Below are 72,089 nucleotides of genomic sequence, written 5' to 3'. Positions count from 1 at the left end.
TAAAAAGAAAGATCATAAAGTAACAAATTAAGGAAAGGTTTCCTATTGCAGGTCCCTTTGCGATGAGCCTGCATATTATGTGCTGCTGACATGCATATACATCTCATACTTTCCTACTTTTAAAAGATTACATTTAAAAGATAAAGTATATAGGCGCATGTAGTATACTTTATGTTCAAACATATGTAAATTAGTCAAACATAAACCTTACCCTCAAATACGGTGACCATGCTCAGATTAAGTGTTCATGGCGGAGCAGTTCTTTTTGGGGCCCCTCTAAGAAACCCACGTCTGGATGTAGTTTTCCAATGTAGAGATTGATCAATAGAAAGTCTATGAGCCCGTACTCCGATACATTTGGCTTTCCGGAAAAAGCCGAACAGAAACGAAGCGGCTGAGCGATCACACGAGCGCTACTGCTGCTTCGTTTTAGCGATTGGTGGGGGTCTGAGTGCACGGACCCCACCAATCAAAACTTCTGACATGTCACTATGACATGTCAGAAGTTTGTCTAACGTTCAGTTACCCTTTAATGAAGCAACATCTTTGACATCATTTCATGTCCTTGACAACCCCCGCTAAGAACACCAAGGCATTGACGTTGCCTCTACCCCCCACCTTCCTGCCCACTTCATTACCTGCTATGGAGACATAAAGGGCATGCACCACACCTTTAGCATGGGCTACGGCCGCTTCTGGGTGCATATCTGTCTTACAGCTTCCCTTTTAATGCCACCATTCACCATGCCCCAAATGTGATGTCACTACCCATTCTGGGACCTTAAAAAGAACATGACAGGCAATGTCACTGATATGCTTGATATGATGTAATCATCCTTTTGACATCACTCCTATGATGTAACCATCCCTATGATTTTATCATATGCACTAGTACATGGTTACTCACCGGCTCAGGTCCTCAACAACATGACATAATCGGCATTAAAGCAGTGATGCTGACCCTGTGTCATCATTACTCGCATGAATCCTTAAAGGGGTAAACACTATGCTTCTGGCATGGGCAACCCCTTTTTCCTGGATGCAGCCACCATTCCTATCTGGCAAGTGTTGGTTCAGGTGCTCATTTTATATTGTTGTCACCCCTTAATGTCACCATACCATCATAGCACAATACAATGCCCATACAGTGCCCAACATAAGAATGTCAAATGGTGCCAAAGCACAACTGTGCCACATAGAACCCACAAAACATTGTTATTCAACAGTTTTACACACACACCCAAAAAAGTGGACCAAAAAAAGGGAAATCGTCTAAATAGTGGGTAATAGAAGAATAACCAATCTTAAACTTCACAACCCATTCCAAAAAGAAGGCAAAACGTCAAATTAGCAAGAAATGGAACACCCCATATGCACACTCATATCGTAATAAAAAACGTCATCCAACTGGCACCTAAGGAGCTGGAAACAGTTCATATGGACAGACAAAAGGTGAAAAACTAATTCATTATCTGATTTTGCCAGTAGCGCCCCGTGGCAGGCAGAGTGGACCAACGAAGCGGTCCTGTCAAAAGACACATAAGAAACAGCCTCAAGGTCATTGTTAATCCCGTCATTAACTAACTCCCACTTTGGATAAGAAAGACGGTGAATGAGCCGAAACCTACAGGACTCCTTTTTGGGAACACCTAAGGTGGAAATACGCAAATTGGGAAAGCCAAATCAGAAAATGGGCCTGCTACGCGATCTGACTCCACCTACTTAAGCACCTTTTCACAGGCAACCCCTGGAAATTGCTGATCAGATAACAAATTTGGGGCAAAGGAAATGGTAGAAGGAGGAGTAAATGTAATAAAAAAAAATTCAAAGCACCACCCAGTTCTAAGCAGGTCAGCCTCCTTTTTCTTGGTCTTCTCTGACCTACCATGACCGTGAATGCGGGCCATCATTCCACTACGGCATTGACATCAGAGGGCCGAACGGCCCCTGCCACAAAAGGAGCATTCATGCCGGAATTTACAGGTATTGTAAAACCGGCAGTGGCCCTCATCGAAGAGCCAGCAAGAGCCATAGCGGGGGCCAGAGCTGGCGACAGTGGTGAAAGGACCGGCAGGGACAAAAGGAGAAGAGGAGTGAAAAGACCGCTGAGGCATTATAAGGCACAACCAATAATCAGTAGCCTTACTGTCCCATTCAATATCGGGTTTCAAAGCAAGATGCCTCTAAAATTTCTTGTCGTATCACAAGGGGTTTGCAAGGGGGATGAGGAGAAGACATTAAAGACACTGGGGCATCATAGAAGGGCAGGTCAGTATCACTGCCGCCAGACACATTATCTCTATCAGCAGTACACTGAGGGGCACTAGGGGGAAACACTAGATGTGCAGGTGGAGCTGAGGGGACCGTTTCTAGAGCAGTAGGTACTGCTCCCTGCACCGCATACTTCACAGAAGCCGCCGCCAACACAGCAGGAGGTGTAGCCATAAGCGAGATGAGCCAGCTCAGAGCCTAGTACACATGCAAATAAACAGGCAGCACCGCAACAATAGGGAAAGGGGAATAGGCTTCCTTAGGCAGAGAAGAAGGAGGCAATATGACCAGTGCCCCAGCGATCAGACCAAGAATTGTGTCGGGGAGAAGCATAGGGGGGTAGGGCGCATCTGCGGGCGGGCTCTCCTGCCGGAATACGCTGGCTGAGAAGCAGCAGCCGATTCAGCTTGTGGGGGAACAGACTGGCTGATGAAAGCATCACCCAAGAGGGAGTTCAGCTATCTACCCTTCAGCATGGATGCGGGCCTTGATAGAATCCTCCATGCTGGAGCACACTGGCACAAAGTCATAGGTAAGCAGCTTGCAGCAGAAGAAGACACACACTTAATTTTAAGCCCTAAACCAAAGTTCCTCCTTCTTAAACCCAACACAAGTTATGATGGTCATTTTTCAAGTACCATAGGCCTACAAAAGAACCACACAGCCAGGCCCAGGTCCAGTGGCGGATTAAGTAGACCATAGCCCCTGGGCTGTTACCCAAACTTGGGCCCCCCTTCTCCACCGCCGCGCCGTAACTATTGCTAACACTACCTTTTTGCGCAAGGATTAACAAATAGGTGTTACGATTACCCTTTCACAGGGCTGTGTCCCTACATACAGACAGTATCACACTGTGCAGGGACACATCCTCCTGACAAGGGGAATGGTAACACCAATTTTTCTATAAGTCCTGGACTTCAGAAAGACTTTATGTGGAATACAAGGATTTCCTATAATAAACATGTCAGGAGAGGGGACAGATTCTCTACAAATCCAGTGACTCACAGGTGACGACGTCTTAGATGCTAGTAGTTTTTTTTCCTCTTTTCTTCTCCATCCGATCCAGTGCTGATGACGACTTCTCCCGGCCATGACCCATTTCTGCAGCCCCTAAATATAATATCACCATGCACTGCGCCCCTGACTATAATTGTGTCACACACTGTAAAGTAAAGCACCACATACACAGTGCCCCCTGTAGATAGCGCCTCACCCCCCCCTGTAGATAGTGCCACACACACACAAAACACACGTGTAGAAAGCGCCTCACATACACCCCCCCCTGTGGATAGCGACACACACACACACACACACACACACACACACACACACACACACACACACCCCTGTACATAGCACCACACACACACACACACACCTGTAGATGGGGCCACACACACACACACACACACACACACACACACACACACACACACACACACCTGTAGATAGCACCACACACACCCCCTGTAGATAGCGCCACACACACACACACACACACACACACACACACACACACACACCTGTAGATAGCGCCACACACGCACAACCCCCTATAGATAGCATCACACAGCCCCCTATAAATAGAGCCACACTGCGCTCCCTTCCTTATATATAGTGCCACACAGCGCTCCCCCTTGTATATAGTGCTACATAGCATCGCTACACTGCAGCCCTGGGATGACATTTTATCCCATATGACTGCTGCAGTCTGAGATTGGCTGCAGCGGTTACATGGGGTAAAGCGTAATCACAGGAGGCCGGCCTGGACAAAGAAACAGAATTCTGGGCAAGTATAAGATTTTTATTTTTTCTAAATTGCATTTTTACATCTGCTATCTGTTGTGGGTGTTACCTCCCCGTTGAATTAAATGGGGAAACCCTGAAACAAATAAGCAGTGTTTACGCAAATACAATTGACATGCTGCGGAATAAAAAAAACGCACCGCAGGTCAATTTCTGAGCTTTTTTTCCGCCACTTATTTACACAGCGTGTGGATGAGAATTGTTCACATCTAATCTACTCTGCTGCTACGGTTTTAGGGCTTGTCCATACTTAACGGAATTGCTCCAAATTTTCTGCCCGGAAAATACGCAGAATACAGTAGCAGCAAAGTGAGTGAGATTTAACAAATCTAATCCAGACACTGCGTAAAATTTCCGACCAGAAATTTTGTCCCGAAGTGCGTATTTTTCGTGCCGCATCATGTCAATTCCTACTGCGGATAGTGGACTGAATTGCTGCGTTTTTCAGAGGAGACGCCACCATCCCGCAACATTGTGAAAAACGCAGAAAAATACGCACCATTTTCTCCAGTAAAAATGGCAGGAAATGGTGCTTTTTACAAAATATATACATACACTATATACATACATACATACATACACTATATATATACACACACCCTATATATACAGTGGAGGAAATAAGTATTTGATCCCTTGCTGATTTTGTAAGTTTGCCCACTGTCAAAGTCATGAACAGTCTAGAATTTTTAGGCTAGGTTAATTTTACCAGTGAGAAATAGATTATATTAAAAAAAAATAAGAAAATCACATTGTCAAAATTATATATATTTATTTGCATTGTGCACAGAGAAATAAGTATTTGATCCCCTACCAACCATTAAGAGTTGAGCCTCCTCCAGACCAGTTACACGCTCCAAATCAACTTGGTGCCTGCATTAAAGACAGCTGTCTTACATGGTCACCTGTATAAAAGACTCCTGTCCACAGACTCCATTAATCAGTCTGACTCTAACCTCTACAACATGGGCAAGACCAAAGAGCTTTCTAAGGATGTCAGGGACAAGATCATAGACCTGCACAAGGCTGGAATGGGCTACAAAACCATAAGTAAGATGTTGGGTGAGAAGGAGACAACTGTTGGTGCAATAGTAAGAAAATGGAAGACATACAAAATGACTGTCAATCGACATCGATCTGGGGCACCATGCAAAATCTCACCTCGTGGGGTATCCTTGATCCTGAGGAAGGTGAAAGCTCAGCCGAAAACTACACGGGGGGACCTTGTTAATGATCTCAAGGCAGCTGGGACCACAGTCACCAAGAAAACCATTGGTAACACATTACGCCGTAATCGATTAAAATCCTGCAGTGCCCGCAAGGTCCCCCTGCTCAAGAAGGCACATGTACAGGCCCGTCTGAAGTTTGCAAATGAACATCTGGATGATTCTGAGAGTGATTGGGAGAAGGTGCTGTGGTCAGATGAGACTAAAATTGAGCTCTTTGGCATTAACTCAACTCGCCGTTTTTGGAGGAAGAGAAATGCTGCCTATGACCCAAAGAACACCGTCCCCACTGTCAAGCATGGAGGTGGAAACATTATGTTTTGGGGGTGTTTCTCTGCTAAGGGCACAGGACTACTTCACCGCATCAATGGGAGAATGGATGGAGCCATGTACCGTCAAATCCTGAGTGACAACCTCCTTCCCTCCACCAGGACATTAAAAATGGCTCGTGGCTGGGTCTTCCAGCATGACAATGACCCGAAACATACAGCCAAGGCAACAAAGGAGTGGGTCAAAAAGAAGCACATTAAGGTCATGGAGTGGCCTAGCCAGTCTCCAGACCTTAATCCCATCGAAAACTTATGGAGGGAGCTGAAGATCCGAGTTGCCAAGCGACAGCCTCGAAATCTTAATGATTTACAGATGATCTGCAAAGAGGAGTGGGCCAAAATTCCATCTAACATGTGTGCAAACCTCATCATCAACTACTAAAAATGTCTGACTGCTGTGCGTGCCAACAAGGGTTTTGCCACCAAGTATTATGTCTTGTTTTCCAAAGGGATCAAATACTTATTTCTCTGTGCACAATGCAAATAAATATATATAATTTTGACAATGTGATTTTTTTTAATTTTTTTTATATTATCTATCTCTCACTGGTAAAATTAACCTAGCCTAAAAATTCTAGACTGTTCATGTCTTTGACAGTGGGCAAACTTACAAAATCAGCAAGGGATCAAATACTTATTTCCTCCACTGTATATATATATATATATATATATATATATATATATATATATACATACATACATACACATGTACACATCACAGACACACGAATATGCACATTATACACATATAAAGTACACATCGTAAATACACATGCACTTACCTTTTATGCAGTATATTTGTGAACGGCGTTCAGCAGCTTTGATGGCCTGACACAGTGCCGCAGACAGTCTCCCCTCCCCCTCCGTCATGTCCCGACTAGTAACTGCAGCAGCAGGAGCAGGAAGAGAGGTGTGTAGAGCAGAGAAGGGGGGCTGGAGGGGGAGCTTCTAAAGCAGCACAGGGAGAGATCGCAGCACAGACCACGGCTGCTAATATCTGGGAGTCGGGCAGAAACTCACCTCGCCTCATGACAGGTGCGGCCCTGGCACCGGGACCCCCTCCGGTGATAGCGATGCCACCGGGCCCCGGGCGGCCGCCCGAACCGCCCTAATGATAATCCGCCACTGCCCAGGTCTTTTAAACACTCTTTTGAGCAGCGTACCTGTCTGCAGTCCCTGACCCTTCCACTATATACGATCGGGCCTTTAATACTTTAAGATACATCATCTTTCATTCATATTATGAAGCGGTCCGTCAAGATTTGTAAATTCCTGTGTGAACATTTTGTTTTTAAAAAATCTGCAGGTAAGAATAGTAAAGACTTCTGCATATAAGAGATTTACTAAAAAGAAAACTAAAAACTACAGGACAGAACTTTATCTGGACATAGCACTGACTTGCTACAACAGAGCTTGGCAGGCAACCAGCAGCATTTGAAGCCATATATACATAGTTGAAATGCTTGATTCTGGGACAAACGTAACTCTTAGTGGCTGTTGAATATATAAATGTGGTTTTAAATTATTTATTTACTGCATACTTGCCAACGTTTGAGAAGTGACATGAGGGAGATTGAGAGAAGCGATGAATTAAGCGGCAAGCAAAATTTTGACACCCTGACACCGCATAGTTAAACTGCCCCGGCTGCCTCCGGGTACCGGGAGTACATGCCGGAAGCAGTTGGTTCCAGCCACGGAATAGAGGCTCAACAGCATGGCCGCTATACTATGTACGGAGCCAACTGCTTTCGGCTGCGTACATCGCATAATGAGCAAAAACATCCGATGCCAGCAGGCCAACGGAGTGGCTGATCGGTGCGGGGTCCGGGTAATCTGGTGGATAAGTCATCAGTTGTCCGGTAGTGGACAACACCTTTAAACTATAAAAAGTTTGTCAACAAAACCAAAATCATTATGATTTTTTATGATCTCTTCACAATAAGAACACATTTACTTTCACATAGTTAATAGGGAAAGCAGGTATGACGCAACATCAGTAAGGCTGGATTCACACACACAGCATTTTGCTGCATTTTCCGTGGTGTTTTTTGAGCAATTGTGGTGCTTTTTTTGTAGAGTGGCGGCTAGATGTTACATTACAGTCTATAGTAAAATATAAAATGGGTTTTGATTTGTGGCATTTTCGAGGCAATTTTGTGGTCAGTGGCGGGGTTTTTTCAAACGCAGCATGCTCTGGGTATGGCGTTTTTTCAAGCATTTTTCCCATAGGCTTCTCTATAGAATTTCAAAAACACCATACAAAAAGCATGTACAAAATGACACCAAATAAAAAAAAACACTAAAAACGCCTTAAAAAACCCCACATATTTAATTTTAATAAGAAGGTTTTTAGAAGGTGTTTTTTTAAGCAATTTAAAATGGCAGAAATTTTCTGTGTGTGAAGGAGGCCTAAAGACTTTTATGTATTACAGAACTGCCAGAAGAAATTGCCTCTAATCTATATGTAAATGCAGTCACTGCCTCAGCATAATAATACTGCTACCCGCACTCCCCTTTAATGGTCTCTGTAGATATTATAAAAATAGAAAATGTAAAAGCACTGTCCTCGGTCATTGCAGGGGAATGTTCTCATACTGTGTGCAGAGGAAGCAACAGATCTTCCCAGCTGCAGAGAAAGAAGTAGCTAATCTAAGTGGCATTAAGAAGCGGTGATAAACTCAAACATACGAGGCCAAAAGAATATGTTGGCCTTTTAATTATAGAACATTTATCTGGATTTGGGACAGCAGGGTTAAATAATAGAAATAGTGACAATTTCAGTCTTACTTGCATGCATATTGCATATAGCAAAAAAAGAGAGTCAAATTCTGTTTATATCTAGACCACTAGTTAAATTTATACGATTAAACTTACACACAGATTAAAAAATGGTTGTGTAAACGCTGCCTTAGCTGTATAAAGCTGCAAACTGTATTGTACTGCAATAAAAATGATAAAATACTTACACAAATGCATAAGGAACATTGTTGATGTGGGCCTACTATTCTATCTAGTATTTATTGAATTTACATAGCTTATATAGTGGCAACATATTCAGCAGTGCTGTACAGAGATTGTCACCATTTACATTAGTTCCTTTCCCCACTTGTGCTCACAATCTAATTCCCCTATTTAAAACACATACACACACACTAAAGAACGGCCGTACCCGAGCCGCAAGGCATAGGGGGAGGCCACATGACAAGGGGAAAAGGAAGGGGAGGAGCCGAGGGACACGAGGCTTGGTTAGACGGTGCTCTGGTTTGAGCGCCAATCTAACCAGAAGCAGCAAGCGAAACAGTTGCGCTTGCTGCTTGCTCCTGCTATTTCGGCCGGCCTCCCGCGTCTCACAGTGGCTCAGTGCCCTCCTTGCCGGCATGTGGGAAGACAGGCTGGAGCTGGTGCGGCCGTGCCCTCGGCTGAGGGTGCACAAACGTCTGAGACAGGGGCAACGTCAGGGAGAGTCGGCTGGGGGATCGCAGGACCGCGGTGCCCAGATGGCGAATCCGCGGCGGTCCAGGTGGGCCAGGCCGCCGTCAAGATTGAGCCCTGATGTTACTGTCTGGTGCAGGGTTGGGAGCCCATCCAGGGACCCTGGGGGCCGGGGCTTTGTACCCTCTCATCCTGGATGTGGGCCCCGGTCTGGCAGGAACCCCGTTTCCCGGCCGGATGCAGCAGGGTCAGGGGGTTCGGTCCCCATGAGGCAGGGGGACCCCCTCGGGCCCCATTGCAGCTACACCAGGATCTGCAGTAAGCCAGATTGGCGAAGCTCCAGTCAGATGGCCTTCCTGTTCTTGAGACGAAGGCTCCAGGACCTCCCGCGGGCCACGGTTGGTGTTTTTTTTCCAACTTGGGCGGAGGACGGCGGGAGTTGCCCTTCAGGTTCGACTTCTGGATTCGTGACGAAGGCGGTTGGCGATTCTGGTGATGATGAGGACCTTCGTGGAGGACGACTGGATGATTCTATTCTTCCGGCTGGTGGGATCACAGCTCCTGCACAGCCCAGTGAGTCTTTTTAGTTTCCTTGCTCGATTCCCACTATATTTAGAACCCCGGGAAGGGGTGTCCCTGGGGAGGAGTTGTTAATGAATCTGTTTATCTGTTGTTCGTAGTGTGGGTCAGGGGGATGCTGATAGTCTCCGTTATTTGTTGGGTAGTGTGCGGGAATTGTTGTCGCGTTGCGAAAATGTCGGTCTAATGTGGAGTCCATTGCCAGTTTCTGCGTGGGCAGGTGCTGTGGGAACATCATTAGCGGCTGTGGGAATCGGCTCGGGGGGGCAGGGTGTCGTTGTCGGTCCAGACGGATAAGGACGCAGAGGTTGATCGTTTGCGGTTGGATGATAGGGCGAAGGGGGAGGTTTATGTTTGTTTTGAAGGCCCCCTGGGAGGTCATTTGAAGCGCAAGGTTACGGAAAAAATGTGGAAAGGCAAATACGGCAAAATTTTTTCATTATTGCCCCTGGAGAAGTTTAATTTAGACAAGCCAAAAAGGGTGGAGAGCAAGAAGGAGGAGGAAAAACGTAGGTATAGATCGATACCCCAAACCATTCTTAAATAGTTACTTGCCTTTGCCTTCTTGGGAGAAGGGGAGGCTTACAGGGTTTACGGAGAGATGACTTGGCGCAGATATGACGAGCAGTTTAGACAGCGTAAGGTGGTCCACCCGAGTATACGGTGGGATCAAAAAGATATTGGCCTATGGTTGCGGGTCATGGCGCTGGTGCGGTTTGGCAGGGAGTCCTTTCCAGGTGGAGCCAGGGGTTCCAGACAGTATAGACAACAGGGAGGATGAGAACAGTCGGGTGGGACTGCAGGCATTAAATCTGGGCTGTGTTGGCAGTTTAATGAGGGACAATGTAAATTTGGGGCGGGTTGCAAGTTCAAGCGCACCTGCTCTGTTTGCGGAGGAGCGTCCCATAGGTTGTCCCGTTGCTTTAAGAAGGGAAAAGGGCAGATCGGGTGGCCATGGGGGAGACACCAGTGAGTCTAGCAGAGATGTTGCCTTACCTAAATAGGTACCCGGATAGGGAAAAGGCAAATTTACTTGAGTCAGGGTTTAGAGATGGTTTTTGTATTCCGCCTCCTCCGCATGATGTCCCTTTTTCGTTGCGGAACCTAAAATCTGCTTGTGAGTTCCCGCTGATAGTTTCTGAGAAGCTGAGAAAAGAGGTGGGGCTAGGTTGAATGGCGAGCCCTTTTGTTTCCCCCACTTTTGCTGACCTGGTGGTTTCCCCTCTCGGGGTGGTCTGCAAGAAGGAACCTAACAAATTCAGGCTTATCCATCACCTGTCGCATCGAAAAGGGGTTTTCGGTGAATGATGGCATTGATCTATCTCACTGTTCGGTGGTTTACACCTCTTTTGATGCGGCAGTTGATTGGGTTAGGCGGTATGGCAAGGGTACGCTTATGGCGCAGACTGATGTCGAATCGGCTTTCCAGTTAGTTCCAGTTCATCCCGAGAGCATTCGGCTGTTGGGTTGCTATTAGGACGGGGAGTATTTTGTTGATAGACGTCTTCCCGATGGACTGCTCGATTTCGTGCACCTATTTCGAGGCTTTTAGTTCGTTCCTGGAGTGGGTGATTTGTGAGGTGGCAGGGGTGGCCTCAATCATTCATTACTTGGATGATTTCCTTTGTGTTGGCCCGGCAGGTTCCCCGGTGTGTGGTCATCTTTTGTCAACGGTAGAATGGGTGACTAGGCGGTTCGGTGTCCCTGTGAAAACTGAGGGCCCTCGACCGGTTATGGTGTTTCTGGGTATCACCACTGACTTGGGACGCATGGAATGCCGCCTTCCCCCAGAGAAATTAGAAGATTTGAAATCGCTGGTGGGCAGAATGTGTCACTTGCGGAAGATCACGTTGCGTGATTTGCAATCTCTCCTGGGGAAACTTAACTTCGCATGTCGAATTATGACTATGGGTTGGGTTTTCTGTAGACGCTTGGCTCGGGCAACGACGGGTGTGAAGGCTTCTTATCATTTTGTTCACTTAGTCTGGGAAGATCGTGATGACTTGGAGGTGTGGTCAGAATTCCCTCGGGATTACAATGGCCGGTCGATTATTATGGCATTAGTTGTTGATATATATCTTTAAAAACTAAGTGGAGATTTAAAGAGGCTCTGTCACCAGATTTTGCAGCCCCTATCTGCTATTGCAGCAGATAGGCACTGCAATGTAGATTACAGTAACGTTTTTATTTTTTAAAAACGAGCATTTTTGGCCAAGTTATGACCATTTTTGTAGTTATGCAAATGAGGCTTGCAAAAGTCCAAGTGGGTGTGTTTAAAAGTAAAAGTCCAAGTGGGTGTGTATTATGTGCGTACATCAGGGCGTTTTTAATACTTTTACTAGCTGGCCGTTCTGATGAGAAGTATCATCCACTTCTCTTCAGAACGCCCAGCTTCTGGCAGTGCAGACACAGCGTGTTCTCGAGAGCATGTTCTCGAGAGATCACTCACTTCCTGCCCCAGGTCCTGCATCGTGTCAGACGAGCGGGGACACATCGGCACCAGAGGCTACAGATGATTCTGCAGCAGCATCAGCGTTTGCAGGTAAGTAGCTACATCGACTTACCTGCTAACGCCGATGCTGCTGCAGAATCAACTGAAGCCTCTGGTGCCGATGTGTCCGACACGATGCAGGACCTGTGAGTGACGTCACAGATCTGCACTGCCAGAAGCTGGGCGTTGTGAAGAGAAGTGGATGATACTTCTCGTCAGAGCGCCCAGCTAGTAAAAGTATTAAAAACGCCCCGATGTACGCACATAATACACGCCCACTTGGACTTTTACTTTTAAACACACCCACTTGGACTTTTGCAAGCCTCATTTGCATAACTACAAAAATGGTCATAACTTGGCCAAAAATGCTCGTTTTTTAAAAATAAAAACGTTACTGTAATCTACATTGCAGCGCCGATCTGCTGCAATAGCAGATAGGGGTTGCAAAATCTGGTGACAGAGCCTCTTTAACTGTGGACATTACATACAGACCACACAGCACCTATCAATCATACTAAATATTGGTAAATGACTACAATTTAGGAAATTACTATTTGAAATATTATTGTTTTTGAAATTCTTGACTATATGAAGACATAAAGTAACAGTAATTCCAAGTAATAACACCAATGTTGGTGCAATCAATAAGCAATTATTATGTGGTATTTTATCATTATGTTTTATTTTTCTTAAGAAAACTAGTTTGTGTGTTCCTGTTAGATGGTAAATTTGCTGCATATTGGACACTACAGAAGCTTCTGGCAGACAGTACGATAACACTGGGTGCACTGACCTATAAATGCTTGTAAAGAACACAGAAAACGATTAGCTTTCAGGCCGTGTGGAGGAGTGCTCACGTTTTCTCTCCAGCATCAAGCATGCTCATGTTGCAGCAGGTAGCTTTCAGTCATATGTTTCGATGAAACCTGATGCAACGTGACAAGTGGAACTAGGCTGACCTGCTGGATTATATACTGCGTCTGCTCTATAAACAATAAAAGTGTTCATGCTAAATGCAGAATCATCCCTTTGTGGGCGTGATAATTAACATTCTGTGGTAACTACTTATTAACTTAATATACTTGAATTAAATAAAGTGAGCTAAGGCTTCGTTCATATCTGCGTCAGGGGTTCTGTTCATGGGTCTTGTTGGACCTGGTAATGCAAACGAAAAGCTATGGTTTCCGTCTGGTTTCTGTTCACGGGTTACCCTGACAGAAAGGTCTGACGGAACCCATGAACGGAACCCTGATGTTAACAAAGCCTAGGAGGATTAATGTAGGTGAGGCCAAACTAGCAGGTGAATCCCCTTAGGATATGCTGTTAATGTGTTCTTGGCAGTAAAACCCCCTCTGACCTTCGCTAATACGAAGCAGCAGAAGCATTTGGCAAGCATTGTGCCACTTTGTTTCTGATCGGCCGATCAGAAACAAAGAGGCTCAGCGCTCACCCGAGCTCTTTAGCCGCTTCGTATTAAAGATCGTGGGGGTCTCAGTGCTTGGACCCCCACCGATCAAAACTTCTGACATGTCACTATGACATGTCAGAAGTTTTTGAATGTTTAGTTACCCTTTAACTGTAATATTGCTATAGTGTTTATGTACAACATGCACGCTATGGTTTATCCCTTTATGGTTATCGTAACCCCTTAATGACCGCCCATAGACTTTTTCACAGTGGTCATTAAGAATACTTATGCCACAGCAACTTGAAAAGGCTGCGCTGTGACATAAGCCTGGCATGGGTGTCCCGTGCCAGCTTGAGCGGGTGTTGGGCTGTCTAGAAAGCCAGGCTCCTGGTTCTAACAGGCGGGATCAAATTTACCTTCAATTCCACCCGTTTAACCCTTAGATGCTGTGATCAATAACGATCGCGGTATCTAAATTGTTTCAGAGGGAGAGGGCTCCCTCTTTCAACCAATTGGGAACAGGCATTGGTGGAAGTACAGGTGACTGATCGAGATGTATTAGGCAGTGTTCACATCAGCGTTGTTGCTATTATTTCCGCTAAAAAACCCGAAAACCTTACGGAATGGAAACGAACGGAAACCAATTGCAATGGAAGCATTATCATTGAAATCAATGGTAATGCAAACGGAAGCTATGGCTTCCGTTTGGCTTTCCATTCATCGGTTCCTCCGATGGAAAGGTCGAAAGGAACCCATGAACGGAAGTCCGACGCTGATGTGAACAGGCCCTTACTTCATGGGAAGCCAAGAATTAATACAAAAAGAAAACTGTGTTACCATGTTTGTACAGATTTTTCCAGGGATTGGATTCAATTAGGAAAAATATTAGAGAGGCACTAGCATAATTTGAAAAATGACCAAAGACTTGCTCCATATGTACCCGATAAACCAAAAGTAGTAGATAGAAGGGTCAAAACAATTAGCAAAACGTTAATTACCGGTTGCCTTAAAGCACCTGACCAGAGAAAGACAGAGGGGACGAACAGCTTTTTTCCTTGTAAGGGCTCGTCCACACATTGGGGAATTAATGCGTTTTTTCCGTCCGGAATTGCAACAAATTAAATTTCAGGGGAGATATCACCATCTCCCAGCATTGTGAAAAACGCAGCAAAATACGCACCATTTTCTGCAGTAAAAACCACAGGAAATGGTGCGATTTTCCCGAAGCAGAAAGTCTTCTACTTTCAATGAAATGGCTGCAGAAATTTTCTGCGGCCATTCCGTTGTGTGTGGTCAAGCCCATAGGGTATGTTCACACGCACAAGTAAAAACGGCTGAAAATGACGGAGCGGTTTTCAGAGGTGTTCAGCTACCGTTTATTTCATACCCTCAAAGGTGCAAAAGTGTGCCCACTTTTACCAGTGTACTTGTACAATGTAGCTGGGGGTTGCAGTATGTCGGTCATACAGGTAGAAAATGAAGAACTTATATAAACGAACATCTGAATAATATTCTTAATGGAGTCATGACTGCGACATCTCAAGGCTTAAATTGCCAGGATCTGAGTTATCTCCAATCCTGGCCATTAGAGTGGGAGGTCAGCTGTATAATAGAGCTTCTATACATCACGGAGCAGGACGAGATAGGGTTAAACCTTATTTGCTAGTGCCTGGGAAAACCCCTTTAACAGGCTCAGCAGTTGACTTCTGGTATCCCGAGGGGATTTGCCAGCACACAGTACCCATGTTTGTTATGAATGTCCCTGCAGTGTTGGGTGTGAAGTGTAGGAAATCTGTCTGGAACACTTTATTGAACATTTGATGTGGAACGAATGAGATGAGATAGGCCCTATCCAATAGCAGTCAGTTAAAAGGTCATGCAGTCAAGATCTCACCTTCACACTCTCCAGGCTGTAGGCCATCTAAACCGTCTGAATAATAATATCCTGTTTTTAGAAAACTACAATATTTTCCACAGTGCTTTGAATTTTTGTCTGACACATTGGACAGATTTATAAAAATTGGTGTAAATAATTTTTATAAGTAGATGTTGATTGCAAAACAGTGCACGTTTATGTACCATACATATATAGCACCTGGCCGTCACTTTGAGACGGAGCATGGGTGCTACCTTTGCACCCCCCATAGCATCTTCTAAAAAGTTTAATATAGCATGTTGGCATAGTAAGTTCCAACATTTCATTTATTTTGAGAAATGTAATTTATCATACAATAAATGAATAAGTATACCGGTAAAGTAAAAATCTAAAATGACAAGCTTGGGGTTGAACGATCCATTAATGTTAAAAAATGTGTAGTATAATATTGATAACACGGCGCAGAGAACACAAACTGGCAAACAAACCTTCAGAGGAAAAAAACAAGCTAACAAACACTCTAATAAATGCGTGGTTCCTTAAATCACGCGAGGCGCTTTGATGAAGCATCACGTATGACGCAAATCGGCCGCAGTAACGGATCTGAGAGAAGGATCCCTGCTATAGCCCGTGTACGTGAGTGTTTGTCATGTGCTATTAACTAATAAACACATCAAGAATATCCGGTGAGTGCTGTACTACATCATTCTTTTGGATTATAAGGCTGGGTACCCACGACCTATTTTCAGGCGTAAACGAGGCGTATTATGCCTCGATTTATGCCTGAAAATACGGCTCCAATACGTCGGCAAACATCTGCCCATTCATTTGAATGGGTTTGCCGACGTACTGTGCCGACGACCTGTAATTTACGCGTCGTCGTTTGACAGCTGTCAAACGACGACGCGTCAAATGACTGCCTCGTCAAAGAAGTGCAGGGCACTTCTTTGGATGTAATTTGAGCCGTTTTTCATTGAATTCAATTAAGAACAGCTCAAAATTACGGCTGTCAATGACGCCTCGCAAAATGCGAGGACGAACAATTACGTCTGAAATTACGGAGCTGTTTTCTCCTGAAAACAGCTCCGTAATTTCAGACGTAAATGCAGTTTACGTGTGCACATACCCTAACTCTAATAAATGGACCTCACAGAGAAATACCGCCGCAGTTAATAGGCCAAAGACCATAAAAGTTTATAAAGGCCTAAGGCCCACTAAGATAAGAAGTAATTATTAAAAACTATAAGGATTAAAATAAATAAACAAATTCTCAGCATGTTAGGCCACAAACAGTCATATAGTTCGTTGTGCACGCCAGGTGATATATTCAGGGAAATCATAGCGTAAATTCACTTCTTTTGCTCACTCCCACAGCACCTTTAGCTTTCATGGTGGACGTGTCCGTTACCAATTCACGACGTTGCCTCAAAATAGAGTTTTCAAACTACTCCTCTATTTCCTGATTTGAGGCTGTATAGCGCCCATGGCCGCGGGCCGTCGGGTTTACTCACCTCCCGTCGCCCGCAGCCATGGTTCTGTGAGCGCTGGCCTCCGTCTCCCTTCTAGGAGATGCCAGCGCTCACTTCCGCTCTGTCCGGCTGGGTCCCGTAGGGTGCGCGCGCACGCTCGCGCCCGGCCTTAAAGGGCCAGCGCTCGCAATTAGGAAATCGTCATCATCATCAACTGCCACGATTTCCTGGTCTATAAGAAGGCCTCTGGCCTTCTAATCCTTGCCTGAGCGTTGTTAGTCTTTCCCAGTCTGTCTCGCAAATGGTCCCTTAGTGTCTCCCGTTCCAACTGTTACCCGTGCCCTGTTACCGTTCCTGTATTCCGTATTGTTCCTGTGCCTACCCGCGTTCAAGTGTCTTCTGCCACGTCAAGTGTCTTCTGCCACGTCAAGTGCCATCTGCCACGTCAAGTGCCATCTGCCACATCAAGTGTCTTCTGCCACGCCAAGTGCCATCTGCCACGTCAAATGCCATCTGCCACGTCAAGTGTCATCTGCCACGTCAAGTGTCTACCGCTCATCGGATACTGCCCGCCACGTCTGGCGCCACTTGCCGCTCCTGCCTAAACCCGTGCTGAAGCCACAGCCACCGCCCGGACTAACTCAGGTACCCAAGCATTACTGTCTGCCATTTTAAGTTCGCATAGACTGTGACCTGGTCAGCTGCCTCCCCGCTACGGCGGAGCGGCCTAGTGGGTCCACAAACCCAGTGTCCGTGACAGGCTGGAATGACAAATCTAACAAACATGCTTTCCATAGGGTAACACCATTAATTTAAAACATTTAAAACTCTGCACTTACATAGCATAGAGACAAGTATATCATGTGGTTGTCTGCTGACCAATCACCAGCAGCCAATCATTTTAGTGGGCTTTCCTGGCCTTTTATGGGCTTTGGCCCATACACTCTGGCTCTATTTTTCTGTGAGGCCTGTTATTAGAGTGTTTGTTTTTTCCCTCTGTGGGGTTGTTTGTCAGTTTCCATTCCATAATTGAGTGCAGAGTAATCAATGACATATGTAACTTATCATGCACCACTTCCAAAAATGCAAATCACTACAAACACTGTATATACACTGAACAAGCAAGGAATGCTGTGAACTTTGAGCCCTGAAGCATGCAGAATTTATAGCTCTAGGCAGACACGCAGTAACACAGGATCAGTGAAAAATAAGTGATGCTATGTATATACAATGTCAATACACTTTTTACGTAGAGTTAGGGTATGCCCAGACGTGGCGGAGTTCTTCCGCCACTGTCCGCATCAGTGCCGTACAGAATCTGCGTTGCAGATTCTGTTGCGGCTTTGCCTAAAATGGGCATTAAATTGATGCGGACTAGCCGTTGCGTATTGATGGGAAGAGGGCTTCCCTTTTCCCTATCAGTGCAGTATAGATAGAAGGGACAGCCCTTTCCCTAGTAAAAGTAAAAAGAAATTCATACTTACCCGGCCGTTGTCTTGGTGACACGTCCCTCGTTCGCCATCCAGTCCGACCTCCCTGGATGACGTGGCAGTCCATGTGACCGCTGCAGCCTGTGATTGGCTGCAGCCATCACTTGGACTGAAACGTCATCCTGGGAGGCCGGACTGGAGGAAGAAGCAGGGAGTTCTCGGTAAGTATGAACTTCTATTTTTTTTACAGGTTGATGTATATTGTGATCGGAAGTCACTGTCCAGGGTGCTGAAACAGTTACTGCCGATTGCTTAACTCTTTCAGCACCCTGGACAGTGACTATTTACTGACGTCGCCTAGCATCGCTCCCGTAATTACGGGTGCACACACGTAGTCACCCGTAATTACGGGTGCACACACGTAGTCACCCGTAATTACGGGAGCCCCATTGACTTCCTCAGTCTGGCTGTAGACCTAGAAATACATAGGTCCAGCCAGAATGAAGAAATGTCATGGTAGTAAAACCAATACGCTCCGCAGCACACATAACATCTGCGGACTTCATTGCGGAATTTTGACTCTCCATTGAAGTCAATGGAGAAATTCCGCAATGAGTCCGCAACAAGTCCGCTACACGTCCGCAACAGTCAGTGTATGCTGCGGACACCAAATTCCGCACCGCAGCCTATGCTCCACAGTGGAATTGTCCGCAACGTGTAAACGAACCCAACTAAAAAACTGTGGAAGGCAATGGAGAAACGTGTACGCTGCGAATTTCCGCTGCGGACTGTCTGCAGCGGAATTCCAGAGCAATTCCGCCACGTGTGGTCATGCCCTTAAGGTCCTCTAACGTGTAAAGGAATGCCGATCAACGAGACAGCACGTTGATCGGCGCTCGTTTGCTCCTTTCACAAGGAGCAAGGCATGAGGACGAGCGATCATTACAATGATCGCTTGTCCTCATACATTTCTATCATGGCTGCTACAGAGATGTACTGCTGACAGTGATAATATTTCATTCATTCAGCATAAACTATATAATCAGCATATAGTTTCCGTTTGATCTCAATGGTGATGGAAACGTTGCTAAAGTTTTCCGCTTGTCACCGTTGAAACCTCCGACGGAACCCCTCAACGGAAGAGCAACGGTGATGTGAACACAGCCTAAATGTCCTTTAATACTGGCTACTTTGTATAAACAAAGTTCACACGTTTTAGTGACAAGACCCGAGTAAATCATTCTAGCAACTTTGTATTTCAGTTCCTATTCAATCACAGCAGAGATCTTAAATATGGGGAGGAACATTCTTGTTCTTGTACTGTTGTTTTCAGGCCAGACAATCCTCTGTGAGCTAAAGACATCAGCAGCACAAATCTTTCTCTTTTCCTGATAGTTCCCCACAAAGTATATTGATTGCCTAAACAGATACACTGTAGCAAATGCTCAGCTGTGGGAAGTATCTGTAAGGATTTTCCGCCTATATATAGAACAATGTTCCCATTTAATGACCGCAAAACAGATCTTGACAAATGGTTAGTAATAGTTAGTAATTGAAACACAAAGTATATTAACAAGTTAAATAATTGAATTATACCGTGGTTAAGTTTTATTTACGTAAAACAAGAAAGCCTCTTTAAGAAAAGATTCGGAAGACGAATCAGACCCATTTGCTTTTTCTGTACTGGGAATATTGTAATATTCTAATGGAATTTTTCAGTCTAAATACTAAATACAATATAAACATCTTGCTCTTGGTTGCTGTTGCAGGAAGGTTCATGTGTGCAGAGGGTAGTACTTTTTATTTACACACGCGTCCGTATAAGCCGCTTTTAGAAACAATACATGCATTGATCTCATGTGCCCTTTTAGCTGTCTATACGGCAACAGCCTCTGAGAGCCTCTGAGAGTCTTAAAAAGAGGTTGACAATCCCTGTCCATATGACCTCTTACAACATGGGATTAAAACAACGGCCATCACACGGCCCTTGTTTCAACGGACCATGTGAAGGGTCCGTTGATAAATAGAACATGTCCTATTTTGTTCCGGTTTAACGGTTCCCTCCATAGACTCAAGTCTACGGGGATCCGTGAAAATGGGACCCGCATGGGGGCACCTCGGACGTCAAATTATGATGTTTTTCACGTCCGAGTTTCCCCACGTTTGTCTGAATAAGCCTTTAGGGTCTTTGACAGTGACCAATTTTGACCATAACAATGAGACAGTTTGTTGATCGGCACTCGTTTGCAACTTCACAAGGAGCTATGATTAGTAATGTATGGGGATGAGAGATTGTTACTCCGATCGCTCGTCCCCATGCGTTACCATCATGTCGGCATCACATCTTCCTGCTTACATAGGGAGATGTGCCGCCGACGATGATAATATTTTACTATGTGATCAGCTGATTAATGAGCATTTGCTCGTTTATCAGCTAATCATTGCTCTGTTTACACAGGGCAATGATCGGGAACGCCCGTTCATATGAACGTTTGTTTGCCCAATCATTGACCTGTATAAATGGGCCTTTATTCACATTATTGAACAATATTCCTTCAACTTAATGTTCCAGATAGCCTTCTACATGTTCTGACCAATAATAAAGAACATTATTTGGAGTCTAATGAGGATTATAATGTCGTTTAGTTAAAAAGGGATTATTAATTTTCAGTCATACATCCAAAGAAGGCCTTGTTGTTTTCTGTAAATATGAGACGCTTCTGCTACTAAAAAGACGGGATAAACCTACAAAGAGAAAACAGACACAATGCCCTTTTTAATATGCAGCATTTCAAATTGAATTATGGGAGTTTGGAGAAGACGATCCGTTCTCTGTAGAGTTTAGCTCCATACTCTTAACCTAATTTATTACAGAATTTGTAATCATGTTGCAGTTTTTCCTTACTCATATTTTTACGTTACAAATATACTATTGCTTTGAAAAAAATGTGTGCCTCTGTGGATTAACATAATGCCGGATATGTTTATATTGTTTGTGGTAACACAGGATATGATTAGACAGGTTCAAAAGAAGAACTCCACAAAATATTAACCTAAACGTAGCCATTGAGATCTGTAACATAGGCTGAACATTGGAAAAAGAATTGATGATCAGACACTATGCATAGATTAGAGACTCAAACTCGTGGGTCAATGGTGATCATTTTCCCATTAATTTTGATACTATTACTTTCGCACATGTGGCTATTACTAGAATCAGCACATTGATACTGGACCCATTTCTCCAATATCTCACTATGCACTACCAAATTGAGTTTTCCTTATTTAGGCCAGATTCACACGAGCGTGTGCATTTTGCGCGCGCAAAAGGTCCACAAAAGCTCCGTGTGTCATCAGCATATGATGCGTGGCTGCGTGATTTTCGTGCAGCCGCCATCATTATGACACTCTGTTTTTATGTTTGTAAACAGAAAAGCACGTGGTGCTTTTCTGTTTTCATTCATAGTTTTGACTACTGTAGCGCGCATCACGCGCGGCACATGGAAGTGCGTCCGTGTGCCGTGCGCGGTTTTCAAGCACCCATTGACTTCAATGGGTGCGTGATGCGTGAAAAACGGGCAAATATAGGACATGTCATGAGTTTTACGCAGCAGACATACGCTGCGTGAAAATCACTGACAGTCTGAACGGCCCCATTGACTAATTGACTTATATGTTCGTCTGAATAAGCCCTAAGAGGGAGGAAAGAGTGATAGCATTGATATGTACTGCATAAGAACAGTGCAATAAGAACAAAATCTATTACATAGGGTGGAAATTACACAGCATCGAGGTAATCTAAATCGCAGTCAGACAATAAATAAATAAATATGCATTGCATATACAAATGTCAGGGAATTCGTGAACAATCGTGAAAAATAAAACAAAAATCTCTATATATTGTAATGTTTTAACATAGTGGGGCCTAGCAAGCAGAGAATTTATAGCACCACTATAGTAGTAGTATTTCAATATATTAGTAAAAAAAAGTTTTAACATGCTATTACCTATCTAAATATGTGCCTTAGGGCGGATTCACACAAACGTGTTAAACGTCCGTGGGACGGCTGTTGAAACAGCGGCCGCCCCACGGACCTATGTAATTCAATGTTGCTGTTCACACAGCCGTTGTTTCAACGTGAAGGGTCCGTGGGAAAATAGGACATGTCCTATCTTTTCACGCATCCCTCCATAGACTCATCTATGGGGGATACGTGATATCGCGTCCCGCAGCGCTGAGCACAGATGCACCTCGGACGTGAAAAACTGCAGTTTTTCACGTCCGAGATGCGCAGTGCTCGTGTGAATCAGGCCTCACAATAACTAAAACTGCCAGGATAAAATAGTATATATGACACTTGTTTTTACATACTCTTGGCATTAGTTGTCGACTGTCATTATAATCTGTAATGTGAATATATATAGTACGCAATATTGGAAAAATATTTCAAGCATTTGTTTCGGATGCAGGAAATCCTCTTCCTGGTTAGTATCCTGATCTTCCTGCTTCAAATCTGTGAAGCAGCCGTTGAGGGAGTAACACATCCCATGTGGCGGTTGATGCCAGGACTTAACACAATTTGTCATCCCTTCATTATTAATACTGGGGGAATATGAATGAAAGAGGGTGTGGTACACTTTCACTCCAGACAAAATCTCAGAGTAAATTAGTTGTGAAAACTGAGGTAATGTTTTCATGTTATTCTCCTACTAAAGAGAGAACACATGGCGCGCCTACACATATTGGGTATCTACACGACCGTAATAACCTGAAGAATTAATTTATCCCCTTCAGGATTGAGACATTATTTGATTTTTCGTTTTTCACTCCCTGCCTTCCAAGAGCCAAAACTTTTTTATTTTTCCGTCAATAGATCTGTGTGAGGGCTTATTTTTTGAGGGACACATTGTAGTTTCTATTGATAGCATCTGAAGTACCATATAATGTACTGGGTATTTTTTTTATTTTACAACTTTTTTTATTTTTTTAAACTTTTTTGTTTCACCACATTCTAATGCCAGAATTTTTTTATTGTTCCGTGGATTGAGCGGTATGAGGGCTTTTTTTTGCAGGACGAGCTGTAGTTTTTATTGATACTGTTTTTTGGTACATACAGTGGAGGAAATAAGTATTTGATCCCTTGCTGATTTTGTAAGTTTGCCCACTGTCAAAGTCATGAACAGTCTAGAATTTTTAGGCTAGGTTAATTTTACCAGTGAGAGATAGATTATATAAAAAAAAAATAAGAAAATCACATTGTCAAAATTATATATATTTATTTGCATTGTGCACAGAGAAATAAGTATTTGATCCCCTACCAACCATTAAGAGTTCAGCCTCCTCCAGACCAGTTACACGCTCCAAATCAACTTGGTGCCTGCAGTAAAGACAGCTGTCTTACATGGTCACCTGTATAAAAGACTCCTGTCCACAGACTCAATTAATCAGTCTGACTCTAACCTCTACAACATGGGCAAGACCAAAGAGCTTTCTAAGGATGTCAGGGACAAGATCATAGACCTGCACAAGGCTGGAATGGGCTACAAAACCATAAGTAAGATGCTGGGTGAGAAGGAGACAACTGTTGGTGCAATAGTAAGAAAATGGAAGACATACAAAATGACTGTCAATCGACATCGATCTGGGGCTCCATGCAAAATCTCACCTCGTGGGGTATGCTTGATCCTGAGGAAGGTGAGAGCTCAGCCGAAAACTACACGGGGGGAACTTGTTAATGATCTCAAGGCAGCTGGAACCACAGTCACCAAGAAAACCATTGGTAACACATTACGCCGTAATGGATTAAAATCCCGCAGTGCCCGCAAGGTCCCCCTGCTCAAGAAGGCAAATGTACAGGCCCATCTGAAGTTTGCAAATTAACATCTGGATGATTCCGAGAGGGATTGGGAGAAGGTGCTGTGGTCAGATGAGACAAAAATTGAGCTCTTTGGCATTAACTCAACTCGCCGTTTTTGGAGGAAGAGAAATGCTGCCTATGACCCAAAGAACACCGTCCCCACTGTCAAGCATGGAGGTGGAAACATTATGTTTTGGGGGTGTTTCTCTGCTAAGGGCACAGGACTACTTCACCGCATCAATGGGAGAATGGATGGAGCCATGTACTGTCAAATCCTGAGTGACAACCTCCTTCCCTCCACCAGGACATTAAAAATGGCTCATGGCTGGGTCTTCCAGCACGACAATTACCCGAAACATACAGCCAAGGCAACAAAGGTTGGGCTCAAAAAGAAGCACATTAAGGTCATGGAGTGGCCTAGCCAGTCTCCAGACCTTAATCCCATCGAAAACTTATGGAGGGAGCTGAAGATCCGAGTTGCCAAGCGACAGCCTCGAAATCTTAATGATTTACAGATGATCTGCAAAGAGGAGTGGGCCAAAATTCCATCTAACATGTGTGCAAACCTCATCATCAACTACTAAAAATGTCTGACTGCTGTGCTTGCCAACAAGGGTTTTGCCACCAAGTATTAAGTCTTGTTTGCCAAAGGGATCAAATACTTATTTCTCTGTGCACAATGCAAATAAATATATATAATTTTGACAATGTGATTTTCTTTTTTTTTTTTTAATATAATCTATCTCTCACTGGTAAAATTAACCTAGCCTAAAAATTCTAGACTGTTCATGTCTTTGACAGTGGGCAAACTTACAAAATCAGCAAGGGATCAAATACTTATTTCCTTCACTGTACAAATTTTTGATCACTCTTTATTTTAAAAAAAATTTGTGAGCTAAGTTGACCAAAAAACAGAAATCTTGGCGTTTTAAATGTTTTATTTTTTTACGACGTTCACCGTGCACAGTAACACTGTATTGTAATAGTTCCGACTTTTACAGACGCAGCGATACCAATTTTCTTAACTTTTTTTATTTTTTACATTACTTTAGAGGAAAAATGCGAAAAGGGATTTTTTTAAAATTGTAATATTTTATGATTGTTTTTTTTACTACTAAAAGTTTTATTTCACTTTTTTTTTTACACATTCTATTAGTCCCCCTAGGGGACTTGATCCAGTGACCATTGGATCGCTGGTACAATACACTGCAATACTAATGTATTGAAGTGTATAGTCATTTTTACAGGCTTCTGTTAAGCCGTGCAACAGGCGAGTCTTACTAGAGGCAGAGTGAAGGCAGTCCTGATGGCCTTCATTAGGCCCCTGGGCTGCCATGACAACCATCGGCACCCCAAGATTGCGTTGTGGGGCCGCCCCCTCTTTTTAACGTCTCAGATGCTAAGGTCGAGATTGACAACAGCATTTGAGGGGTTAAACGGCCAGGAACAGCGCGATTGCTGTTATTAGCCGTTAGTCCCAGGTGTCAGCTTTTAAAACACAGCTGACACCTGCAGCATATGGAGCGCGCTCAGTGTGTGAGCAGGCTCCATACAACACCCCCCCCCCGCACCAGGATGTAATGGCACGTCGTGTTGCGCAAAAGGGTTAACAGGTTATTTAGCGTGAACGGGATAAAAAATAAACCAAAAAAACAATGCTGAAAATTTTTTCCTATATTCGTGCGGTAAAAATTTATTATATAACTCACACAGTGATTTTCTTCTATCCCCAAACTGTGCAGAAAAAAAAATTTGACCTCATAAAACGAGGCTCATACAGCCACGTCAATAAAAAAATAAAAAAGTTATGGCTGCTGAAAGGCAGAGAGGCAAAAACGGAAAAATTTAGCTGGTTATTAAGGCCTTTTCAGACCCTGTCATTAAGGGGTTAAGCAAGCATTATAATTAATTACACTGCCCGGCACTATATGTTTATTTTTATTTTTACTTACAATTAAGTGTGCATATAAAGTTATGCTATTTTCTAATTATAGGTCTACAGAAATAGCAAAGAGGGTATTACCATAAAGTTCTAGCAGCCCAAGCAACTATGTGCTCTCCAGTGCATAGGAATACATTGAGCTTTCAAAAAAACTATGACAAAAAGTGACTAGCACTCTAAAGAAATCTAGATATTTTTTCTGATTTATTTGTTCTGCCCTAGTGTTTACACCTGCCTGTGACTTTAGTAGCACTATGCTGGTAACAGTACACTAAACATGCCTGAAATAGTTTTTGGAACAATGCTGACCAGAATAGCATGCTTACTGCTAGCACAATAGGTCACATAACAGAACAAAACAAAATACATGGGTCACCTCACCCTCAACTTTAAATGAATCTCAAAAGGGTAACGTTTAAAAAAATAAAAAGACTGGAATCGGCCAAACCAGCGTACTACTGGAAATGTAGACTTAGATCTACAAGATACGGGGCCGGTGTTACGTTGGGTGATGCCCATATAACAGCTTTATACATTTGCTAAATAACACTACTATACAAATGCTTATATCACATTCTTTTACAGTCCTTCCAGCACCATGCATTGCAAAAATAATATACTGTACCTAAGTAGCATTACACATAAAGCCTACGATACAGTACTCAAATAATACCAACATACAGTGACCAAATAAAAGCTCCATAAAGCATTCTAATACCAATGCTATATATGCTTACATAATATAGTATATGTCTATATAATATTGCTATACAATAAGGTCCCATACCCCTAAGGCATCTTAGGGCTATGCCTTAGGGGTATGGAGATACGGATTTCATTAAAGGGATATTCTATTAAAGGGATATTCCCATCACAAAAAATGTATGGCATATAATTTAATCAGCTCAATAGACCAGGCCATTTTCCCCTGGAGATCTGCTACCGACAACGATGATATTTAAAATGATACGACCAGCAGACGATCGAGCATTTGCTCTGTCATCTGCTGATCGTTCCCCTGTTTACACAGGGCGATTATCGGCAACAAGCGTTATATGAATGCTCGTCTGCCGAAAACCGTCCTGTGTAAAACGCCCTTTATAGATGTTGGTGAATTGTAAGGGTATGTTCACACGCAAAACGCAAAATACGTCTGAAATTACGGAGCTGTTTTCAAGTGAAAACAGCTCCTGAATTTCAGACGTTTTTGCAAGTACTCGTGTTTTTCGCGGCGTCTTTTACGGACGTAATTGGAGCTGTTTTTCATTGGAGTCAATGAAAAACGGCTCCAAAAACGTCCCAAGAAGTGTCCTGCACTTCTTTGACGCGGGCGTAATTTTACGCGCCGTCTTTTGACAGCGACGCATAAAATTACACCTCGTCTGAACAGAACATCGTAAGACCCATTGCAAGCAATGGGCAGATGTTTGCAGACGTATTAGAGCCGTCTTTTCAGGCGTAATTCGAGGCGTAAAACACCTGAATTACATCTGAAAATAGGTTGTGTGCACATACCCTAAGATGTCTTGTCTGGGGTTTAGGTGAGTAGTCTCAAATCATGGCAAAGTATGGTAAGTGCATCATTAGGGTATGTTCACACGGCAAACAAAAAACGGCTGTAAAATACGGAGCTGTTTTCAAGGAAAAACAGCCTCTGATTTTTAGGCGTTTTTTTATGCATCTAGCGTTTTTTGATGCGTTTTTTTACGGCCGTTTTTGGAGCTGTTTTTCTATTGACCCAATGAAAAACGGCTCCAAAAACAGCTCAAGAAGTGACATGCACTTCTTTTTTACATGGCGTTTTTAAACGCGCCGTCTTTGAAAATGGCCTAATAAAAAACGACCCGTGGGAACGGAACACTGTTTTTCCCATTGAAATCAATATGCAGATGTTTGGAGGCGTTCAGCCCCCCCTATTTTCAGACGTTTTTATGGGCATTTATGGCCTGAAAAACGTCTGAAAATAGGCCATCTGAACATACCCTAAGGCTGGGTTCACACAACCTATTTTCAGGCGTAAACGAGGCGTATTATGCCTCGACTTACGCCTGAATATACGGCTCCAATACGTCGGCAAACGTCTGCCCATTCATTTGAATGGGTTTGCTGACGTACTGTTCCGACGACCTGTAATTTACGCGTCGTCGTTTGACAGCTGTCAAACGACGACGCGTAAAATGACTGCCTCGTCAAAGAAGTGCAGGGCACTTCTTTGGACGTAATTTGAGCCGTTTTTCATTGAATTCAATGAAGAACAGCTCTAAATTACGGCCGTCATTGACGCCTCGCAAAATGCGAGGACGAGCAATTACGTCTGAAATTACGGAGCTGTTTTCTCATGAAAACAGCTCCGTAATTTGAGACGTAAATGCAGTTTACGTTTGCACATACCCTAAGGGTTGTCATGTTTAGTTTGGTCAGGCTTATCTTCGCATTTCCCTATAGGAATGTTAAACCTAAAAAAAAAGAATAACATTTACACTTTATGGTTACTTTGAACTCTGTGGATGAGTCATTTTATGTCACATTATCATGCACTTATGTCAAATTGCTTTTGTTTGTGCCGTCTACCCAAGTTCCTCTTGCTACACATATTATATAACACATCAGATAAAAACAGATTTAGCCATCAATGTTCCCTCTAAGTATTGGCAGCTCCTGAGCGGGCCAGAAGGGGGGCAAGACAAGTCTCCATCAATAGTGGGCGATCTGATGACCAAAAGTAATACCCCCAGTAAACGCTAATATAGCGCCTAAATAAGAGAATAAGAAAACTTATTTTAAAGTACACCTGTAAAATAGACAGTTATAAACACCAATTATAGGTATCAATGAAAGAATCCCTCATTACTCCACTGTCCCTATAGATAGTGCCACACAGACCCCTGTAGATAGCGCCACACAGACCCCCTGTAGATAGCGCCACACCCCCTCCCTGTAGATAGCGCCACACAGACCCCCCTGTAGATAGCGTCACACCCCCTCCCTGTAGATACTGCCACACACAGCTCCCCCGTAGGTAGCGCCACACAGCCCCCCTGTAGATAGTGCCACACAGCCCTCCTGTAGATAGCATCACACAGCCCCCCTTTAGATAGTGCAACACACAGCCTCCCTGTAGATCAGGGGTCTCAAACTCGGCCGGGTAAGTGGGCCAGATATAGAAAAAATGGGAAGTTGACGGCCCGCGTTACTTTCAAATTTGATACTATACAAAATTATTGTTAATCAATTAGTTATTGGAACTACTATAACACTACATTACTATAATAATAATAATAATAATAATAATAATAATAATAATAATAATACTACATTACTATAATAATACCGCTAGGTTTAAAATGTTAGAGAATTCTCCACGTGCTTATTTCAACTATCCACTTTTCCAGTTTGTGTCGCTAAATGCAGTCCGGAGGCTCAGTTAGCAGCGTTTGGCAGACACACATGTCAAGATTGGGCAGCCCCTTTTTAGATAGTGCCACAGTACCCTCTGTGGATGCTGCCGCAGTGCCCTCTGTGGATGCTGTAACAGAGTCCTCTGTAGATGCTGCCACAGTGCCCTTTGCGGATAATGCCACAGTGCCCTCTGCGGATGCTGCCGCTGTGCCCTCTGCGGATGCTGCCGCAGTGCCCTCTGTGGATGCTGCCGCAGTGCCCTCTGTGGATGCTGCCACAGTGACCTCTGTAGATGCTGCCACAGTGCCCTCTGTAGAAGCTGCCACAGTGCCCTCTGTAGATAATGCCACAGTGACCTCTGTAGATAATGCCACAGTGCCCTCTGTAGATGCTGCCATAGTGCCCTCTGTAGATGCTGCCACAGTTCCCTCAGTAGCTGCTGCCACAGTGCCCTCCGTAGATGCTGCCACAGTGCCCTCCATAGATGCTGCCACAGTGCGCTCCGTAGATGCTGCCACAGTGCCCTCCGCAGATGCTGGCACAGTGCCCTCCACAGATGCTGCCACAGTGCCCTCCCCAGATGCTGCCACAGTGCCCTCCGCAGATGCTGCCACAGTGCCCTCCACAGATGCTGCCACAGTGATGTCAGGGGCTTGCCCAGAGCTGGAGTCCCGGAGCAGAGCCGCTTCTCGCACTCTGCCTGGAATTTCAGCTCTGCTCCTGACATCACGGTACATATATGGATAGAGATGTCAGGGACAACCCCAGAGCTGGAGTCCCGGGCAGAGCATTAGTAGGCTCTTCCTGGGACTCCAGCTGTGCTCTTGACATCACTGGGACTCCTGCTCTGGGGAAGTCCCTGACATCATTGTCGACGTATGGACAGCGATGTCAGAGGCTTCCTCAGAGTTCCAGAGCAGAGCCTATACTAGCGCTCTGCCCGGGACTCCGGCTCTGGGGAAGCACCAGACATCGTGTGTCCAAACATGGACACCGATGTCTGGGAATTCCACAGAGTCCCGGAGCAGAGCCGATACTAGCGCTTTGCCCGGGTCTCCGCTCTGGGGAAGACCCTGACACACTGTCCATATATGGACAGTGATGTCAAGGAATTCCACAGAGTCCTGGAGCAGAGCCTATACTAGCGCTCTGCCCAGGACTCCGCTCTGGGGAAGACCCTGACACACTGTCCATATATGGACAGCGATGTCAGGGAATTCCACAAAGTCCCGGAGCAGAGCCTATACTAGCACTCTAGACGTGACTCCGGCTCTGGGGAAGCCCCAGACATCGTGTCCAAACATGCACACCGATGTCAGGGAATTCCACAGAGTCCCGGAGCAGAGCCGATACTATCGCTCTGCCCGGGACTCCGCTCTGGGGAAGACCCTGATACACTGGACAGCGATGTCAGGGAATTCCACAGAGTCCCGGAGCAGAGCCTATACTAGCGCTCTGCACGGGACTCCGGCTCTGCAGAAGCCCCAGACATCGCTGTTCATATGTGGACTGCGATGTCAGGGAATTCCAGAGTCTCGGAGCAGAGCCGATACTAGCGGCTCTGTGTCCCGCGGGCCGCAGATGACAGCCACAAGGGCCGCATGCAGCCCGCGGACCGCGTGCTTGAGACCCCTGCTGTAGATAATGCAATAAAGCCCCCTTGTATATACTGCCACACAGCAATCCCCCTCCCCTTGTATATACTGCTAAACAGCAATCCCCCTCCCCTTGTATATACTGTCACACAGCAATCCTCCCTCCCCTTGTATATATTGCCACACAGCAATCCCCCTGCCCTTGTATATACTTCCTCACAGCCTCCCTCCCCTTGTATATACTGCCACACAGCCCCCTCCACTTGTATATACTGCCACACAGTCCCCTTCTTGTATATACTGCCACACAGCAATTCCCTCTCCCCTTGTATATACTACCACACAGCAATCCCCCTTCCCTTATAGATATACTGCTACACCGCAATCCCCCTGCCCTTGTATATGGTGCTACACAGCAATCCCCCCTGTATATAGTGCCACAAAGCCCCCTCTACCCTTGTATATAATGCTACACAGCCTTCCCTTCACCTTGTACATAGTGCTACACAGCAATTCCCCCTCCCCTTGTATATACTGCTACACAGCCTCGCCTTCCCCTTTTATATTGTGCTACACAGCAATTCCCCCCCCCTTTATATACTGCCACACAGCAATCTCCCCTCCCCTTGTATATAGTGCTACACAGCCCCCATCTCCCCTTGGATTCACTGCCACACATCAATTCCCCCCCCCCCTGTATATTACCACACAGCCCCCTCAGAAAACAAAAGATTGTTCTGCCACATTTCGGCCACAATACTTGAGCTTGCACTTTCCCATCTTCTATGGTGCTTACACCCAGGAGAAGAGAAGATGAGTAGTTATTGCCTTTAGGAAGAATCTCCCTTTCATTTGTACCAAAGAAATTATTGTAATATTGGTGGGAACGCTATATGATGTCGACTTGACTTTTGTAGGTTATTATGGCCCCAATGACTTCCAGACACGCTGTTTTTCTCACTTATTGAAACTCATAGACGCTCATCGCCAGGGTCTCTTACTGGTCATGGGTGACTCAAATCTAATAATTAACCCCTCCTTAGATAATTCCCTTGCTCTACGTGCATCTACACCCCATACGCCCTCTCTGATTTCAATGACATGCTACATCTCCACGACCTCCATGATATCGGACGTGAACTCAACCCCTCAACAAAAGATTTCACCTTCTACTCCTGCCCTCACTCCTCCTTTAGCCGCATTGACCACATTTTGAAATCCCAAAGATCATTACCACTTTGCTCTAGAGCAGGGGTCTCAAGCACGCGGCCAGTGGGCCGCATGCGGCCCCTGGGGCTGTCATCTGCGGCCCGCGGGACACAGAGCCGCTAGTATCGGCTCTGCTCCGGGACTCTGGAATTCCCTGACATCGCTGTCCACATATGAACAGCGATGTCTGGGGCTTCCCCAGAGCCGGAGTCCCGGGCAGAGCGCTAGTACAGGCTCTGCTCCGGGACTCTGTGGAATTCCCTGACATCGCTGCCCATATATGGACAGTGTGTCAGGGTCTTGCCCAGAGCGGAGCAGAGCGCTGGTGTCGGCTCTGCTCCTAGACTCTGTGGAATTCCCTGACATCGCTGTCCACATAAGAACAGCGATGTCTGGGGCTTCCCCAGAGCCGGAGTCCCGAGCAGAGCGCTGGTGTCGGCTCTGCTCCGGGACTCTGTGGAATTCCCTGACATCGCTGACCATATGAGGACAGTGTGTCAGGGTCTTCCCCAGAGCGGAGTCCCGGGCAGAGCGCTAGTATCGGCTCTGCTCCGGGACTCTGTGGAATTCCCTGACATCGCTGCCCATTTATGAACAGTGATGTCTGGGGCTTCCCCAGAGCTGGAGTACCGGGCAGAGCACTAGTACAGGCTCTGCTCCGGGACTCTGTGGAATTCCCTGACATCGCTGTCCACATATGAACAGCGATGTCTGGGGCTTCCCCAGAGCCGGAGTCCCGAGCAGAGCGCTGGTGTCAGCTCTACTCCGGGACTCTGTGGAATTCCCTGACATCGCTGTCCACGTATGAACAGCGATGTCTGGGGCTTCCCCAGAGCTAGAGATGAGCGAACTTATGAAAAGTTCGGTTCGGCAGGTTCGCCGAATTTCATGAAAAAGTTCGATTCGGACCAAACTAGTTCTGACCGAACCTGTAATACAAGAAAGCCCCTAAAAATCGTGTATAACACTGTTTAAAAGCCCTAGAAGCCCTGTATAACACTCTTAGGTCACCCATGAGTGTATCCAAGTACTTTTGAGCTGTCTTTAAGGCAAAGTAAGTGTCAAAGTTACGCCAACATGTATGGCTATAGGAAAACGGATGGGACACGGTGATAACTAACAGAAACCACTGCACTTGCCTGCCGGGGTTCTTCCATACATGGATGTAAAAGCAACAAGCAATGGCTTTTGACAAGCCCTCAAAAAATTTACCCTTGTTATTGGCAGATGCCTGCCGAGGTTCATCCATACATGGAGGTAATGTAAAAGCAACAAGCAATGGCTTTTGACAAGCCCTCCAAAAATGTACCCATTTTATTGGCAGATGCCTGCCGGGGTTCTTCCATACATGGATGTAAAAGCAACAAGCAATGGCTTTTGACAAGCCCTCCAAAAATTTACCCTTTTTATTGGCAGATGCCTGCCGGGGTTCTTCCATACATTGATGTAAAAGCAACAAGCAATGGCTTTTGACAAGCCCTCAAAAAATGTACCCTTTTTATTGCCAGATGCCTGCCGGGGTTCTTCCATACATGGATGTAAAAGCAACAAGCAATGGCTTTTGACAAGCCTTCCAGGCCTGCTTGTAGCAGACGGGCGGCAGTGGAGGTGTATTGGTGGTAGTAGAGGTAGCCAACACAGACAGCAAGGGTGGTAGACTGGTAGTAGTAGTAGCAGCACATTAAAAAAAGAGACTGGACGACAGTCACAGGACAAAGCCCTGTGGTGGGGCAGGCCTCAGGCCTGCTTGTAGCAGACGGGCGGCAGTGGAGGTGTATTGGTGGTAGTAGAGGTAGCCAACACAGACAGCAAGGGTGGTAGACTGGTAGTAGTAGTAGCAGCACATTAAAAAAAGAGACTGGACGACAGTCACAGGACAAAGCCCTGTGGTGGGGCAGGCCTCAGGCCTGCTTGTAGCAGACGGGCGGCAGTGGAGGTGTATTGGTGGTAGTAGAGGTAGCCAACACAGACAGCAAGGGTGGTAGACTGGTAGTAGTAGTAGCAGCACATTAAAAAAAGAGACTGGACGACAGTCACAGGACAAAGCCCTGTGGTGGGGCAGGCCTGCTTGTAGCAGACGCCACTGGGGGTGGATTGGTGGTAGAAGTAGTAGCAGCACCAACAGCGGCACATTAAAAAAAGAGTGGACATGACAGAATCCCGTAGTAGCAGGCGGCAGTAGCAGGCGGCAGTGGCAGCAGCAGCAGAAGCAGCAGCAGCAGCAATGTCAGATCTAATCAGTGGCATCAGTCAGGCACAGGGGTTTTAAAATCCTCACCGATCCATGCTTGATTCATTTTCAGAAACGTGAGATTTTCCAAGCTGTTGGCGGACAATCTTGTTCGCTTAGGGGTGACGAAGCCCCCTGCCGCGCTGAATACCCTCTCTGACGCGACACTGGAGGGTGGACAAGACAGTACACCCATGGCAAACTGGGCCAGTTCTTGCCAATGATCCAATCTGCTGACCCAGAAGTCCATGGGGTCTGAGATCAGCATTTCTGACGGAGAAAGTGCACAGTCCAGGTACGAGTGAACCTGGTTGTTTAGTTGCTTCACCTGGTGATGGTGAACATCCCTTTGGTGACTACGATGTGTGTCAGGTCGGGGTATTGGATGTAAAAATGTTGTCATCATATTTTCCAAACTGAATTGGCTGCTGCTGCCGCTGCTGCCGCCTATTGCAGAGGTACAGTGAAGGAAATAAGTATTTGATCCCTTGCTGATTTTGTAAGTTTGCCCACTGTCAAAGACATGAACAGTCTAGAATTTTTAGGCTAGGTTGATTTTACCAGTGAGAGATAGATTATATAAAAAAAAAAAACAGAAAATCACATTGTCAAAATTATATATATTTATTTGCATTGTGCACAGAGAAATAAGTATTTGATCCCTTTGGCAAACAAGACTTAATACTTGGTGGCAAAACCCTTGTTGGCAAGCACAGCAGTCAGACGTTTTTAGTAGTTGATGATGAGGTTTGCACACATGTTAGATGGAATTTTGGCCCACTCCTCTTTGCAGATCATCTGTAAATCATTAAGATTTCGAGGCTGTCGCTTGGCAACTCGGATCTTCAGCTCCCTCCATAAGTTTTCGATGGGATTAAAGTCTGGAGACTGGCTAGGCCACTCCATGACCTTAATGTGCTTCTTTTTGAGCCACTCCTTTGTTGCCTTGGCTGTTTGTTTCGGGTCATTGTCGTGCTGGAAGACCCAGCCATGAGCCATTTTTAATGTCCTGGTGGAGGGAAGGAGGTTGTCACTCAGGATTTGTCGGTACATGGCTCCATCCATTCTCCCATTGATGCGGTGAAGTAGTCCTGTGCCCTTAGCAGAGAAACACCCCCAAAACATAATGTTTCCACCTCCATGCTTGACAGTGGGGACGGTGTTCTTTGGGTCATAGGCAGCATTTCTCTTCCTCCAAACACGGCGAGTTGAGTTAATGCCAAAGAGCTCAATTTTAGTCTCATCTGACCACAGCACCTTCTCCCAATCACTCTCAGAATCATCCAGATGTTCATTTGCAAACTTCAGACGGGCCTGTACATGTGCCTTCTTGAGCAGGGGGACCTGCAGGATTTTAATCCATTACGGCGTAATGTGTTACCAATGGTTTTCTTGGTGACTGTGGTCCCAGCTGCCTTGAGATCATTAACAAGTTCCCCCCGTGTAGTTTTCGGCTGAGCTCTCGCCTTCCTCAGGATCAAGGATACCCCACGAGGTGAGATTTTGCATGGAGCCCCAGATCGATGTCGATTGACAGTCATTTTGTATGACTTCCATTTTCTTACTATTGCATCAACAGTTGTCTCCTTCTCACCCAGCGTCTTACTTATGGTTTTGTAGCCCATTCCAGCCTTGTGCAGGTCTATGATCTTGTCCCTGACATCCTTAGAAAGCTCTTTGGTCTTGCCCATGTTGTAGAGGTTAGAGTCAGACTGATTAATTGAGTCTGTGGACAGGAGTCTTTTATACAGGTGACCATGTAAGACAGCTGTCTTTACTGCAGGCACCAAGTTGATTTCGAGCGTGTAACTGGTCTGGAGGAGGCTGAACTCTTAATGGTTGGTAGGAGATCAAATACTTATTTCTCTGTGCACAATGCAAATAAATATATATAATTTTGAATATGTGATTTCCTTTTTTTTTTTTATATATAATCTATTTGTCACTGGTAAAATTAACCTAGCCTAAAAATTCTAGACTGTTCATGACTTTGACAGTGGGCAAACTTACAAAATCAGCAAGGGATCAAATACTTATTTCCTCCACTGTAGCTCTGCCAGAGGCGGTGGAACGATGAGACAGTTGGGAGCAGAGAGTGGCCCCCCGGTCAGACATGCTTGCAGCAGGTGTTTGCCATTTGAAAGCCGTGACAAGCTGGCTGCATAGCTTCTCTCGATAATAAGCCAATTTTGCCTCCCTCTCGGAAGGCGCAAAAAACTCCCCCATTCTGGCTTTATACCGAGGGTCTAAATGTGTGGCTATCCAGTACTCATCTCTTTGCTTCATGCTAACAATACGACAGTCAGCGCGCAAGTAACGAAGCATACAGCTCGCCATCCTGGCCAGCGTTTCAGAGGGCCCGCTTGGTTCCATCTCCGTCCCATACTGCCATGGTTGTCCATCATCAAGGTTGTCGTCAGACTCGTCATCACCACCATCACTGTCATGTTGTGCGGCTGCCTCGTCCCCTATCTCTTCCTGTGATTCCATCTCCAAATCCAGCTCCTCTTCAGGTCCTGTTTCCTCATCCTCATCCTCCTCCTCCTCCTCAACATCCATAGCCAGATGTGAACCTTCCTCCATCCTTTGCTGAATCATCGCTGTGAGCGTTTGCTCCATAATGAATATCAGCGGCATAACATCGTTCATTCCGCTAGCGTCACGGCTCACAAATCGTGTGGCCTCTTCAAAGGGCCTCAAAACGCGACATGCATCTCTAACCAGCTGCCAGTGTCTGAGCTTGAAATTACACTGGCTCCAAACGCTGCCCGTCTGCTGCATCAGGAAATCATTCACGGCTTTCCGCTGTTCGTACAGACGGTCCAACATGTGCAGGGTGGAATTCCAGCGTGTTGGAACGTTGCAAATCAGGCTGTGTTCTGGGAGATTGTTTTGACGCTGCAAGTCCAGGAGGGCGTGCTTAAATGCATACGAACGTCTAAAGCGAACGCAAACCCTCCTGGACATGGCCAGCACACCCTTCAAACGAACATATGACTTTAAGAAGCGTGTTATGACCAGATTGATCACATGTGCCATGCAAGGAGCGTGTGTCAGGTGACCTAGACGCAGTGCAGCCACAACGTTCTTCCCGTTATCAGAGACAACATTGCCCAGTGTGAGTTTCAGAGGAGACAGCCAGCGTGCGATTTCCTCCTTGATGCACAGCAGCAGCTCCTGCCCTGTGTGGCTTTTCTCGCCCAGGCTCAGCAGGTGTAAGACAGCGTTGTGGCGCTTCACCTTGCACCTATGAAAAGAGGAGGGAGGAGGAGTGGAAGATACGCTGTGTCCTGTCGGGGACGGGAAGACCTCCAAGGAGGAAGGCAAAAAAGAGGAGGAGGAGTAGGAGGAAGAGGATGGTAGGCGCCTGGTGTCCGGAGTTGAACCAGAAAGATACAAGCGTGGAGGTGGTAATGCCTGGCATTGCTGCGGTGGTGCATCAGACTGCAAAATATTGACCCAGTGGGCCGTGAAAGACATGTACTGTCCCTGCCCATAGTTGCTGCTCCACGTGTCAACGGTGGCATGTACCCTGCTGCACACGGATAATTGCAAGGACTGGCACACCTTTTCCTCCACATGCTTGTGCAAGGCAGGGACAGCTGTTTTGGAGAAGTAATGTCGGCTAGATATTCGCCACCTAGGCTGAGCGCACGCCATCAATTGCTTGAAGCCGGCGGAGTCGACCAGGTGGTACGGCAGCGACTGCACCACCAACAACTTAGCCAGGTGTGAATTAAGCCGCACGACAAGTGGATGACTGGGTATATATTGTTGCTTATTGGACAACGATTCTGTAATGGATAACTGACGGGACGTAGGGGGAGCACTAGATGACAGTGATGATGATGATGACAACGACATGGTGGATAAGGCCTGGCTACTACTTAGATGACAGGGACTCGGAGCAGCAGCAGCAGCAGCGGCAGAGGGGTCTTCATTAGATGTACATGATGATGGTGGGGCATGTCGATTGTCCCACATGGCCTTGTGATGCCGCTCCATGTGTTTACGTAGATCGGTAGTTCCTACATTGCTGCCCTGCCCACGCCTTACTTTCTGCTTGCAGATACGGCACTGTGCCATGTTTTCGTCCCCCCGGGAAGGTACAGAAAAATTGCCACACGGCAGAGTACCGTAGAGAGGTAGTACCACGTCCACCACCAACACCACCACCACCCGAGCTTGCCCCTTGTCTGGCAGGCTTTTTTCGGGAGCCTACACCAGCATCAGTGTCGCCGTCACTGGCTCCTGAGCTGACCCTACCGCTGCAACGTTTTGCAGATTGACTTCTGCCCCTACCTCGGCTTGGCTGTTTATCACGGCCAGTGCCGCCACTACTACCCTCCTCCTCTGACGCCGTCATCACCTCGTCACCTGGTTCCCACGTCCTGTCTAAAACAACATCATCATCATAGTCTTCCCCATCATCCCCGCCACTTCTGTCACTGTGTTGTGAATGTGCTGTGACATCATGGCGGGCTCCATGCCCCCCCTCATTACTGCATCTGCCACCACGGCTACCACCACCAACACCCCCACTACCGCAGCTATGCGTCTCGGACACCGCTTCCACCTCCATCACCGCCGCAACACACTCCGTTGGCTGACTCGCGGAAAACAAATCATCATCATCACTATGTTGTTCAGTATCTTCCTTCGCACCCGAGGAGATGTCTCTTAGGACTCTCAGGAAAGATGGCTTCCCGCTAGGAAGGGGGTGCGAAGACATAGATGATGGAATGGAAACGCTAGAAATACCTATATTACTACTGTCACTGTGCCAAGGAACTGTAGAGGATCTGGAATCCAACGAAACCTGGCTTGAAGCCAGATCGTCAGAGTCTTCCTGCTGAGAAGACCGCGAGCCAGCCAACCAGTCCACAATGGCCGTATTGTCTAAAGTAACCCGCCCACCGGAGGAGATGGACAAGTCTGGCTTGCTGATGCTGCTACTACTACCAGCAGGCACATGGCTGCTGCTACTAGTGGAACTGGGCACATGTCTTGTGCCACAAATGCTGGTACTGGGTCTGGCACCAACAGATCCAACATTTGGACTGGAAGAGGAGACGGCATGGGTGTTTTTTCCTCTACCCCGTCCTTTCACAACCTTTTTTTTACCAGACATTTCACTGCTGGAGTGCAGCAAGTTGTATCAAAACCCGGGGGATGAGCCCCTTCTAAAAGCGTATTCACACACTGACACTGGCTTGGCAAATGGCAATGAATGAGAATTTCTATCAGCCACGCCGCAATGCACTCAGGGAATGCTGGGCGTTGTAGTACTACGTCTACTACAAAGGCTGCCTGTATTGCAAGTTGGATTGTTATTTGTTTGTTATGTTAACAGCCGGGGATGAGCCCCTTCTAAAAGCGTATTCACACACTGACACTGGCTTGGCAAATGGCAATAAATGAGAATTTCTATCAGCCACTGTGCACTGACTCAGGGAATGCTGGGCGTTGTAGTACTACAAAGCCTGCCTGTATTGCAAGTTGGATGCAACGGGGATGAGCCCCTTATAAAAGCGTATTCACACACTGGCTGAGTAGTGAGTAGTGGATGAGCCCCTTCGATTGCTGGATTCCTGCCTTTTAGATTCCTAAAGCTTTCCCTTACTGCACAGAGATGCTATCCCTACAGCTCCTGTCTCTAAAATGGCCGCTGAGCTCCGTGCATAGACTTTTATTGCAGGCTTGAGCCCGCCCCTATGCTGCCTCCCGATTGGCTGGGAGAGCCGTTTGCAAGGCATTATGGGGTAGCCTGATGTCAGGTGATCTTGTGAAATCCTCCATTTTAGATGTAACATGTGGCAGGCGCCAAAATGTAGCTGGGTTCGGTCAAAACGGGTTCGGCCGAACCCGGTGAAGTTCGGATTCGCTGCGAACCGAACTTTTCCGGAAGTTCGGACCGAAACCGGGTTCGGTTGTCCCGGTTCGCTCATCTCTACCCAGAGCCGGAGTCCCGGGCAGAGCGCTAGTACAGGCTCTGCTCCGGGACTCTGTGGAATTCCCTGACATCGCTGCCCATACGTGGACAGTGTGTCAGGGTCTTCCCCAGAGCGGAGTCCCGGGCAGAGCGCTAGTATAGGCTCTGCTCCGGGATGCTGCGGAATTCCCTGACATATCTGCCCATATATGGACAGTGTGTCAGGGTCTTCCCCAGAGCGGAGTCCTGGGCAGAGCGCTATTATCGACTCTGCTCTGGAACTCTGGGGAAGCCTCTGACATCGCTGTCCATACATCGACAATGATGTCAGGGGCTTCCCCAGAGCAGGAGTCCCAGTGATGTCAGGAGCTTAGCTGGAGTCCCAGGAAGAGCCTACTAGCGCTCTGCCTGGGACTCCAGCTCTTGGGTTGCCCCTGACATCTCTGTCCATATATGGACAGTGATGTCAGGAGCAGAGCTGGAATCCCAGGCAGAGTTACAGAAGCGGCTCTGCTCCGGGACTCCAGCTCTGGGCAAGCCCCTGACATCACTGTGGCAGCATCTGCAGAGGGCACTGTGGCAGCATCTACAGAGGGCACTGTGGCAGAATGTACAGAGGGCACTGTGGCAGAATGTACAGAGGGCACTGTGGCAGAATGTACAGAGGGCACTGTGGCAGCATCTACAGAGGGCACTGTGGCAGCCTCTACAGAGGGCACTGTGGCAGCCTCTACAGAGGGCACTGTGGCAGCCTCTACAGAGGGCACTGTGGCAGCCTCTACAGAGGGCACTGTGGCAGCCTCTACAGAGGGCACTGTGGCAGCCTCTACAGAGGGCACTGTGGCATTATCTACAAGTGGGTGTGTGGCAGTATCTGAAGAGGACACTGGCATTATCTAGGGGTGTGTTGCATTATCTACAGAGGGCACTGTGGCCTTATCTACAGAGGGCACTGTGGCCTTATCTAGGGGTGTGTTGCATTATCCACAGAGGGCACTGCGGCAGCATCCACAGAGGGCACTGCGGCAGCATCCACAGAGGGCACTGCGGCAGCATCCACAGAGGGCACTGCGGCACTATCTAAAAAGGGGCTGCCCAATCTTGACATGTGTGCTAACTGAGCCGCCGGACTGCATTTAGCGACACTTAAACTGGATTGTTGAAATAAGCACGTGGAGAAATATCTCAAATTTTAAACCTAGCGCTATTATTATAGTAATGTAGTAGTATTATTCTAGTAATATAGTGTTATAGTAGTTCAAATAACTAATTGATTAACAATAATTTTGTATTGTATCAAATTTGAAAGTAATGCGGCCCGTCAACTTCCCATTTTTTCTATATGCGGCCCACTTACCCGGCCGAGTTTGAGACCCCTGCTCTAGAGCTAAGATTTTAAGTACACCCTGGTCTGATCACAATCCTGTAGAGGTTTCTTTCTTTCTTCTCTAGTCCCGTGGGGGCTCTCTTTTAGTTGGCGCCTCAATGACTCCCTTTTGTCTTCTAACGACACCTTCGCACAGGTCAAAGTAGCTGTGAAGGAATATTTTGAACTTGATGAAGGGTCCACATCTTCCCCAATTATATTGTGGGAAGCTCATAAAGCCACATTGCGAGGTGCCCTCATTCACTTAGGGTCCAATAAAAAGAAAACTAGAGAACAGAAAATTGCAGATTTATATAAAACCTTAGAACAACAAGAACAAGTATGGAAACAAAACCCCTCACATGCCAACAAGAACTCTATGGATGCCACTAAATTAGAACTGAAACTTGTCTTGACAGAGCAGGTTGAAAGAAAACTGAGATGGTCTAAACAACATTATTACTCTCAAAGCAACATACCAGGTTAACTCCTGGCTCATCAGCCTATTAGGTTGAGGACCAACGCAGGCTCTATAACAGCCGACCCTAGTAAAATGACCTCTCTATCTCAGAACTTCCTCTCCAACCTGTATTCTTCTCCAATATTCGACTCCTTGAAGGCGGAACACCTCTTTGCTGACCTGACCTTTCCGGAGATCTCGACTTTCAACATAGACACCTTGGAGCCCGAGATCTCTGAAACAGAGGTTCAGGAGGCCATTCATGGTCTTGAAACCTTCCAAGTCTCCCGGTCTTGATGCACATGCATTTCCTACCTATTCTGCCTCCTGCTTTCGTGGTTGCCCCTCACCCGGCGACATGCTCCACATATGGTGGTCCTGTCCTAAGCTCACTAGATTCTCGAGCAGAGTTTTTGGCCTCATCCAGAGCTTATTTGGTATAATTCTCTGCAAAAGATCCCAAATTTGCTCTCCATCTCAAACCCACCCGAGCTTACACATGCACAATTTCAGCTATTTTCCTACATTCTTCTAGCTGCTAAAATGACTATAGCCCACTACTGGAAAAAACGATCCGTTATTTTATGGACGTTAAATCTACAATGGATCAAATATTTATTAATGAAAAGCTCACCAGCATTTTACGCGACAAGATTACGACGTTTGAGAAACTTTGGCAACCCTGGATCAGTTACGCCAACCCTCATGTACCCGCCGCCACGATTACGGAATTGTAATTTTTTTCACAAACCTCGGACCGACCCGCCCATATAACCCTTCCGTTTTCCCCTCCCCCTTCTCTCTCTCTCTCTCTCTCTTTTTTTCTTTTTCTTTTTTCTGTTTCCACTACTTATAGTTATTATTTGTCTTGCTGAGACTCTGTGATACCTGTTCTGGTTCATTGTTGTATCATATGATGCTTGTTACTTATCAATATTTTGCGTAAAAAGGTTTGCATTTATCTATTTCTTATTGTAAAATCTCAATAAAACTTATTGAAAACAAAAAAACAAAATATTGTACTTACCTTGCCCCACTCCGGATGGAGCGCTGCACTGCCTCTCGGGCGGGACACATGCGCAGATCGGCGTGACGATGTGACGTCATCACGCCGGCCTGCGTAGGGAGTCTTCCCAGCGCCTTACAGGCTGCAGATCTAACGTGGCCTGCAGCCTATAATATTCATTTGTATGTACATACAAGTCAGTGTGGCTGTCGCTAGCACCGGAGCCCCCTCCGGTGCTAGCGACGCCACAGCATCCGCCCTTTGCCCGTGACAGTGCACGGCCGCCACCTTATAGGGAACACTGCTCGCCATGACTGTAATTAAAGGGGTACTCTGTTTTTCTGTTGTGGAGCCTCTTTTTAAATATACACATTGCCCCTTTGCTTAGTATTTATTAACCATGCTTTGATTTATAGAGCTGTACAGAGCTCACATCAGGGCTTTTCCCAATTTGGACTCACAGTCTAATTTAAAACACGTGCACGCGCGAGTGCACACACACACACGCACGCACGCACGCACGCACACGCACACACACAAACACACTATTTCTCTTTAGGGAGAATTTCATAGGAAGCCAATTATCCAATGCATGTTTCTAAAGTGTCAGGGGAAACCATTAAACTCGGCTAACCAGATGGAACTAATACCACTACTATGGCTGCCATCTGACATAAATGAGCCGGTTTACAGAGAATGATGTGGACATGCCATTATTATAAACCTGGCAAAGGGGCTTTACGAAGAAGGTAAAAAAGAAAGTAAAGCTAAATACAATTTCATTTTTGTACAGAGTAGTATATACAAAGTCATGTAGTGAACAGAAAAATGAATGGCAGTAATAAATGGATTGATGACATTATTTTGCAGTCCAGGGTCCATTTATGATGTTTTAACTTGGATTTCCTCCCAGGTCTATGATCTCATCCATGAACAGGTCATTGTGCTTCGCTGTAGTCACAGTGGTTTGCTTGTGTTCTCTAAGTGGTGTGCAACATCTCACAGTGAGGGAGTTTTATGCTTTTTTATTTTGTTCTAAGAATGACAGCACTTCGGGAAGAAAATGAACAGGGTCTGCTGTCCATGTTTTAACAGAGTTGTCACTATTCTAGGCAATGGAAAGACTGCTTTATGCAACAGAAATTTTGCTATGAGCTATTTGCAAGCACGTGCTCCACTTTGGGGGAAACAATTCATATCTAGCTGCACATGCGGTCCTTTTTCTCATGACCATTGTAGGCCACTTTTAGATGTGAAGGAAGAAATCCACTGCGGGTTTTGCGGCATATCTGCGGCGAATTCGCCATGTCTGTATAAGGCCTTAGAGTTATATTTGTATAAAGTCTTCTCCCTCTCAGTTCTCCTCACGATCACATTATTGCATCCACTGATTTCTAGGATGGAACATCAAAAATTTAAGCATGTTATTGAACAATATTTGGTTAATCGATTGACAATAAAGTCATTAACATAATGCAGTGGTTTTACTAAAAAAACAACAATGCAAAAAACAAAATAGTTCCTCTAAGAAACACCGGAAACATTAACAACACCAGGCGTCCAGTATAAGTAGATTGTTCTAGATTTCAGACAATTCCTGAGGTCTAATTTACACCTGCCTATAAAAATATGACCACAATATTGGCCTTTATTGCATACCATATGATTTAACCCCTTAGGCGGGATTCACACGACAGGGTTTCCCGGCCGGGTGCACCCGGCTGCATTAGGAATAATAGACCCCTAATGGGGCTATTCACACGACCAATTTTTTGCCCGCGGCGATTGAGGACAGCAGACAAAAAACGCAGCGAAAAATGCATTTTCTGCCTCCCATTGATTTCGATGGGAGGTCAGAGGCGGAACCGCGGCAAGAAAGGACGTGCTGCTTTTTGTTTATTCCGCGACTGGCTCCCATTGATTTCAGATTAAATCAATGGGAGGCTGTTTTGGAAGTTTTTTGGTGCTGATTCTGACGCAGTGTCCGAGTCAATATCAAGGGCCAAAAACTCTGTGAACTGGGCCTTATTGTTAGGGCTTATTCAGACGAACGTGTAATACGTCCGTGCAACGCTCGTGATTTTCACGCGCCTCGCACGGACCTATGTTACTCTATGGGGCCGTGCAGACTGTCAGTGATTTTCACGCAGCGTGTGTCCGCTGCGTAAAACTCACGACATGTCCTATATTTGTGCGTGGTTGGCGCATCACGCACCCATTGAAGTCAATGGGTGTGTGAAAATCATGCCCAGCACTTCCGCAGCAGTATAAACTATGAATGAAAACAGAAAAGCACCACGTGCTACAAACAGAGTGTCATAATGATGGCGGCTGCGCGAAACTCACGCAGCCACCCATCATACGCTGCCGACACACGGAGCTGTTATGGACCTTTTGCATGCGCAAAATGCCACGTTTTTTGCGCGTGCAAAAAGCACACGCTTGTGTGAATCCGGCCTTAGGGTAGGAACACACTAGGCATGAACACTGCGGATTTTATGCAACACATTTTACGGTATGTTCACACGCACTAATTACGGACGTAATTCGGGCGTTTTTGCCCCGAATTACGTCCGAAAATAGCGCCTCAATAGCGCTGACAAACATCTGCCCATTGAAAGCAATGGGCTGACGTTTGTCTGTTCACACGAGGCGTATATTTACGCGCCGCTGTCAAATAAGTGGCCTATCTCCTACATAAGGAGATGGGCGCTATAATGTAGGTGACAGCAGTGCTTTTTATTTAGAAAAACGATCTATTTTTACCACTTTATGAGCGATTTTTAGCTTTATGCTAATTAGTTTCTTAATGCCCAAGTGGACGTGTTTTTACTTTAGACCAAGTGGGCGTTGTACAGAGGAGTGTATGACGCTGACTAATCAGTGACCAATCAGCGTCATACACTTCTCTCCATTCATTTACACAGCACTAGCGATATAGCTATATTGCTATGTGCTACCACATAAACACACTATAACATTACTGCAGTGTCATGACAATGAATATACATTACCTCCAGCCAGGATGTGATGTGTATTCAGAATCCTGACACTTCTGAATCTTTGAATCTTTTCTGTGAGATTACAGCAAGGCAAATGTAATCTCGCGAGATTACGATGTAAACTGTAATTTAAAACGAGATTACGTCTGCCATGCGGGCTGCACGGACGCAAATCACGTTCATGTGAATCCCCCCTCACACCGACAGACAATAATACGCAGCAATACAGAAGTATTGCAGTGTATTATAAAAGCGATCAGGTGATCGCATAGTGAAGTAATAATAAATAAATAAAAATCCCAAATAAAATACATTGAAAAAACAGAAAAATGACAGAATTGCTGTTTTCTAATCATCCTGCCTTCAAGGAAATTTTGATAAAAAGTGATCAAAAAGTCGCATGTACTCCAAAATGGTACTAATAAAAACTAGAAGTTGTCCCGCAAAAAACAAGCCGTCATACAACTGTATAGGCGGAAAAATAAAAGAATGATGCCTCTTAAAGCATGGCGACACAAAAACAAATAATTTTGAAAAAAAAGTGGTTTTACTGTAGCCATATGCACGGCCGTGATTTTCGGTTCAGCCGGCCACGGAGTGACAGCCACGAGCCGCCCGCAAATCGCGGGCCGTGAACATGGCCGCGGCCATTATTTTCAATGAGCCCGGACCGCAGAACACGTCTGTAATAAGAAATGCTCGTTCTTTCTGCGGTGCGGGCTCCTGGGCCATGTACGGACCGTGAAAACCGCGGTCGTGTGCATGGCCCCATAGGAATGAATGGGGCTGCAATTCTGCCGTGGATTTTCGGGGGGAATTGCGGCCGCAAAAGCACGTTCGTGTGTATGAGGCCTAAAAGTAGTAAAACATACAAAATCTATATAAATTTGGTATTGCTACAATCGTAATGACCCACTGAATAAAAGTATTATTTTATTTATATCACACAGTAAACGGTGTAAATCTAAGACACAAAAAAGAGTGGCGAAATGTAGGTTTTTTTTTCCATTACCCCCCAAAAAAGTTAATAAAAGTTAATCAATAAGTTATATGTACCAGAAAATAGTGCAACTTGTCCTGCAAAAAATAAGACCTTATTCAACTATGTCGATGCAAAAATAAAAAAGTTATACCTCTTGGAATGCGATGATGGGAAAACGTAAAAAATTGCTTGGTCATAGGTCAATAGGTTGGCCATTAAGGGGTTAAAGAAGTCTTATCCACACGCTGCATAAATGCTGCTCAGAAATTGACCTGTTTTTTTAGTCCGCAGCATGTCAATTGTATTTGCGTAATCGCTGCTTATTTGTTGCGGGTTTTCCCCATTGAATTCAATGGGGAGGTAAAACCTGCAACAAATAGCAGGTGTTTCTTTGCAGCGGGAAAGTAGCGATTCTGCTGCCAAAAACGTAACTCAGAATTTTTTTTAAATCCAAGGGTATGTTCACACGGCAAACAAAAAACGGCTTTAAAATACAGAGCTGTTTTCAAGTGAAAACAGCCTCTGATTTTCAGCCGTTTTTTATGCATCAGGCTTTTTTTACTGCGTTTTTTACGGATTTTTTGGAGCTGTTTTTCTATTGAACCAATGAAAAAAGGCTTCAAAAGCGGCTCAAGAAGTGACATGCACTTTTACGTTGACAAACGGCCGCGTAAAAAATGCCTCGTGAGAATGAAACACCATTTTTCCCATTGAAATTGATGGGCAGATGTTTGGAGGCGTTCAGCCTCCGTATTTTTAGCCGTTTTTTGGGGCGTTTACGGCTTGAAAAACTGCTGAATATAATCTGTGTGAACATACCGTTATACTTACCCAGAATTCTGTGTTTGTTCGTCCAGGCCGGCCTCCTGAAATGACGTTTCATCACATATGACCGCTGCAGCCAATCACAGGCTGCAGCAGTAAGATGGGATGAAACGCCATCCCAGGAGGCCGGCCTGGACGGCGGAGGGACGCATCGTCATGGCTGTATGAAACTTCCGCAGCAGACATTCTGGCCAAAAAACTTCACCACAATTTGGTGCGGTTTTTCATCCGGAATTCCCTGCAGTGTACAGGGCGGATACGCTGTGTGCTTTTATGCAGCGTATTCGCCCTGTGTGAACATACCCTTATTCTATCCTGTTGCAGGCTGGTCAGGAGTGGTAGTTTTACGAAAACGTTATGAAATTTATAAGGAATTGTGATTAAAAGCTATGTACACCTGTAAAAGCGTTTTTTCTTTTTTAATAAAAATGTGTTTCAGTGTGTTTTGTGCAACTTTCTATTTACTTTTTATTAAAATTTATTTTAACTTTTTGGGATACAGCTGCTTTGTATGCTGTATATAGAGCAGCTGTGTCTTGTGCTGAAACCAGTATCAGTCAGGTAAACAGCACTCACGGGTTCAGTGTCAGCGGGTCCAGCGTTTCTCTGACACACAGGATCGACACTCAGGACCCGCTGACACTGAACACGTCAGTGCTGCTGACCTGATGTAAGCACAGTGCCAACACCAGCTATTCAATGAAATATAGTCAATGTGTTGACCATTTATGGAGAAACATGTAACACAAATTTCTTTAAATGTCCTGAAGAAATCTAGTGATGAATTTTATGCATTTTACACAGTTCAAAAATATATGAATGGATAGCATTCATATGAATAAAAATAAAGCAGTCTATGTGTGATGCACATTTCAGTCATGAAATTCATGACACCTGGATCCTTTGTACTCTGTCTCTAGGGTTGTCATTATTGCACAGCTTTACAGGAAATTGTTAAAAAAAAGCACTTTAGAGCATGGCGTAAATTTTCACTATGCTAATTTATCATGCAAATTTCAATTTCTTATCAAATAATTGGAATTTATTTGAAAACTCACTTCACAGGACGAGGACTTCCAGGTGTAGCGCTACACCGTTGTGAGCCAGAAAATGGGACACAGCCTTTTCACTATATAAAAATGTATCAAAGGTATTTCAAAATAAAAAAATGATACTAGGCCTGGCACATTTAAGATATATATGTGCACAGTAGTCTTTTGAAGGATATTTTGTACAGTTATTTTTAAATTGAATTTATTAAAAGTACAGAAAAAAGAAGCAGTAAAGACTGGTTTACACAAGCACATTTTGGCTGATAATAACAACGATTGTTAATATGCTGCTTCAGTCCCCATACAGTTTTCATTTTGTTGGCAGCACATCCTCTGTTTACTTGGAGAGATGTGCTGCCAACAACGATGATTTTTAGGGGCGCATAAAACATGCAATCAGCATTTGCTAGTTCATCGGCTGATCACTGCCCTGTTTACACAGGGCAATGATGTGGAACAAGTGACACAGCCAGCTAGCTAGCTAGGTGGTTAGGAAGGGGACGTAGACTTGTAGCAGTCAGAAAGAGAGTATACCTGCAGTGGCCAGCACAAGTGAAGGGCTAAGCGAAGAGAGGTCCCAAATTAGGCCTTTAGAGGCCTGTATATTAAGCAGCCAGGAACCAGATTTAAAAGGGGCAATAAGCCTGAACTACGCAAACGCAGTAAACATATTAAAGCCTACTAGGCTTAAGCAGATGACCCCTTGCATCAAAGGAGGGGTGACATTCACTCTAAGTCTGTCAGTCACACACACACAACAACAAGCCTTAGGCCTCATGCACACGGCAGTAGCAGTGTGCACGGCCTGTGATTACGGCACGGACGGCAGCGGAGTGTCATCTGCGGGCCGTCCGCAATTCACGAACCGTGCACACATTGATTTCAACGAGTCCGGACCGTATAATGACTTGTCCTATTGTTCTTTCCGGTCCGGGCTCCTGGCCAATGCACGGACCATGGTAACCACGGTCGTGTGCATGGGCTCATAGGAATGAATGGGTACACAGTCCATCTGTATTTTTGCGGATGCAAAGACACATTCGTGTGCATGAGGCCTTACACTGAGGCAACTCAAAGCCAAAATGCAAAACAAAAGACTGGTGAAAATCTACGTCTTTCCCAAGTGTACTGATCAATATGTTAATTTTAGAGATTCAGTAATTTCTATCTGAAAATGCATAGCACTTGCACTGAATGACTCACATTGAATTACATAACAGTTACATTATCTTCCTAAGCTTCATTGTATGTCAGAAAAAAAAAATCAGGATACTTAGATTAATATTTATAATAAACAAACCTGAATTGTAGGTGCAGAATTTCATCTTTCACCTTTATTCAAAAAGTTATTATTTTGAGATTTTGTAAAAAGATAAACTTAAAGACCCGAATGGGGAAAAAAAACAAGATACATTCAATCACTAGAAGCAAGGGAACACAATATAGAAGATTTAGTCATATGCATATAAAGAAAACAGTCAGGCGTAGAGCAATTTTCATGGTTAGTATTTATAGGCATTTGTGATCGGCCCTTTACCACTGTGATCCAGTCATACCACTCATTCATTTGGCCCATATAAAAAGATTAAAGTTACAAAGGAATGGCTGTTTGTGCGTTTATAAAGGGGTCCCATATTTTAAAGGGTAACTAAACATTCAGAAAACTTCTAAAAAGTCACTATGACATGTCAAAAGTTTTCTGAAAGATTAGTTACCCTTTAAGAAATCTGTCTGGGGTCCCTCTAGCAGCGTATGTTAATTTATACAGAGATAAATCGCCATTAATTAGTTGAATCCAATGTGATATTCTTGGTTGTTTGGGAGGCTTCCAATTAAAGAGTATAACCTTTCTAGCATGAAACAGCAGCCTATATAGAAGTCTTTCATACTTGGTGTGAACCAATTTCCGTTGTGAATTGCAGAACAATAGGACCTAATGACCGGATACTCCCAGATCATATGGAGCAAAGTTCCTCTTGCGCCTTAACATCTAATGAAAGTGTCACAGGCATCCTCCACATCCGGACCAACCTTAATGGCGTCAAATAGGCTCTATGGAGCCACTATGACTGAATAAATTGGTCTCTGGCACTGATCACCGTAGATTTACATGTATTTGCTAATTCGTCAACATGGTGATCTAAGTAGGGATATAATTTTTCCATTTTTTTAAATGACATCTCTAAAGGAGATTCCTTTGCCCCAGTAAGGACCATATAAAAGGAAAACATTGGACTTGTCAAATTTTTTAAGTCTAGCAACCATTTCCACCTAGCCAAAATTAAAGCTAATTGATGTCCACCCAATTTGTACTGTGCAGGCATATCACAAACTGCAGGTATTGATACAGCGAGGTCCGCGACATCCCATGGTCTTGTCTAAGTGCTTCAAAGGACTTAGAGGAACCACTATCATATAATTGGGTAAGATATTTGACACCATTCTGTGGCCAGAACTCATAATCTGGGAGATGTAATAGTTCTGGCAGCTTCGGATTTTGCCACAAGGGTAAATACGGGGACCTTCCCTCTCTCTTCCCCTTCCCACCAGAAGTTTCTACCAAAGCATTCTAAACCGTTACTGTGGCAGCCATATTAGATGCATAGTAAGGGGTAATATGAGCTCCCCCTAGACCAGGTTCGTTAGGGCCTCATATGAACCCAACAAAGCTGCTTCCAAGACCACTGCCAGATTTTTTGCATCCACCCTAATAAACCACACAGCATATGAGAGCTGAGTCATAGTATAATAAATAGATAAATCGGACAGCACCAGACCGCCTCTATCATAGAAGACCTTCAAAGTTTTTCTGGCTGTTCTTCGGGATCGGTTACCCCATAGAAATTGGGTGATACGTTTATCAATGGCAGCAAAGTGCACTTTTAGCAGTAGTTTCACCTTCACACAGCGCCACACTAGTAGGTAGAGGTGGAAACTCTATATGTTGCCTCCGTACAACAACTTATTACAAATGTATTCTCTACTAGAAGCAATGGTTCAAAGGGAGAATATCTCAGAAATATTGCATGTGATAGAATTCGATTTTTTTTTTTGTTGTTAGATTCCATATGAAATTGGAGGTAAAGTATAGGTCAATAGATTTACTAAGATTGGCGTTTCATATGTCAGTCTGAAGCGCGCAGGAGAAAAAGGTGACAAATTTTTTAAGAGGCACAAAGCTCTTAATAAATTTGTGGCCTCTTGCGCTGTCAGTGCGCCACAAAGTGAAATCTATGGCAGTTACTAGCTGGTGTAGATTTTCACCAGCTTCTGGTGTAAATTATAGTGCATTTGTCAGACAGCTGGTGGCCCCGTCTCCTTCCATAAAGTCCCTTTCACTTTTTATAAGTGCCATAACCGGTGGAAAATGGCAAGAAAAATTCACAAATTATTACGCAAATATGGAGTGTGCCATAATTTGTGACTTTTTAGTGCCAAGCCCTTCAGTAATTTTCCTCATAGAGTCGTAGAAGCTCATGAATAAAATAAAGTGCAGCAAAAAAAAAAGTGGAGTGGAGTGGATGCCCATAACAGATTCCAGTTCCAGTTATCTTCAAAATTCTTTATTTATTTTCACAAACAATTTATAAAAGAACCAAATAGAACAATCAAATAAAATAAAATAAGAACTGTCTACGATACATCTCATACAGTATAAGTAACACTGTCACAGTTCCAGTTATCTGAATGGTTGACATGGGCAACTACTCCACTTTTGGATGGGTGGATATTGGACAGCAAGGTGGTAGAACAGTGACTAGCACTGATGTGTGCAGTCCTGGGTTGTAGAACTAAGGTTTTGGTTTAAAGTCAACCAGAGCAACATGTGCATGGAGGCTAAAATGACTTAATAAAAAAACGTGATATATTTGGTATTGGCAGCAATGGCAGAATAGCTGTTAACATACATTATAAGTATCATTGAAAAATTACAAATTGTCATGCAAGAAAAAACCTCATATGGCTCAGTCAACAAAAAAATTCAAACGTTATGGCTCTTGGAATGTAGCGATAAAAAAATACTGCGTATTAAGGGGCCAAAATAGGCATCCTTAATAGTTTGATCGGGGACAGTACAGTCTCTGGGTATTTTCAAGGATGCTGGTTTTGTTTCTGCGATTTTTGGAAAAAGTGAAAGTTTTCTGCTGTGTTCATCGATTCATTTTATCAAAAGCCTAAAACTTTGAAAATACCATACCATTCTTATGATTCCTTTCAGCTCTAGGGCAAGTAAAAAATAAAAAAATATGATTATTATCTCATGTAATTTAGGACAAAAACAGCTTGCATTTATCAAATGTACTTCCAAAGGCATCATTGTGTTTACTGCCAGGATATGAATAACACATAATGGAAATAGTCTTTGATTCTATGACTATGTTGTCGTGATATTATCAAGTGTTTTTCTGAGCACACTGTATAAGTAAGACTGCACAGACACCGCATACTCCAGGGAGCATGCACAGAACAAGTATTATTTAATCTCACTTATTGCATTTAATAGCTGTCACTCATGGAAGTGTGTAGGCAAATCATTTTTTCTCCAGCCTATCCTGTAGAGCAGTGTTTCTCAACCGGGGTACTGTGGCATCCTGACACTCCTCTAATCCACTGCCCCCAGAATCAAGAAAAAAGCCAAAACTTCCTTCGATATTTCTTTCATCCTGCAGCTGATTCCAATGCTTGTAGCAGACGTGACGCACGCAATCATGTACACACGCACGTCTTCTACAAGTACTGCTATTGTAATTACGGGCCCATTCATTTCTATGACCGAGTGACACCTTCCCGTATGTTTATGGGAAGGTGTCTGTGCCGTAGAAAGCTGCGGAAAAAATAGGACATGACCTATTTTTTCATTTTACGGACCGTGCTCCTATACTTTATAATGGGAGCACAACTCGTAAAAACGTCCGACTGTCCGTGCCCGTAATTACAGGTCGTAATTATGGGCACGGTCGTGTGCATGAAGCCTATAAGTAGTAAGCCAGGGGTCAGCCACTTTTTATATTAAAGTTAAAATCTGGCGCTAATGGGTGACAATGATAGGTATTGTGTACTACTATTTAGCAGCAGTTATGTGTCTTTTGGGAAAAATTATTCGGTAAGGGAACCGAGGTGTGACCAAACACTGAAGATACATTTCAGTGAAGTACAAATGGTGTTTCCTGGTTTTCAATCCAGATTTCAAATAGAATATCCTTCCATCTCTAAGACAGCTGCGGACATTGTACTGCATTTCTCCACATGATGCTATTGTTAGCAAGCCTTCTCCTGCCCAACATGCATGAATAAGGCCTCAAGTACACATCCGTGGCCCTTTATAAGGCCGCAAATCACGGATCCGCGTAACACGGACCGCACACAGATGGCTTCCGTGTGCGGTCCGTAGTTTTAACGGACCAATGAATAGATTGGCCGAAACTGATCCGCAAATATGGACAGGAATCGGACTTGTTCTATGATTTGTGGAATGGACACATAGATCCGTGAGAAAAATGGATGTGTGCATGGCCCCAAAGAAACTAATGGGTTAGTGTGCTATTCGTTAAAAAAAACTGAGACTGCAAGGACCCATTGTCCACCTTACCTGCCCAGGACCTTATACCATCCTTCTTTAAATAAAACACCAACACCTTCTTTATGGAAATGTGGAAGTGGCCACAGCTTTATTATTATTATTTACAACCATCGGCATGAAGATATATATATATATTTCTTTCTCTCCTTCTCCTGAAATGCCGATGCTCCCTGTCTCCATCAGGCATGTAGGGTGCTAACTCTGTCTTCTTCTGCCGTACTTTCCGCCAGCTGTGACATCTACAAAAGAACCAGAAAAACGCCAGAACAAGAATATAACCGTAGAAAAAATTTTTAAAACCAAAACCAACACCACAAGGGGAGGGAGGGCGGGTGTTTCTCCCGCTGCAGCTTGAAGGTAAGAGGGCTTTCTGCCCCAAACCCCAGCCTTATATCTCCTTAACCACGCCCCTCTTACCCCTTGCTCACCAATCCTGGTCCTGGGCATTATTTAAACGTTCCATCCTTCTTTAACCCCTCGCAGTCCGTGACACTCTCCCTAGGCGCTTCAGTGTCTGCAAGACTGCAAGGACCCATTGTCCACCTTACCTGCACAGGACCTTATACCATCCTTCTTTAAATAAAACACCAACACCTTCTTTATGGAAATGTGGAAGTGGCCACAGCTTTATTATTATTATTTACAACCATCGGCATGAAGACATATATATATATTTCTTTCTCTCCTTCTCCTGAAATGCCGATGCTCCCTGTCTCCATCAGGCATGTAGGGTGCTAACTCTGTCTTCTTCTGCCGTACTTTCCGCCAAGGAGGGGAACTGAGAAACCTACTCAGTCCCCCGACCACCCCCACCAAGCAACGCCAGTCCTCTCTCGGCACCATCCAACAAATCCAACAGAAAGATATCGAGCCCGATATCATTGAGGTGTACCCCATCCGGCGCCAGCAAATCTGCATTATCCCCTTCCAAGGATTGGTGCCGCAGCCCAACTCCACCTATCGAGCGAATAAACCGCGACACCCGCACATTAAGCAACCTGCGCACTCTCTCCAACGCTGCCAAGTTCCTGGCTCCCCGCCACACCGTCCGCGCCACTATCTCAGACCATACCACCACGCAGCGAGGGAACAGATCCTGAAAGCGCGCCAAATCAGTCCGAATTAATGATAACAACTCGCCCATTTTAACTTGGCCGATATCATTCCCCCCGGCGTGAATGATCAGGGCAACAGGTCCGTCAGTGTGCCTCGTAACTGCCACTACTTCTGGCAGCAACTGCACCCACCGTAGTCCCCGGACACCTCTCCAGTGGACGTAGGCCTGTGAGAGGCCCAAATTCGGACCCAACGGCCTCCGTACTGCACGGACCGCCGCCCAATGCACATATGAGTGCCCCAGAATCCACACCTGAGGGCGCCGAGACCCTAACAAAAAGAAAAGTCAAGCTAAATTCCAGGTCAAATGAGAGAAAGGATACAGGCAGGAATAGCATAACACGATACCCCAAAGAAACGAGGAAGGAAGGGAGGGGGAGCGAGGGTGGGGGGGGGGAGAAGAACTAACAGGGGGACCACCATAATTAATCACACTTTAAAACCAAATCCGGTCGCACATACGACTTATAGCTATTAGAACACCATCTACCCAAACGCATGATAGCCACTGAATCCAAGCCCAAGGAATCTTCCTCCGTGGCAGCACCAATCCTAAACGAATGCGTACCAAACTCGCCCGGTGGCAGGCCCCAGGTATTTCAGCCCGGCCTTAAAAACCGCCTCAAATTGAAAGCGTGACATTGCTGAACCATCCTGATGTATCAAGAATTGAGCCCCGGACGCTCGGACAGACACAAATTCTTGAACCAACCTTACCGGACAATCCTGGCCTCCAATCTTCCCAATCGACAACCAAGCTCCCCTCCCTGCCGTATCTGTTTTTGACCTCCGAACGCAGACCCCCACATCAGATCCGAGAAGCCCACCGCTTGTGTTCGCGCTGGGTGGAATCAGCTCACTAACCCGCAATGCGGCAAAGAAAGCCAAAGAAAACGTCGCGCCAAACAGCGAAACCTCATATTCATCCCGGCACACAAAACACAAAACGGATAGAAGCCGACCCAGGAGCGCAAAGGATACCGGACGCCTCGTGTCCCTGGAAAACGCCTCTTTTCTCCACCCTTTCAAAGACTGCCTAACGACAAATTCTTTTGTAACATCTCTACATCCCCACAATTTTAACATAAAGGCCACACCTGCTAAATGTTTTCCTGCAGTGGCAACCCTCCTGACATAATTTTACCAAACTTGCAAGGGTGATATCAAGGTGACAACCATCCTGTGATGGGAAGTTACCCTACGCAATCTCCAACCACCGATCCCACGCTCTGCAATGACTCTTCCAAGTCGCTGGTACCACAGAACCCCTCAACAGTCTCATAAGTTGTCCTCGACCAGGGCCCATAAGTGAAGGGGGGGGGGACTCCCCTTCTGCCAAAGCTGCCGGGTGCAATTCCCGAAACCAGGACATCTGTGAACGAGACAAAGCATCGGCCATCACATTATGGACTCCCGGAACATGTTTCGCACAAAACCACACATTCAACCCCAAACATTTCAAAACCAACCATCGTAATAAAGCTAATACCGGCAATGAGCTAGACGACAACCCGTTCACCGCGTGCACCACCGCCATGTTGTCTGTCCAAAATACAATCCGCTTATTCACCATCACGCTACCCCACAAATCTACCGCAACTATAATAGGAAACAACTCTAATAACGTCAAATTACGTACCAAACCTAACTCCCCCCAATGCGAGGGCCAAGGGAACCTACACCAACTACGGCCCAAAATTCCTCCAAAACCATAGCTTCCAGCTGCATCCGTGAACAATTCCAAATCTATATTAGACAACTCAGCGTCCTGACAAACCGACCTCCCATTAAATGAACTCAAAAAGGAATGCCAGACAAACAAATCCTTTTTCATCCAAGAAGTTACCCGGATGAAATGATTCGGTTTCGATATACCCCTAGTAGCTAATGACAAACGCAGAGAAAAAACACGACCCATAGGAATTATCCGACAGGCAAACACCAGCAATCCCAATAACGACTGTAACTGCTTTAACGTCACTTTTTTAGACCCCATGACCTGGTCAACCTGGGACACCAGACTTGCCAATTTGTCATCAGGCAAGCGAAAAATCATCTGCACGGTGTCTATTTCGATACCCAAAAAGGACAAAACAGTTACCGGGCCCTCAGTCTTTTCTTCTGAAATAGGTACACCAAAACGAGACATTACCTGTCTAAACACCCGCAGCAACGTGCTGCACAACCCAGAGCCCCTAGGGCCCACAAAAAGAAAATCATCCAAATAATGAATGACCGAAGCAAAACCAGACTCCAAACGAACTACCCATTCTAGAAATGAAGCAAACATTTCAAAATAACTGCACGATATGGAACAACCCATGGGAAGGCACATATCAACATAAAATCCACCATCCAAACAACAACCCAGTAGGTGAAAACAGTCCGGATGAACCGCCAGCAATCGAAACGCCGCTTCAATATCAGACTTAGCTAACAACGCGCCCTGTCCTGCCGCCTGTACCAACCTCACTGCAACACCGAAAGAAGTATACGAAACCGCCGCATCCGCCCTGGAGATCCCGTCGTTGACCGATTCACCGCGAGAAAAAGAAAGGTGATGAATCAACCTAAACTTTCCCTGCTCCTTCTTTGGAACTAAGCCAAGGGGGGAAACTCGTATGTTCGGATACGGCGGCTCGCAGAATGGACCTGCCATTCTCCCCAACTTAACTGCCTTAGCCAATTTCAGACGCGCAATGCCAACATTCTCATTGATCGACTTCAAATTGTCAGCCAATGACAATGTTGCAGAATATTCAAAAGGAATCTAAAAACCATAAGAAAACCCGCTAGTGAGCACCTCTGCTTCCCGCCTCCTGTGGTAACGCTCTAACCATGGGCCCATCTCGAGAACGTTCACCGGCGTTCTCCGCTGCGCCGGAAGGAGTTGCCTTGGCCGGCTGCTTACCTCTCCGGAAACACCTGAGCGCCGAATGAGCGCCCCCACAGATGGAGCATTCATGTCGGAATTTGCACGTGGCAAAGAACCGACAGTGGCCCTCGTTGTAGAGCCAACAGGCTCCCGTGGGCCTAGCGGCCGCAGCTCCAGGGGCGGGGCCTGGTGCTGCAGCTGCACTGGGAAAGGGGCGTTGTTGTCTGCTCCCTTGCGCTAAGATGAGCTGCAACCAAACATCCGTTGCCTTTGTCGCCCAACTAATATCCGGCGACAAAGCCAAACGACGCCAAAATTCTTCATCGTAACGCTACCAGGCTGCACCACCGTGCAGCCTGTGGGCGCTGAAAATTGTGTCAAAATAAACAAACAACTCGGCCCCTTTTACGGGGTAGCGCTGGCAAATAACATGAGCCAGTGTAGCATAACACTGTACCCAGTTGCCAAATACCTTCGTGCTAAACGGAATTGCTCTGTCATTAGCCCCGATACCCCTGAAGATGCTACATCATAGCGAAACATGTCGGGGGGGGGGGCTTCCACCTTCATTTTAAATACCTGTCCTGCTGACTCCTAAGAATCTAATTGTGAGCTGGGTGCAACGTGCTGCAGCCGTTGGCTCCAGGCTCTTCATACTTTGCACTGTGCCGATTGCAGTCAGCAATGGACCTTGTTTTTACATATATGTAGTTTGTCTTTGTTGCAAAACTAAATAAATACTTTATTATTTTCTATTCTGATAGTTGGAAAACAGGGCCTTTTTGCCGGCAGGCAAACCAAAAATTTTTCAATTCAAATATACGCCTACCAACTATAGGGGTCCTCCCCTTGTATATATAGCCCCCCCTGGTGGCACAGAGGGAACTGACGTTCCCTCGTTCACATTCAAACCAGCCACCACGGCTTTTAAAACAGAAATCAGATCCGTACCCGATGCATTAGATATATTAAGCCATGCGTCACCGCAGGCCGACTCACCGCTCCCAGAGGTCCCACCGACTCCAGAGGGTCCTTCAGACACTTGCCGCGGCACTGGAACCACGGCCTGAACCTCCTCCACCGACCCGGCGGGAGGGACAACCTGGGACAGCTGCTCACGATCCTCCGACAAGTGCCGCACCTCCCGGCGTCGACTGTGTCTCTGCGGCCGTGACGATCTCCGCGAAGACCTCCTCTGCGACCCCGATAAGGCAGATGTTGTTGACGCTGACGAGGAGGAGAATCCTTCGCTGGATGACGAGGAAGACCGCCGACCATGCCTCTTCGCGCCACCTGATCTGCGACGTCTGCGATGACCGTGACGGCGATGTCTTCCAGAACGACGTTTCATCCCTTGCCTGGAACGCTCCCTCACCGAACCTACAGGAGAAAAATGCGACAAGGCAGGAGAAGGGCAAACCGGGCCAGACGTTCCCCTGACCCTACACTCACTAGAACAATCCCCACCCGGCCTCGACCCCTTCTGGCAGGGGACCGGAGGAGATCGGGGGTGAGAAGCAGCAGGCGCAGCAGAAGCCCCCACCCCAGGGCCGGGCTGAGTACTCACCGCTCGCTTCTTTGTGCCCGCCGCCATCTTCTTTACATGGGCGCCACCATCTTGTTTTCTGGCCGACCTGCGCCGACCCGGAAGTCCCGCCTCTGTTCTCTCTCCAACCATTTCCGGCTGAACAGAGAACAAAACGGGGAGCGATGACTTCGGCGCTGGCTGCTCGCAGGAACTGGAAGTAAGTCCCAGTTCCCGCGAACATGCCTCGTGGTAGGCAACCATGGCGGACCAGCTTTCTGGACCCGCCATACTCCCCCCACTGTCCATGAAGTCGCCTGCCCCATCCGTACCCGCAGCTGCAGCTCGAGGTAGGTTGTACTATGCCTGTGCCGTTTTAACCGCAGCCCTCTTACCACTATGGGGATGGACGCCAGCGCGACGCGTGGACGGGGGGAGGGCGGCACTATGTCGCCCGACGAAACGCCGGGTGAAATAGGCCTAGGGGAAATACTGGGACCAGCGCGCAAAGGTGCAGCAGTCACCGCACCCCTAACGGGAACGGGGCTGGGGCTTAAGCGAACAGGAGGGCGGATAACACGATGCGGCCTACCTCGGGTAGCCGCTCCCGGCTGTTCCATGCCCCGATCTGATCCACTCCTCCTCCCATCCGACAACAGGGATTCCAGCCAGGCGGGCCCCTCCAAGGCCACCCGCTGTGCCACCTGCCGTAAAAGATCCTCCGCCATCTGTACAGGAACCGACGAGAAAAACGCTCTGAAACTTCCAGCTCCAAACAGAGGATGTTTCTCCCGCTGCAGCTTGAAGGTAAGAGGGCTTTCTGCCCCAAACCCCAGCCTTATATCTCCTTAACCATGCCCCTCTTACCCCTTGATCACCAATCCTGGTCCTGGGCATTATTTAAACGTTCCATCCTTCTTTAACCCCTCGCAGTCCCTGACACTCTCCCTAGGCGCTTCAGTGTCTGCAAAGAATATCACTGAAGTGTGTTTGAGGCCTAAAGGCAAAGAAACCATCTGCTTCTTCAGTGTCTGTCCAAAATCAGGCCACAGTTTCCATCTATGCAGGAAGAAGCTTGCCCTGCTGTCCCAATTTTTGTTTTGTGTTTTAAAGTTGTTTTCAAGTGCTAATAACTCACAGTGATATATAAATACCGTGTACTGCTTGTGTTTAGCCGTCTTTTTTGTCTTTTGATAAACATTATTTGGTAGTCGTGTCCTAAGGAAATGCTTTCTTCCAGGGGTGCCACGAGCCTAAAAAAGATTGGGAAGCTCTGCTGTAGAGAGAGTTTCATTCAATTTGTTCCAATGCATTTCTTCCCGGACTACAGTATGTGGGTCTTTTTTTGCTGGAGGAGTGGAATGGAGTATATGCAGATGATTCAGTAGAGTAGGAGGTATCTCCTACAACCATCTTCTTCTCCTTCTGGTTATTGATCCTACACAACAGCCATCATCATCTCTTTGTCACTTAGTTTTAGCGTGAGTAATGATTTGTGATGTTTGAAGAATATTATCTATTTACTTGACCAAAAAAAATAAAAAATGTGGGCATGTTGATGAATATCAAGAGTGCCTGGTTGCACATGCAAGATAAGGATAAAAATAAAATGACCATTAATTTAGATTTAACAAGCGTTTGTCCGACAACTAGCTTATGTGTATGACAAACTACAACAGCATCAATATAGGCACTGAAGTAGTCACAGACCATAGCAGAGACCTAAAAGAGATAGATAGATAGATAGATAGATAGATAGATAGATAGATAGATAGATAGATAGATAGATAGATAGATAGATAGATAGATAGATAGATAGATAGATAGATAGATAGATGTGGTGGTGAGGAGGGAATTGGGATGGATACATAGTTTAAATACCCTCAAACCTAATGGCCTTAATGTTAAAATGGGTGGTGTTACATAAATAGGTTGGTTTGCCTTGTAGTAATGTGTAACGCCTTGATATAATGTTAGAAAATATGAGTACATTGCTTAACAGTAATAATATACACAGTCGCTAGACGGCTGGGAGTGACTCAAAAAGGTGCTGGTAGGTTGTCTCAGGTATCTGGAGCCATGCTGACTGCAGTGCATCCCACATTTGCTGGAGGGTGTGTCGGGGAGGATCCATAGAGCGAACAAGATGATCGCGGTGGTCCCACAGATGCTCAATTGGGTTCAAGTCTGGCGAGTTAGGGGGCCAGGGAAGTACTTGGATGTCTTGGTCGTGCTCTTCCAACTACTGTTGGACATTTCTAGCCATGTGACGTCGCATTGTCGTGCTGGAAAATTCAATCTGCCCCAGTGAAGACCAACAGCATGTATGGGTGGACGTGATCTGCAACGATGGAATCATACCCAAATCGGTTCAGAGTGCCTTCCACATGGATGAGTGGGCCCAGAGAATGGCATGAAAAAATCCCAGACCATAACGCTGCCACCACCAGCTTGTGTTCTTCCAGCAATGGTTGCAGGGTGTTTGTTCTCTGATGTTTCTTGCCTGACACGCCAATATCCATCCATTCGATGAAGCAGAAAATGTGACTCATTGGAGAAGGCAACCCTTTGCCAATCATCAGTAGTCCAATTCCGATACTGCCGTGCAAATTCAATCCTTTTTACCAAAGCACCTTTGTTAGCATACAATCAGTTACCATCTGCTTCCGAGCCCCATATGCAGTAGGGTTCGCTGAACTGTTGTTTTTGACACACATCTGGTAGCCCCCTGGTTGATTTTCATGGTGAGCTGCTTCACTGTAACATGTCGTTTTGCCCTCGGGCACCTTCGTTGCCGACATTCACCTCTCAGACGAATGGCATGAGGTGCTCTGCAGTTTCCACTTTGGTTATTTCCAATAGTGCCATTTGTCTAGTCACAATACATTTTCACCACAGCATCGCGCGAACAGTTCACAAACTGCGCTGTTTGAGAAATACTGCCACCCTTGGCCCTTAAGCTAATATTCATCCCTTTTTGCAACTCAGAAAAATCACCCCTTTTACTTATGGCAACAACGAGTGATATGTGTTCAGACAGCCTATCGCACACCTTATATACCTACCAAGCCAGTCCACAACACATCACTTCCTTCATGGGCTACGCGCTGCCGACGTCTAAAGTAGGAGGTGGTCATAATAATGTGACTCGACTGTGTATATGTCACGACTGTGTATATGTTCCTCCATATCGGAGTAGCAGCTGGCCGAATAATAGTCAATAACAGTCTCTAGGACAAGTCTCTAGTACCTGGATAGATGATTTGACAGACACTTGGCATGGCAGACACGTGGCGTTGCAGACACTTAGCACAGACGACACCTGGCACAGACGACACTTGGCACAGACGACACTTGGCACAGACGACACTTGGCACAGACGACACTTGGCACAGATGACACTTGGCTTCGCACTGGAACAAACACAATTACGGGATACAGGGTACGGGAACACAGGATACAACTAAGGGACCATTTGCAATAACGAACATGAGCAGACACCATTTAAGGCACCCTATGCACAACAGCAACAGCCGAGGACAGTCTTGTGTGCCAACATCTTAGAGGAGGGAGCGGCCGTTGACGGGTAAGTAGTGCCGGCAGTACGCGGCCATTACAGTATATACATAGCTATTGATATGGTTGTTTTTTTTCATAGATACAAGATGTCTGTGTGTTGTGAAGGACTACTATTTTGAGAGGACTCACCCAGCTATAATCCTGAGATTTTTCGTACTTTTATAATTAGTCAACAATATGTAGTATAATTGTTGTCTTATGTATAGCACATGAAGCTCCCTTTTGTTTCCCAGCAAGCATGCTTATTGAAAGCTAGCTAACTTTGACATACTGATTGTATAATTTCTATGTAATTTGTATCACATTTTGTATTGATTTTATATGATTAATTAACTCTACTCAGTATCATATTTATTTTGAAACTGTACACTATTACAATGCTTGAAGAAGGTCATGCATGTGGGCTGAGGTGTAGCACAAAGATGAGTGAATAAAGTATAACTTATTTTCATGGCCGGTTTTAGACAAAGTATGGCCCTGGGCAAAGTTAAAAGTGGGGCCCTAAATGCTGAATTATTAGATCAATAATGCAGTCACTTCAAAAGGCGGTGTTCAGAGAACTGCATCACTGATTTCTAACGCTTACAGGAGTGTTGCAGGCCCCAAAGAATATGTCCCCCCTCTTATAATAATTATCTATATACATATACAATTAAATCATACCACTATACCAGTTAAAATATAAACAGCATAATGTTACTGAACACAACTCACTATTATAAGAGCAATATTACCAATAACAACACAATATATGCTCCAAATAATACCGCCAGACCATAACCGCAGAGACTGAATAATACACCCATACTGTTACTGAATAAAAACCACTATACAAAGACCAATGTTACAACCATATAGTGGTAGGTGCCAATTATACACATGAGCTCTGCAGACTATATAATATTACCACTATGTAGTCACCATATAGTGGTAGATGCCAATTATACCCAGGAGCTCTGCAGACCATATAGAATTACCACCATGTAGTGACCATATAGTGGTAGATGCCAGTTATACACAGGAGCTCTGCAGATGATATAAGTGATTTAAGCCCATTTATATCCAGTGACCCACAGGTGATGTTTTCTCTGATTAGAGTCATACACTTTTCTTTTTTTTTCCTCCATCCAGCCCAGACCACTGTGACGACTTATTCCAGCCATGATTAGTCTCTGCAGAATTTGACACAGACATGTTGGTTTCTTGCTTTTCCAGCACCCTCCACACCTGCGGTATACTCTATCCTCTAAACAAACTCGTAATCCACAGTGCCCCAGATGGTAATAATAATACCTCCATGCTCGACACAATAAAAGTGCCCCATCACTTGCTTTTTCCAGCACTCTCCTCACCTATACTCCATCCTCTAAATTAACTCGTAATCCACAGTGCCCCAGATGGTAATAATAATACTTCCATGCTCGACACAATAAAAGTGCCCCATCAGTAACCGTGCCCTCTTTTTACCCCCATAGTATGCCCCCTTTGTGCCCGCTGTAGATAGCGCCACACACAGCATCCCCTGTAAATAGTGCCACACACAGCCCCCTGTAGATAGTGCCACACACAGCATCCCATGTAGATAGCGCCACAAACAGCCCCCTGTAGATAGCGCCACACACAGCCTCCTGCAGAGTGCCACACAAGACTCCTGTAGATACCACCATACACAAAGCCCCCTGTAGATAGCGCCACACACACAGCCCCTGTAGATAGCGCCACACACACAGCCCCCTTGTAGATAGCACCACACACAACCCCCCTTGTAGATAGTGCCACACACAGTCCCCCTTGTAGCTAGCGCCACACACAGCCCCCTTGTAGCTAACGCCACACACAGCCCCCCTAGTAGATAGCGCCACACACACCACCCCCTAGTAGATAGCGCCACACACACCACCCCCTCTTGTAGATAGTGCCACACAGCCCCCCTGGTAGATAGTGCCACACAGCCCCCGCTTGTGGATAGTGCCACACAGCCCTCTCCTTTTAGATAGTGCCATACAGCCCCCCACTAACTAGTGCCACACAGCCCCCCCATGTAGATAGTGCCACACACAGCGCCCCTCTTGTAGATAGTGCCACACAGCCCCCCTGGTAGATACTGCCACACAGCCCCCGTGGTAGATACTGCCACACAGCCCTCCCCTTGTAGATAGTGCCACACAGCCCCCCACTAACTAGTGCCACACAGCCCCCCCTTGTAGATCGTGCCACACATACCCCACTGTATAGTGCCACACAGCCCCCACTGTATAGTGCCACACAGCCCTCCCCTTAGTAGATAGTGCCACACAGCCCCCCTTGTATACAGTGCCATACAGCTCCTCCTTGTAGATAGTGCCACACAGCCCCCCTGTATAGTGCCACATAGCCCTCCCCTCCCCTCCCCTTGGAGATAGTGCCACACAGCCCCCCACTAACTAGTGCCACACAGCCCCCCCTTGTAGATCGTGCCACACATACCCCACTGTATAGTGCCACACATAACCCACTGTATAGTGCCACACAGCCCCCACTGTATAGTGCCACACAGCCCTCCCCTTAGTAGATAGTGCCACACAGCCCCCCTTGTATACAGTGCCATACAGCTCCTCCTTGTAGATAGTGCCACACAGCCCCCCTGTATAGTGGCACATAGCCCTCCCCTTGGAGATAGTGCCACACAGCCCTCCACCCTTGTATATATTGGCATACAGCAACCCCTTGTATATAGTGCCACACAGCCCCCCTTGTAGATAGTGCCACACAGGCCCCCCTTGCATGTAGTGCCATACAGCCCCCCTTGTATATGGTGCCACACAGCCACCCCTTGTCTATAGTTCCATACATCCCCCTTAGTAGATAGCGCCACAAAGCCCTCCCTCCTTGTATATAGTGCCACACAGCCCCCCCAAAAAATTTTTACTTACCTAGCCCCTTTCCAGTGACAGGCGGAGCGCTACACAGCCTACGGGCAGGACTTTTGCGTAGGCCAGCGTGATGCAGTGACGTCATCACGCCACCCTGCGCAGGGATTCTTCCCAGTGCCTTATAGGCTGCAGGCCTAACGTTGCCTGTAGACTATAGTATTCAATTGTATCTGCGTCCTAAGGATACAATTGATCCACCGGGTCACCCCCCCTGGTGCGAGCAACGCCACCGGCATGAGGGGGCCCGTGCCGTCTGTCCCCTAAATGTTATGTGCTGGGCAATTGCCCAGTATGCCCCCCCTAACGCCGGCCCTGCTTCTTTTTTCACAGAAACTGTTTGGAGTGCTGCCTATTGTTTGAGATATGTATATATATATATATATATATATATATATATATATATATATATATGAGAGAGAGAGAGGGAGGAGAGAGAGAGAGAGAGAGAGATATTAAGGCATGTTTGATTTCATTATGTCTAATCCTTTGTTACCCTCGGAGTACTCCCATCACTCACCCTTCCCCCTTTCTATGGAAGTAAACATGCACATTCAGCAGGGACACAATAATTAAAGACATTACATTTCATCTTTAGGGTATGTTCACATGGTCTATTTTCGGCCATTTTTCAGGCCATAAACGCCAGAAAAACGGCCGATAAAAATGAGAAGCAGAACACCTCCAAACATCTGCCCATTGATTTCAATGGGAAAACGGCATTCTGTTTCGATGGGCCGGTTTTTTACGCAGCCGTTTTGAAAAACGGCCGCGTAAAAAAACGGCCGTGAAAAAGAAGTGCATGTCACTTCTTGAGCCGTTTTTGGAGCTGTTTTTCATAGACTCTAGAAAAACAGCTCCAAAAACGGCCATAAAAAGCGCAGCGAAAAGCGCGAGTGGCTTAAAAAACGGCTGAAAATCAGGAGCTGTTTTCCCTTGAAAACAGCTCCGTATTTTGAGACGTTTTTAGTCTAGCGTGTGAACATACCCTTAGAGTGGCCCATGAAATGCAGCGATAAAAAGTTTATACTGCTGAAAAAGAAAGTGCTACTAGATCCCCCACCAAAAAGAACTATATTTAAAAAGACTGAACTAGGAAATAAAATAACTATTCCTTTTGAGAGTGATACAGCCTTTTAAAGTAAGATTGAGTTTGGTCATTAAGAGTGGACTCACACGTGGCAGTTTTTGTTACAGAAATTTCTACGACTGAAAATCCGTTCCATTCACTTGAATGGAACTTGCAGAAATCCACGTACCTGTTGCAGAAAGAACCTCATTCAGGTGAATGGAACTGATTTTCAGTCACAAAGTTTCTGCTACAAAATCTACTGCGTGTGACTATCCTAAGGCCGGGTTCCTACAGGTCTGATATGCTGCGTAAAAATCACGCAGCGTTTCCGACCCGGACCCACAGTACATTTCGTCTGAAAAACCGCACCACAACGTTCATACTTACCCCCTCCCTCTCTTCTGCGCGTAGTCCGGCCTCCTAAGATGACGCTGTAGGCCATGCGACGCTGCAACCTGTGACTGGCTGTAACCCAGCAAAAGGATTGTATGGCATTGAGAAATGGGAGGTTGTGGCCGGCCACTAGAGGGCGCTGTGAGGTTAGTACATCGACAGTGTTTAGTGTGTGGAGTGATATACAAGAGAGGTCTAGTGAGGAAGTGTCTGGAGAGAGGTCTGAGAAGCGCTGGACAGGAAGAGACAGAGACTGGACTGAGAGAGCTGTAGCAAGTAAGGAAGACATTGTGACTCAGATAACTGTAAAAGATAAAGAGCATTCTGGCCAGCAGCAGAGCATAAGTAATGTGAAGTATCAGACACGCATTTACTGGAGTTCCAAGTTAAGGAGATCCGGCCGAGTTAAGAAGAGAGTGTTTAGAGCAAGAAGCTGAAGACGCCATTTTGAGCATAAGGTAACATAGAGCCATTAACTGCCGGATCATCAGAGAGTGCATTGTATTACATTGCCGGACCTCAAAGATCACATTACACTAAACCTGGAAGCTAAGAGACTTTATTATCCTAAGGCACCGGATAAAGAGAACATATTTTAATCATTACGGATTATAAGAGACTGTGTTATATTGAAGTGCCGGATAAAAGCAGAGACTGTATTGTTTACCGAGCCCCAGTTATATTTTGCCTAGAGCTCAAGTTTTTGACTGTTGTCATATTTTCTGCATGTTCAGTAAAGACAAAACGAATATAATCCCGGTGTCAGTAATTATTGTCCTTAAAGTCATATTACAACTTGGCGCAGTCGGCAGGATGGATGCAGATACAATGGACGAGACAACATTATCATCCAGTGTGACCCATCCAATGATACCGGTGGGAGCCCTCTTAAATCATTTGCCAAAGTTTAATGGATCTGATCTATTGTTGGAAGATTGGAGTGAACGGCTGGAAGGAGCGGCACGGCTCTGTAATGTCGCTCCACATTTAAAAGTAGAATTGGCGCTAAGTACCTTAGAAGGAGAAGCTAGGAAAACCGTTTTGTTACAGCCAGCACGACACCGACAAACCTTCGAACAAATTCGGCAGCTATTAGATGATGTGTATGGGGATACGTCCTCTGAGGGCATGATAAGGAAGCGATTCTTTGCCCGCCAGCAGAAAGAAGAAGAGACACTGGCGCAGTTTGCAAATGGATTACAGGAAATAATGGCAATGTTGCAACGTAAAGAAGAACAATCAGCCGGGTCCTTTACCAATGTACACGTAGTATTGCGGGATCAGTTTGTAATAGGTCTCAAGAATCCACCGTTAAGGAGAACTCTGAAGGAAAAGTTAAAGAAAGAACCAGATATGACGATTCATCAATTATTGACGGAAGCTATCGCATTGGAAAAAGAGGAATCGGCCAGCACTGATACGGTGGTCAGGCAAGCAGAAATTGTAACCAAGAAGAACCCCGACATGGAGGCAAGGATGGAGTCATTGGAAGGTGCCATGAGAGAGTTGAAAGCCGCTATTACTAATAAGCCTGACCCTGGAACTCCAGTTCGATACTCACAAGAGAGACAGTCGTTTGCAGATAGGAGGAAGCAAGGTAGGAATGCTCCAGACCCTACCATCTGCTATAATTGTGGCCGAGCAGGACACATTGCTAGAAATTGCATGCGTTCTCACTATCAGAGCAATCGCAGGAATTTAAACTAGAACGACCTGTAGTTGAGGGGCAAACTACAGGGGAGTCCACGGATACATGCCCTGCGTTAGATGCTACAGATATAGTGGGGGAATGTCCCGTCGTCGTAGCAAAATTCAATGGCGTTGAGTTGTCATGTTTAATCGATACTGGATCTCAAGTGACCACTATGGATAAAGTTGTGTTTGAAACTTATTTCCCTTCCTTGTTATGTGAGAAGAGTGACACTTGGATAAGACTCAAGGCAGCTAATAGTTTACCTATCCCTATCCTGGGAGTTATACAAATGGACATTTCAATATGGAATCGTGATTTGAACAAAAAGGGGGTTATCATAGTAGAAAAAGCTATGGACTCTGAAATTCCCGTGATTCTAGGAATGAATATATTGCGGGACTTAGATGGAGTAATGTCACAAGAGCTGGGCCCAAAATACTGGAAACAAATACCCACTCAACGACCTTCTCAAATGGCTTTACAGCGCACTTTAAAACATTGTCGCATTAATGGAGAACTGTTAAATTGGCCTGGAAGGGTAGGACTGGTTAAGATACCAGCCTCTCGAAGTATACAAGTACCAGCAGGCCATGAAATGTTGTTACCCTTGCCAGTGGGTACTAATAAAGTGTTAAAGGGCACCACTGTGTTAATTGAATCAGCTCTGCAGAAAGAAGGAGTAGCCGTGGCCCGGTCGATATGCAAGGTACAGGCTGGACAAGTATTATTACGAGTGGTTAATATCACGAAACAAAATGTAACCTTATTTCCCCGGGAACTAGTAGCTGAAGTGTTTCCGGTGAGGGAGGAACAAGTGGAAAGCCGTTCAGATTGGCAAGTGAGTTATCCTTGTGAAAGTGTAGCTGTGGTTACAGTGTGTCGAGCCACCACTCAAGCTAATGACACCATTGGGAGGCGATTACTGGAGCAAATACCTTTAGAAGGAACGGATTTGACTACCAGACAAATAGATGAAGTGGCGGGAGTGTTAGGAGAGCACTCCAAGGCTTTTTCCAAGAATGAAGCAGACTTTGGGTTGACAACAACTTTAGAACATGAAATACATACGGGAAATGCTTACCCGGTACGAGAACGATACCGTACCATTCCGCCCGCTTTTTATCAAGAAGCCAAAGTGTTGCTAAAACGCATGCTAGACAGTCATGTTATCCGACCCAGTAAAAGTCCATGGGCTTCTCCCATAGTATTAGTAAAGAAGAAAGATGGAAGCTTGCGGTTCTGTGTAGATTACCGGCGATTGAATGCCTGCACCGTCAGAGATGCATACCCTTTACCACGAATAGAAGACTCTTTGCTGGCTTTGGGTAAGGCCAAATACTTCTCTACCCTGGATTTGGCCAGTGGGTACTGGCAAGTACCAGTTGCAGAAGAAGATCGAGAAAAGACTGCATTCATCACCCCTATGGGGTTATACGAATTTTTGAGAATGCCGTTCGGTCTAACCAATGCACCAGCTACATTTCAGCGCTTGATGGAAGTTTGTTTGGGAGATTTAAACTTTGAATGTTTGCTCATCTACCTAGATGACATCATTATCTTCTCAGCCACTTTCACAGAACATTTGGAAAGATTGAAAGTGGTACTTACGCGTATCGAAGAACATGGTCTAAAACTAAAACCGGGCAAATGTCACTTGTTTAAAGAAAGAATTGAGTACCTGGGACACGTGGTTACTAGAGACGGTGTACAACCAATGGATGCCAAAGTACGAGCCGTGCAACAATGGCCGGTACCAAAGACAGTAACAGAGCTTAGAAGTTTCCTAGGACTGATTGGATATTACAGACGGTTCATACAGAATTTTGCTAAGGTGGCTGCTCCCCTATATGTGTTACTGAATGGAACCAAACCGGGAGTCGATCATAAGAGAAGTATCACTTGGGGAATAGAGGCTGAACAAGCCTTCCAAGAGTTAAAAAGACGACTAACTGGTGCTCCTGTCTTGGCGTATGCAGATTACTCTCTACCATTTGTTTTGTGTACCGATGGAAGTTTAAAAGGATTAGGAGCTGTTCTTTCTCAAGTGCAGAATGGACGGGAACGTGTCATTGCTTATGCCAGTCGGACGCTGAGAGATGGGGAAAAGAATCCGGACAACTATAGCTCATTCCGGTTGGAACTTTTGGCAGTCGTATGGGCGGTTACCGAGC

This window comes from Rhinoderma darwinii, chromosome 3 (assembly GCF_050947455.1).
Source record: "Rhinoderma darwinii isolate aRhiDar2 chromosome 3, aRhiDar2.hap1, whole genome shotgun sequence".
Classification (NCBI taxonomy): domain Eukaryota; kingdom Metazoa; phylum Chordata; class Amphibia; order Anura; family Rhinodermatidae; genus Rhinoderma; species Rhinoderma darwinii.
This window is presented reverse-complemented; position numbering follows the sequence as displayed.